Source organism: Homo sapiens, unplaced genomic scaffold (assembly GCF_000001405.40).
Source record: "Homo sapiens unplaced genomic scaffold, GRCh38.p14 Primary Assembly HSCHRUN_RANDOM_CTG10".
In the NCBI taxonomy this organism is placed as follows: Eukaryota; Metazoa; Chordata; class Mammalia; order Primates; family Hominidae; genus Homo; species Homo sapiens.
This window is the reverse complement of record NT_167213.1, coordinates 1-50,988: the sequence shown is the minus strand read 5'-3', so window position 1 is coordinate 50,988 and position 50,988 is coordinate 1. Positions and strand designations below refer to the sequence as shown.

Genomic DNA, 50,988 nt, shown 5'->3' with positions numbered 1-50,988 from the left:
TGCGTGTGCACATGGTGTGTCTGCTGTTTGTGTGGTGTCTGTGTGTGGGGTGTGTGTGCGTGTGCACATGGTGTGGTGTGTGCGGTGTGGTGTGTGCAGTGTGTGTGCTATGAATGACTGCTTCTCTGAGCATGTGGACATCAGTCTTCCAGACCAGCTTTCTCCATGTGTCTGGGAACAAAAGAAAAAAGTTTCTGCAATAATTGTTATGCGACTTTCCCAGAGAGGGACCACATTTCTGTCTTGAGTGGGTGTCTGCGTCATTTCGCAGGAGGGTATGTGATGTCCTGGCTTGGCTCACACCCTCTGTGGGTTTAGGCAGGGTTCCTGCTGGATCCCTCACTGTGGCCAGAGAGGGAGGGCTCTGTTTCACCACAGGGCACCAGAAGAGGACTGGTGTGTGGGAAGACCAGGTAATCATAATACTATTAATAATAGCAGTAATCATACTGTTTTATACATTGTACATGTCATAAGGATTTTAATTTTCATGTAACATAATTGTTGTAAAAATTTTCCCAGTTTGTTTTGTGCTATTTACCTGGTGTTGAAATGTGTAAGAATTTACATTTTAGGTACGTTAGGTTTATTCCTTTTTATAAGGTTTCTGTTTGAAATTTTGATTTTAGAAGACATTCATTCTCAAGGACGTAAAACACACATACATCTAATTTTTTTTTTTCTCTCTCTCTTTTTTAACATTTAATACTGGAATTAACTTTTATGCAAGGTGTGGGACCATGATTCAATTCTATCATTTTATATTCTCAAATCATTACCCAGTATTTTAATACCATAAATGGAACAATCGCTCTTGTTTTGTGAATTTAAAACGTTACCCTGTTACTAGATAAAATTACACTCAATTTCTGTGCTTTTAGTTCTCTTTCATTAATGTGTTTATTTTTGTGCCATTTCAAATTTGTTTACTTTGAATAGTAATAATTTTAATATCTTATAGTAAATTTTATAATATTGGCTCTCATGTGTGTGCTCAACAGACGAATTTAAAATCACATTTTCTTGTTCAAAAACATTTTTCTTGGAATTTTTATTGGAATTTGAGCATATTTTTAAATGATTTACAGCAAAGTAAAGAGTTAATATTATTGAGTCATCTCATCCAGAATGTGACTCACAAATTACTCAAACCTCCTTTAATGCCATTTAGTCAAAATTAATATGTTACATCAATATAAATTAGTATAAATGAATATAAATAATCATTAAAATAATATGTTTGGCTGCACGTTTCTGTCTTCTGCCTTGTATCACTGACGTTTTATTTCTATCCTTGTTTTCTATAGTTTCTGTTATTATGTTTTTTTCTATCTTGTGATTTGAAAACTATATGACACATTGTAATGTTTTAATTTCTCTAATTTTTGGCTTTCAATTTTAACTAATTTTATTTTTTAGAGAAGTGCAGGTTCACAACTAAACGGAGCAGAGAGGACAGGCTTCCCATATGTCCCTTTCCCCGCACACAGCCTCCCCACTACAGCTTCCTGCCTCACAGGAGCACACCTGTGACAACCAGAAACCTACCTTGACCCTTCATTATCACTCAAAGCTTACAGTGCACATTCACGTTTACTCTTCACTCTGTACATTGTGAGTCTTGAAAAAAGTATAATGTGAATGGGATATTATTCACTGCTAGCAAGAGATGATCTATCAAGCCAGAAAAAAATACATGGAGGAAACTTAAAAGCATATTACTAACAGAAGAAGCCAATCCGAAAAGTCTATGTACTGTTCGATTCCAATTATATGACATTCTGGAAATGGTGAAACCATGAGAACAGTAGAAAGATCAGTGGCTGCCATGGACCAAGGAGAAGGAAGAGATGGATACACAGAGCACAGAGAATCTTCACGGCAGTAAAACCATTCTGTATGACACTATAATGATAGATATATATATTTGTAAAAATCTATCTTAATTTTTAATCTTTTAAATTATTCTTTTTTGACGGAGTCCTGCTCTGTGACCAGGCTGGAGTGCAGTGGCATGATCTCGGCTCACTGCAACCTCTGCCTCCCGGGTTCAAATGATTCTCCTGCCTCAGCCTCCCGAGTAGCTGGGACTAGAGGTGCCCGCCACCACGCCCGGCTAGATTTTTTAATTTTAGTAGAGACCAGGTTCACCATCTTGGCCAGGCTGCTCTCGAACTCCTGACCTCGTGATCCACCTGCCTCGGCCTCCCAAAGTGCTGGGATTACAGGCGTGAGCCACCACGCCCGGCCGTTTTTGTTTTAAAAACTACAGACAAGCTGGGTGCAGTGGCTCAAGCCAGTAATGGCTTCACTTTGGGAAGCTGAAGTGGCTGGATTGCTTTCAGCCCCGGAGTTCAAGACCAGCTTGGCAACATAGTGAGACCCCGTCTCTGCAAAAAAAAAGTATTAAAAAAAATAGCTGGCTGGGCGCGGTGGCTAACACCTGTAATTCCAGCACTTTGGGAGGCCGAGGCAGGCAGATCACGAAGTCAGGAGATTGAGACCATCCTGGCTAACATGGTGAAACCCCATCTCTACTAAAAATACAAAAAAATTAGCCGGGCCTTGTGGTGGACCCCTGTAGTCCCATCTACTCGGGAGGCTGAGGCAGGAGAATGGCATGAACCCGGGAGGCGGAGCTTGCAGTGAGCCAAGACCACGCCACTGCACTCTGGCCTGGGCGAAAGAGCGAGACTCCATCTCAAAAATAAATAAATAAATAAATAAATAAAAATAACCAGGCATAGTGTTGCATGCCGGTTGTCCCAGCTACTCAGGAGGCTGTGGTAGAAAAATCACTTGACCCAGCAGTTAGAGGCTGCAGTGAGCTATGATCATGTCACTGCACTCTGTCCTGGGCGACAGAGCGAAACCCCATCTCAAAACAAGGAACAAACAAAAACCTACAAGCATACTCAGAGATAGTGTGGGTTTGGTTCCAGACAACCGCAATAAGGCAAATGTTACAATCAAGTTAGTCACATAAACATTTTGTCTCCCAGTGTTTATAAAAGTTATGCTTAAACTATGTTGTAGTCTAATGAGTATTTAATAATTAATTATCAATTAGTTAATTAATTAGTAACCGCATTAAGTCTAAAAATCTATGTACATACTTTAACTTAAAATTCCTCATTGCTGAAAGATACTAATGAATATCTGAGCCTTACCAAGTCATAATCTTTTTGCTGGTGAGGGTCTTGCCTCTATATTGATGGCTGCTGACTGATCAGAATGGGGGCTGCTGAAGGTTGGATGCCTGTGTCAATTTCTTAAAACAACGAAGTTTGTTCCTCTCACAAAAGATTTCCCTGTAGCATGTGATGTTGTTTGATAACATTTTATCCACAGTAGAACTTCCTTCAAAATTGGAATAAACCCTCTCAAACCCTGCTGCTGCTTTATCAACTAGGTTTATGGAATATTCTAAATCCTTTGTTGTTATTTCAACAATGTTCATAGCATCTCCGCCTGGAGTAGATTCCACCTCAAGAAAATATTTTCTTTGCTCGTCCATAAGAAGCAACTCCCCATTTGTTCGAGTTTCATCATGAGTTCAGAGCAATTTAATCTCATCTTAAGGCCCTAATTCTAATTCTGGTTGTATTGCGATTTCTACCACATCTGTAGGGACTTCCTCCACTGACATCCCAAGCCCTCAAAGTCATCCATGAGGCCTGGAATCAACTTCTTCCAAACTCCTGTTAATGTTGATATTTCAACCTCCCCCCATCAATCACAAATGTCCTTAATGGAATTTAAGGGTTGTTATTAAGGACATTTGTGATTCACGGGAGGTTAAAATATCATGAAAGGATTAATGGTGAATCTTTCCAAAAGGTTTTCAATTCAGTTTTTTATCCAGATTCATCAAAGAAATCACTATCTATGACAGCTATACCTTTACAAAATGCAATTATTAATTAATAAAAACACTTGAAAGTCAAAACCACTCCTTGATCCACAGGCTAAAGGATGGATATTGTATTAGCAGCCATGAAAATAACATTAATTTCCAAGTACATCTCCATCTAAGCTTCTGGGTAGCTAGGTGAATTGTCAATAAGCAGCAATCTTTTTTCCTTTTTTCTTTTTTTTCCTTTACGTAGTTTTGCTCTTGTTGCCCAGGCTGTAGGGTGGTGACATGATCTCGGCTCACTGCAACCTCTGCCTCCAGGGTTCAAGCCATTCTTCTGCCTCAGCCTCCCAAGTAGCTGAAATTACAGGTACTGCCACCATGCCCGGCTAATTTTTTTGTATTTTTAGTAGAGACAGGGTTTCACCATATTGGCCAGGCTGATCTCAAATTCCTGGCCTCGTGATCCACCCACCTTGGCCTCCCAAAGTGCAGGGATTACAGGTGTGAGCCACTGCACCTGGCCAAGCAGCAATCTCTTTAAAGGAATCGTTTTTTTTTTTTCTTCTGAGCAGTAGGTCTCAATAGTGGGATTAAAATATTCAGTAAACCATGCTGTTAACAGATGTGTTGTCACTCAGACTGTGATGTTCCATTTCTAGGCCACAGAAAGAATAGATTTGAATAATTCTTAAGGGCCCTGAGATTTTCAGAGTGGTCAATAAGCATTGGCTGTAACTTAAAGTCACCAATTGCAGTGGTCCTCAAAGAGAGTCAGCCCATCCTTTGAAGTTTTGAAGCCAAGCGTTGACGTCTCTCTAGTGATGAAAATTTTACGTCTTCACTAAGCTTAATCATTTCCAGCTCTTGACTTAAACTAAGAGACGTGCATTTCTTCCTTTCATTTGAGCTCTTTGAGGCCGCTGTGGTTACTAATTAACACCCCCGGGGGATGTCACACTCCTCCCTCCTCACTAGACTTCACCCACACCCAGGCGTGGGGAACGGGGCTTCCCACACCCCACACAGCCTGCGCGCCTGGGGCTCTCCCACAGGGGGCTTTCGTGAGCCAGGCAGCAAGGCCTGGCCCAGCCTGGCCCTGACCGAGCCAGGCCCTGCCCCAGCCAGCCGTGCCAGCCCAGCCAGGCTGCACAGGCAGAAGGAATCTCCCAAACTGCCCCGGCATGCGAGGATTTTGTGTTCGCTGCCCTGGCTCCTCCGGCAGTGGGGTTGTCCCACCCTCAGACTCCTCGGTGGCCTCCGCACCCCAACAAATGCCAGGAGGACCAGGACCCACAGCACGGCGGCCTGCTGGGCGCTTGCTCAGTGGGACAGCTTGGGCCCCCTCAAGCTGAGTCGCAGGGCCAAGATGTGCTTGCGCCACCCACGTCCCACCAGAGTCTGCGGTGGGACTGGAGCCCCAGGTCGCCAGGGCTGCGTGGGAAACCAAAGACTGGGCACCTCCACCTCCGAAGCTCGTGACCCCGGAGGCCTCCGCGTCAAGCACAGATGCAAGCCATTCAGGCGCCTCTCAACCACTCCAGGAGCCAAGACGCTGGTCTGCACTCACTCCCAGCCTATTAGATGAGCTCCTGTCGACCCTAGAGTTTCAGCAAAAGGCACAACCTTTCCTAGATCCGGCTCCACTGGGGGAGCTGAAGGACGTGGAAGAGCCCGCTCCGCTGGAACCACTCCTCAGCCAGGAAGAACACAGGGCTCTGCTGGAGGAGCTTTAGGCGCGGGGTTGGGGCGGCGGCCTCTCTTTCGTGGTGAACCTCTGACTCGGTATGGAGAGGCGTGTCTTCCCTTCCAGCTGACCTGCCTAGGATCTCTGAGTTCCAGGTCCCGTGAGAGACCCCACACAGTGGAGGGCCGTCATTCTTTCCCGAGCATCCCGGGGATCCCAGAGCCCGTCCAGGTACCGGGAGGTAGACTGTCTACTGCTCATGCGCGGGTTTGCAGGCAGCAGCCTAGGTTTTCTAACTAGTCCAGGCGGAGCTCTCATCCCTTTTCCCCCCACCCACCCGCGTTCTTCAGTACAGTGGGCGGAGACCCCCATCTCGGGAAACACTGACGCGGGCAGCCGCCAGGCATGCTCTTCTTTCCCCGTCTCGCCGCCTCTGCCTCCCCCCGCCACCGTCACTCGCCTACCCGTGCCCCGCCAGCTTCCTCGCCATCACCGTGGAGCGCCTGACAGCTAAATGCAGACCAGAGTCCCCGCGCAAACCGGGGTGCTGCCCTTTCTACGCGGGAGGGAACTCAGGCAGAGAGCAGGAGACGAACCGAGACAGAGAGGGAGGGAGCGATGGAGGGAGGAAAGAACGGATGGACGGAGGGACCTTGGAAGGGATGGAGGGATAAAAGGAGGAAGAGAGGGAAGGAGGGAGGAAGGAAGGGACAGAGAAAGGAAGGCAGAGAGAAAAGCGGTCTTCTGCCTCCAGGACCAGCAGGAACTCGCACTAAGGAAAAATGTTGGGTGCCCAGTGCGGTCTAAGTGGTCGGCCCACAGCCGCGTTGGCCTGCGGGGCGCTCACCGGCCCTCCAGATCACCAGCCTGGATTACTTCATCCGGGAGCGATTCAGACGAATTTCGTCTCCCAGGGAATGAGAGAATCGCCCAGAGAGCAATGAGCCGAGACTCGGGTGGTTGTCCATTTTTCATCCACATGGTTCACAGATGAGATAGCCCCACGTTGAGCCTGCAAAGGAGCGCGAGGCGGATAGTCCCGTCCTCACAGGAGTCACACTTAGGCCGACTGAAGTGTGGTTTCGGATTCCACTTTGCTTTGCCCTCTGCAAGGGGGCCTGTTGCTCACGTGTCTTACTGGGCTTAAGTCAAGGTGTTATCAGGGCTGTATTGCCCCCCGACTGTCCACCCGCCTCCTTTCTCCAAGGCAAAGCACCTCCAAGTAAACCCACACAGGACCGACAGTCAGAGGCAGAACGGTGCTGGCGAAATTGGGTACCCATAAGTAAAAGAATGAACCTGGGCCCTTCACTTATACCATAAGAAAAAATTAACTAACTGGATCAAATACCTAAATGTAAGAACTAAAACTACAAAATTCTTAGAACAAAATATAGGGGAAACATGTCATACACTGGATTTGGCAGTGTTTTTTTTTTTTTAAACAGGACAACCAAAACACATGAAACAAAAGAAAAATAGATGAATCAGAATCTATCCAGAATACGCAAAGAACAATTCAGCAACAATAACACAAGCTACCTGTTTAAAATATTGGCAAAAATCCTAAGCAGACATTTCTCTAAAAATTATGTAAAGTGGCTAATAAGCACATGAAAAGATGCTCAACAAAACTCATCATTAGTGAAATGCAAATCTAACCCCAAATGACATATCACTTAATACCCATCAGCATAGCTACTACCAAAAGAAAGAAAACAAAACAGAAAATCACAAGTGTTGGTGAGGATGTGGAGCAATTAGAACCCTTGTACACTGTTGGTGGAAATGTAAAATGCTACAGCTACTATAAAATAACAACATAGTAACTAAAAAATTTACACGTAATTTCACCATACGATCCAGCAATTTCACATCTAGGTATGTAGCAAAAGATAGGAAAGCAAAGACAGAAAATAATACACGTACACCTAGGTTCACAGCAACATTACTCACATCACCAGAAAGCTGTTTGAATTACTCAAGTGTTGTTTGAATTACCATCAGTGAATTAATAGATAAAATGTGATTTATACATACAGTGGAATATTATTCAGCTATGTAAAATAAGGAAATTCTGACACATGGTATGTCATGCATGAACCTTAAGGACATTGTGCAAAGTGACACGAGCCAGTCATAAAAGAACAAATACTGAATCATTCCAATTATAAGATACTTAGAGTAAAGAAATACTAGAAACCCAAGTAGAAGAGTGGTTCCTAGGAGCCTGAGGGGGAGTAACAAGGAGCTTATTTAATGGGTATAGAGTTTTGTTTCTGCAAGTTGAAAGAAGGTCCCTATAAATGGGAATGATAGTTGCAAAACAATGTGAATGTAGTTAATTTTTCTGAGCTGCACACTTACAATAGCTAAAATGGTTAATTTGATGTACACTTTACCACAAAGTAAAAAAAATAATTTTTAAATAAACAAACTATAGCTATCTGCAATATCATGAGTTAATACCGTAATTATAATGTTGCATAGAAGAAAGTCGATGTAAAAGTATAAATATTATACAATTTCACTCATATAAAATCCAAAAAGTGAACGCAACTGAGGTTCTGGCTTCCAGTAATAATTAAGTAAAGTAGTTTGTTGAATACTTCACAGATAACTATAACAAAGCTCTTTGGTCACAGGGCTGCAGCACTGCAATCTCAGAATGCACCAGGCTCAGGGAGAGTGCGCTAATCTCTGGAGGAAGGGACGACGCTCCGCACTTCTCGCTGGTCTTGCTGGGAGATGCAGTCTCATAAACGCTCCCAGTCCTTTGGTTACAGGGCTGCAACACTACAATCCTAGCATGCAACGGACTTAGGGAAAGTGCGCGTCACTGGAGGAAGAGGCAGGGCCATGCGCGCCTCGGTGGGCTTGCTGGGAGATGTAGTCTCATAAACTCCCAGCCCTTTCATCACCGGGCTGCAAGACTACAGTCCCAGCATGCACACAGCTCGGGGACAGTGCCCATTACTGGTGGAAGAGACCGGACTGTGGGTGCCTCCTTCTACTTGCTGGGAGATGTAGTTTCATAAAGACTCCCAGACTTTCCGGTCCCGTGGCTACAGGACTACCATCCCAGTATTCACCGGGGTCAGGGACAGTGCGCTTCACTGGAAAAATAAACGGGGCTGTGTGCATCTCCCTAGGTTTGCTGGGAGATATATGCTCATAAACTCTTCCAGCCCTTTCCTCTAAGAGCTGCAGGACTACAATCTTAGCATGCACTAGTCTCAGGGACAATGCGTGTCACTGGAGGAAGAGACTGGGCTGTGTGCGCCTCCCTAGGATTGCTGGAAGATGTATTCTCATAAACACTCCCAACCCTTTGTCAAAGGGCTACAGGACTACAATCCCAGCATGCGCCAGGCTCCAGGGCGAGGCACAGACCTGGAAGAAGGGGCAGAGTGGTACGCGCCCCACCTAATATGCTGGGAGCTGTAGTCCGTTAACTACTTTCAGTCTGTTTGTCGTTAGGCTTCAGAACTATACTCCCAGCATGTACCAGGATCCGGGGTGCATAGCCCTGGAGGAAGGGTCAGAGTGGTGTGGACTTCCCGGAGTCCAAAGCACTGCTGAGTTCTTATGCTATGCCGACTCTTTGCAAGGAGAGTGAGTACAGAGGTGCACCTGGAGGGCAGGTCTGGGCTGGGCATTGAGGAGGGTATTACTCTACGAAGACACCTTCCCTTTTCCCAAATGGCCGCTTTGTCCTCACCCGATTGAGCCTATCATTCTCAGGTTCCTCTTTCAATTGCACCCAGGGTTCTTTCCAGAGCATTACGTCTTCTGCAGCCCTAGGCGCTGCCTTTTTTCCTAAACTGCTGTGTAAACTTTCCTGATGTCCGAGACACTGTCCATTATGCCGCAGCCCTCTTTTTTCTCTAGCCAGAGCACGCACTCAACCGTTTTTGAGAGAAATCTTTCACCTGGCCTGCTTGTGAGCAGCTTCAGAGCTCTGCAGGGGGTGACAAGGGCTGTGGCTTCCTGGAAATATCACTCTCAAAGTCGCCTTTTTCACAACTGTGAAAGTCTAGTCATCAGAAGTTTAATTATTGGGTTGCACAAAATCTGCTTAGACTCCGAAGCGTGAGTCTTGTGAGCCATTTTCATCAACCCATTTAAGTGGACAAGCTCCAAAATGCAACCTGAAGTTGCTGACTATTTAGGCATTTTACACTTGAAATTAATGGTCTCATCTCAAGTCAGGCCTGGCTTGCCAGTAACTCAGAGCCACATATGGGACCTGATACCTCAGGAACAGATAGTGTTCCAGCTTTATGGGAGCAACTTTTAAGATGTGGAGCACTTGGGGTCATTTGAAACCCGCTATCATCAGTAGGGGCTTTTACTTCTAAAAAGCATTTGCATTTTAGAATGCAACCTGACCCTTTGTTTATTTTAACAGTAAAAAACACATTCCTGGGTGGAGATTTAAGATGCTAATGAGACAAGCATTGTATGCACAAATGTGTACAGAACATGCTTTCTGCAACGCTTCTTTCCACCTTCTTATGAATAATCATGCAAAACTCCCATAAAGGGGGTTTCTCCAGCAATAATTAGCGCTGTCTCACTTTTATGAGCAGGCTGCCCTGGAATCTCTTTCTCAGACTGTACCGTCTATTCTGCAATTAATTTTCAAAATATTCTCTTTTTTTTTGCAATAAATTATGCTGTACTTCTTTTGCTGTGTGTCTCTTGTTTAAATTCTTTTTAACTAAGAAGATAAGAACCAAGGTATTACATCAGCCATCAACATTTCTGGTATCATGACCTGGGGAGAGGTTTGTCTGCTTCATTAATTTCAGTTTCCCTTTTCTTTCAGTGAATACTATGGCAGTTCCAGACTCCCTGGTTAACTATCGCTGCTTGTTCCAGTGCTATTTCAGTAAAGTTCTGGGGGAAACGTTTTTAAGTCAACTTTATTCTTTAGAGAGAGAATATATGTCCGCTCTCCTTTTGGCTGCTACTTCTGTGGTATCGATAAATAAACTAACCACATAGGTTGCAATCAATATTTCATATTTGGGCTGCTTTGCTGCTTAGTTTCACATCTTTCTGGCCACAGTTCAGACTCAGCTTATTGTTTCCTGTCCCTTCAGCAATACTCCATCGCCACCTAGTGGTCATTGTAATGTATTTTTCTGGTCAGGTTTTCTGTTCACAAAAATTTTTGTTTTGTTTTGAGCGGCACATTAAGAGAACCCTGTCCGTTCAGGCTTTATGCATTTCCCAGCTCCTTAAAATTGTTCTTCAACAGGCTTTTTTTTTCTTTTTAATTTTTCTTTTTATTTTTTTATGTTTTTTTCTTTTTTTTATTATACTTTAAGTTTTAGGGTACATGTGCACATTGTGCAGGTTAGTTACATATGTATACATGTGCCATGCTGGTGCGCTGCACCCACTAACTCGTCATCTAGCATTAGGTATATCTCCCAATGCTATCCCTCCCCCCTCCCCCCACCCCACAACAGTCTCCAGAGTGTGATGTTCCCCTTCCTGTGTCCATGTGATCTCATTGTTCAATTCCCACCTATGAGTGAGAATATGCGGTGTTTGGTTTTTTGTTCTTGCGATAGTTTACTGAGAATGATGATTTCCAATTTCATCCATGTCCCTACAAAGGACATGAACTCATCATTTTTTATGGCTGCATAGTATTCCATGGTGTATATGTGCCACATTTTCTTAATCCAGTCTATCATTATTGGACATTGGGGTTGGTTCCAAGTCTTTGCTATTGTGAATAATGCCGCAATAAACATACGTGTGCATGTGTCTTTATAGCAGCATGATTTATAGTCCTTTGGGTGTATACCTAGTAATGGGATGGCTGGGTCAAATGGTATTTCTAGTTCTAGATCCCTGAGGAATCGCCACACTGACTTCCACAATGGTTGAACTAGTTCACAGTCCCACCAACCGTGTAAAAGTGTTCCTATTCCTCCACATCCTCTCCAGCACCTGTTGTTTCCTGACTTTTTAATGATTGCCATTCTAACTGGTGTGAGATGGTATCTCATTGTGGTTTTTATTTGCATTTCTCTGATGGCCAGTGATGATGAGCATTTTTTCATGTGTTTTTTGGCTGCATAAATGTCTTCTTTTGAGAAGTGTCTGTTCATGTCCTTCGCCCACTTTTTGATGCAGTTGTTTCTCTTTTTCTTGTAAATTTGTTTGAGTTCATTGTAGATTCTGGATATTAGCCCTTTGTCAGATGAGTAGGTTGTGAAAATTTTCTCCCATTTTGTAGGTTGCCTGCTCACTCTGATGGTAGTTTCTTTTGCTGTGCAGAAGCTCTTTAGTTTAAATAGATCCCATTTGTCAATTTTGGCTTTTGTTGCCATTGCTTTTGGTGTTTTAGACATGAAGTCCTTGCCCATGCCTATGTCCTGAATGGTAATGCCTAGGTTTTCTTCTAGGGTTTTTATGGTTTTAGGTCTAACGTTTAAGTCTTTAATGCATCTTGAATTGATTTTTGTATAAGGTGTAAGGAAGGGATCCAGTTTCAGCTTTCTACATATGGCTAGCCAGTTTTCCCAGCACAATATATTAAATGGGGAATCCTTTCCACATTGCTTGTTTTTGTCAGGTTTGTCAAAGATCAGATAGTTGTAGATATGTGGCACTATTTCTGAGGGCTCTGTTCTGTTCCATTGATCTATATCTCTGTTTTGGTACCAGTACCATGCTGTTTTGGTTACTGTAGCCTTGTAGTATAGTTTGAAGTCAGGTAGTGTGATGCCTCCAGCTTTGTTCTTTTGGCTTAGGATTGACTTGGCGATGCGGGCTCTTTTTTGGTTCCATATGAACTTTAAAGTAGTTTTTTCCAATTCTGTGAAGAAAGTCATTGGTAGCTTGATGGGGATGGCATTGAATCTGTAAATTACCTTGGGCAGTATGGCCATTTTCACGATATTGATTCTTCCTACCCATGAGCATGAAATGTTCTTCATTTGTTTGTATCCTCTTTTATTTCCTTGAGCAGTGGTTTGTAGTTCTCCTTGAAGAGGTCCTTCACATCCCTTATAAGTTGGATTCCTAGGTATTTTATTCTCTTTGAAGCAATTGTGGATGGAAGTTCACTCATGATTTGGCTCTCTGTTTGTCTGTTGTTGGTGTGTAAGAATGCTTTTGATTTTTGTACATTGATTTTGTATCCTGAGACTTTGCTGAAGTTGCTTATCAGCTTAAGGAGATTTTGGGCTGAGACAATGGGGTTTTCTAGATATACAATCATGTCGTCTGCAAACAGGGACAATTTGACTTCCTCTTTTCCTAATTGAATACCCTTTATTTCCTTCTCCTGCCTAATTGCCCTGGCCAGAACTTCCAACAGTAAGTTGAATAGGAGTGGTGAGAGAGGCCATCCCTACCTTGTGCCAGTTTTCAAAGGGAATGCTTCCAGTTTTTGTCCATTCAGTATGATATTGGCTGTGGGTTTGTCATAGATAGCTCTTATTATTTTGAAATACATCCCAGCAATACTTAATTTATTGAGAGTTTTTAGCATGAAGTGTTGCTGAATTTTGTCAAAGGCCTTTTCTGCATCTATTGAGATAATCATGTGACTTTTGTCTTTGGCTCTGTTTATATGCTGGATTACATTTATTGATTTGCGTATATTGAACCAGCCTTGCATCCCAGGGATGAAGCCCACTTGATCATGGTGGATAAGCTTTTTGATGTGCTGCTGGATTCGGTTTGCCAGTATTTTATTGAGGATTTTTGCATCAATGTTCATCAAGGATATTGGTCTATAATTCTCTTTTTTGGTTGTGTCTCTGCCCAGCTTTGGTATCAGAATGATGCTGGCCTCATAAAATGAGTTAGGGAGGATTCCCTCTTTTTCTATTGATTGGAATAGTTTCAGAAGGAATGGTACCAGTTCCTCCTTGTACCTCTGGTAGAATTCGGCTGTGAATCCATCTGTTCCTGGACTCTTTTTGGTTGGTAACCTATTGGTTATTGCCACAATTTCAGAGATTGTTATTGGTCTATTCAGAGATTCAACTTCTTCCTGGTTTAGTCTTGGGAGAGTGTATGTGTCAAGGAATTTATCCATTTCTTCTAGATTTTCTAGTTTATTTGCGTAGAGGTGTTTGTAGTATTCTCTGATGGTAGTTTGTATTTCTGTTGGATCGGTGGTGATATCCCCTTTATCATTTTTTATTGTGTCTATTTGATTCTTCTCTCTTTTTTTCTTTATTAGTCTTGCTAGTGGTCTATCTATTTTGTTGATCCTTTCAAAAAACCAGCTCCTGGATTCATTAATTTTTTGAAGGTTTTTTTGTGTCTCTATTTCCTTCAGTTCTGCTCTGATTTTAGTTATTTCTTGCCTTCTGCTAGCTTTTGAATGTGTTTGCTCTTGCTTTTCTAGTTCTTTTAATTGTGATGTTAGGGTGTCAATTTTGGATCTTTCCTGCTTTTTCTTGTGGGCATTTAGTGCTATAAATTTCCCTCTACACACTGCTTTGAATGTGTCCCAGAGATTCTGGTATGTTGTGTCTTTGTTCTCGTTGGTTTCAAAGAACATCTTTATTTCTGCCTTCATTTCATTATGTACCCAGTAGTCATTCAGGAGCAGATTGTTCAGTTTCTATGTAGTTGAGCAGTTTTGAGTTAGATTCTTAATCCTGAGTTCTAGTTTTATTGCACTGTGGTCTGAGAGATAGTTTGTTATAATTTCTGTTCTTTTACATTTGCTGAGGAGAGCTTTACTTCCAACTATGTGGTCAATTCTGGAATAGGTGTGGTGTGGTGTGGTGCTGAAAAAAATGTATATTCTGTTGATTTGGGGTGGAGAGTTCTGTAGATGTCTATTAGGTCCGCTTGGTGCAGAGCTGAGTTCAATTCCTGGTTATCGGTGTTGACTCTCTGTCTCGTTGATCTGTCTAATGTTGACAGTGGGGTGTTAAAATCTCCCATTATTAATGTGTGGGAGTCTAAGTCTCTTTGTAGGTCACTCAGGACTTGCTTTATGAATCTGGGTGTTCCTGTGTGGGGTGCATATATATTTAGGATAGTTAGCTCTTCTTGTTGAATTGATCCCTTTATCATTATGTAATGCCCTTCTTTGTCTCTTTTGATCTTTGTTGGTTTAAAGTCTGTTTTATCAGAGACTAGGTTTGCAACCCCTGCCTTTTTTTGTTTTCCATTTGCTTGGTAGATCTTCCTCCATCCTTTTATTTTGAGCCTATGTGTGTCTCTGCACATGAGATGGGTTTCCTGAATACAGCACACTGATGGGTCTTGACTCTTTATCCAATTTGCCAGTCTGTGTCTTTTAATTGGAGCATTTAGTCCATTTACATTTAAAGTTAATATTGTTATGTGTGAATTTGATCCTGTCATGATGATGTTAGCTGGTTATTTTGCTCGTTAGTTGATGCAGTTTCTTCCTAGTCTCGATGAACTTTACATTTTGGCATGATTTTGCAGTGGCTGGTATCGGTTGTTCCTTTCCATGTTTAGCGCTTCCTTCAGGAGCTCTTTTAAGGCAGGCCTGGTGGTGACAAAATCTGTCAGCATTTGCTTGTCTGTAAAGGATTTTATTTCTCCTTCACTTATGAAGCTTAGTTTGGCTGGATATGAAATTCTGGGTTGAAAATTCTTTTCTTTAAGAATGTTGAATATTGGCCCCCACTCTCTTCTGGCTTGTAGGGTTTCTGCCGAGAGATCCGCTGTTCATCTGATGGGCTTCCCTTTGAGGGTAACCCGACCTTTCTGTCTGGCTGCCCTTAACATTTTTTCCTTCATTTCAACTTTTGTGAATCTGACAATTATGTGTCTTGGAGTTGCTCTTCTCAAGGAGTATCTTTGTGGCGTTCTCTGTATTTCCTGAATCTGAATGTTGGCCTGCCTTGCTAGATTGGGGAAGTTCTCCTGGATAATATCCTGCAGAGTGTTTTCCATCTTGGTTCCTTTCTCCCCATCACTTTCAGGTACACCAAGCAGACGTAGATTTGGTCTTTTCACATAGTCCCTTATTTCTTGGAGGCTTTGCTCATTTCTTTTTATTCTTTTTTCTCTAAACTTCCCTTCTCGCTTCATTTCATTCATTTCATCTTCCATCGCTGATAACCTTTCTTCCAGTTGATCGCATCGGCTCCTGAGGCTTCTGCATTCTTCACGTAGTTCTCAAGCCTTGGTTTTCAGCTCCATGAGCTCCTTTAAGCACTTCTCTGTATTGGTTATTCTAGTTATACATTCTTCTAAATTTTTTTCAAAGTTTTCAACTTCTTTGCCTTTGGTTTGAATGTACTCCCATAGCTCAGAGTAATTTGATCGTCTGAAGCCTTCTTCTTTCAGCTCGTCAAAGTCATTCTCCATCCAGCTTTGTTCCGTTGCTGGTGAGGAACTGCGTTCCTTTGGAGGAGGAGTGGCACTCTGCTTTTTAGAGTTTCCAGTTTTTCTGTTCTGTTTTTTCCCCATCTTTGTGGTTTTATCTCCTTTTGGTCTTTGATGATGGTGATGTACAGATGGGCTTTTGTGTGGATGTCCTTTCTGTTTGTTAGTTTTCATTCTAACCGAGAGGACCCTCAGCTGCAGGTCTGTTGGAGTACACTGCCGTGTGAGGTGTCAGTGTGCCCCTGTTAGGGGGTGCCTCCCAGTTAGGCTGCTCGGTGGTCAGGGGTCAGGGACCCACTTGAGGAGGCAGTCTGCCCCTTCTCAGATCTCCAGTTGCATACTGGGAGAACCACTGCTCTCTTCAAAGCTGTCAGACAGGGACATTTAAGTCTGCAGAAGTTACTGCTGTCTTTTTGTTTGTCTGTGCCCTGCCCCCAGAAGTGGAGCCTACAGAGGCAGGCAGGCCTCCTTGAGCTGTGGTGAGCTCCACCCAGTTCTAGTTTTCAGGCTGCTTTGTTTACCTAAGCAAGCCTGGGCGATGGCGGGTGCCCCTCCCCCAGCCTCGCTGCGGCCTTGCAGTTTGATCTCAGACTGCTGCGCTAGCAATCAGCGAGACTCCGTGGGTGTAGGACCTTCCGAGCCAGGTGCGGGATATAATCCCGTGGTGCACCGTTTTTTAAGCCCGTCGGAAAAGTGCAGTATTCGGGTGAGAGTGACCCGATTTTCCAGGTGCCGTCCGTCACCCCTTTCTTTGACTAGGAAAGGGAACTCCCTGACCCCTTGCACTTCCTGAGTGAGGCAATGCCTTGCCCTGCTTCGGCTCTTGCACGGTGTGTGCACCCATTGACCTGAGCCCACTGTCTGGCACTCCCTAGTGGGATGAACCCGGTACCTCAGATGGAAATGCAGAAATCACCCGTCTTCTGTGTCGCTCACGCTGGGAGTTGTAGACCGGAGCTGTTCCTATTCAGCCATCTTGGCTCCTCCCCAAACAGGCTTTCTTTACTGAACAAAAGATGCACAGTCATGTAGATGCCCGGTCATAGGGATTGCATCTGAGCATTCCAGGTGTTATAATCGGGCATCTCAAATGGCAAACCAGTGAATTTGGGCAAGCCTTGTCAGCCAGACATCTGCCCCCCAGCCAGCAGTGGGGGTCATCTTGGTAGGGCTAGAGATGTCTACCACTGGTGAGAGCTAGGATGGTGTATAGCAAATGCCTATGACCTCCTTGAGCTTCAGTTAATGGGGTTTCAAGGGGATGAGCTGGACACCATGGTGGTTCCACTTGGCTCATGAGGATGCCCACAGCCTTCTGGTCTTCAGTAAATGTTCTGTTGTTGCACGATTCTCTCGGCACCGTGGGAGCCACTTCCTCTACTGTCACTGAAACACCCCTGGGATGTATATCTAAAAATTTGAACAGCTTTTGGTTAAATAAACTTAGAAAAAAGAAAACCTTATCTTCTTTTGTAACACTATTTACCCTGCCTACAGATTAGCTGACAAAACATGGCTGGAGAATGAGACTGTGAACTTTAACTCCATCCTCCAGCTAGATGGTTTCTGTGGAAATCAGGGAAAATGGTCTGAAGTATCCTATGTGCAAGACTTTCTGGCCTGACAACAAAACCCAGCTCTATGCAGCACCTGTGGGCTAAAGCCTAGTAAGCCAGAAAGCCCCTCAGAACCATTAGAAGATCATCTCTTATTAAGGGGAAGGGACCTCAGACCCCACAGCCCAACACCAGCTCCAGATAGGGGCCCTCAGGGGCACACACCTCCTTTAGAATCCCCAGCGTCTCCAAACTATCAGAGTCTTCTGTAGAATCTAAGCTTGTTTAACCTCCTCCTTATGCTCCTCTCTATCGGCCTTTGCCAGATACAATAGAGACCAGCCCAGCTGCAGTTACAGTGAGACTTCACACCATCCAGGGCCAGAGAAATTTCTCCCCGTACAGAAAGTCCCAAATGGAGAGAGGTCCACCAGTGTGCTTGTTCTACTCTCAATAAATGATCTAATACAATATAAGCAACAACTCTGATGGCCCTCAGACAACTTCAGCGCATTTACTGAAGGCTTCCAGGCTCTAACTTTGACCACCGTTCAACTGCACCATCCATAAACGAACCGAATGACTGCTGCCAACTTAGCTGCACAAAATTTTGCTTATTGGCAAAAAATAGAAAATACTTAAAGCATTTGTTGCTTTCAAAATGTTAATGCAAAATACTTTTGCAGCACAAATGTCACCATAAGGTGGAGCCTTGGGAATCCAGTATAAACTATCTCAGAAAGCCTCAATGGGTCTGCAACAAGCAGCAGAGGGCCTCAATAGACTTCAACAACATCTGGACTCCATGGCCACTGTAGTCCGACAAAACCAAAGAGCCTGGGATCTTCTCCCAGCTAGGCAAAGAGGAGGATGTTTACATCTAAAAGAAGAATGCTGTTTTTGAGATCAATCAGCCTGGTTTAATCCAAGAAAATGTTAATAATGTCATCACCCAGGCAGACAAAATTGAATCTCTAGGAACTTCCATGGGAACATGAAAGCAATGTCTGTTACCTGCCTTACTCTCTTTAATAGTAACAGTCATTACTATACTTTCAGCTTTTACTTTTGTTCCAATTTTGTTTAAAATGTTAACTGATTTCTTGCTGTCTTGCTTACGGCAACTCCATGTTTGCATGATGGTTTTGCAAGGCTTTCAACCTTTGCTGCCAACATCTTGCCCACTGGCTCCACGAATGACATGGTTTACACCCAGTTAGATAACACAGGAAGAAATTTTAGGGCCCAGGCTAGGCAGAAATAACACCCACTCAGCAGGAAACAGCTCCAGAAAAAATGACCTAGCCCCTCAACCTCCAATATGATTTTGACCCTAAGGTCTCTTAGGGGGAAATTGAGGCAGAATAGATAGTCAAGGAAATGACCATGATCTCAGGATACAGAAATGTGTGGAAAAGAGAGATCAGACTGTTACTGTGTCTATGTAGAAAGAAGTAGACATAAAAGACTCCATTTTGTTCTGCACTAAGAAAAATTATTCTGCCTTGAGATGCTGTTAATCTGTAACCCTAGCCCCAACCCTGTGCTCACAGAGACTTGTGATGTGTTGAGTCACGATTTAATGAATTTAGCGCTATGCAGAATGTGCTTTGTTAAAAAAGTGCTTGAAGGCAGTAAGCTTGTTAAAATTCATCACCACTCTCTAATCCCAAGTACCCAGGGACACAATACACTGTGGAAGGCAACAGGGACCTCTGCCTAGGAAAACCAGTTATTGTCCAATGTTTCTCCCCACGTGATAGCCTCAGATATGGCCTCCTGGGAAGGTAAAGACTTGGCCATTCTCCAGCCCGACACCCATAAAGGGTCTGTGCTGAGGAGGATTAGTAAAAGAGGAAGGCCTCTTTGCAGTTGAGATAAGATGAAGCCATCTGTCTCCTGCTCATCCCTGGGCAATGGAATGTCTTGGTGTAAAAACCGATTGTATGTTCTATTTACTGAGATAGGAGAAAACCACCTCAGGGCTGGAGTTGAGACATGCTGGCGGCAATACTGCTCTTTAATGCACCCAGATGTTTGTATACGTGCACATCAAGGCACAGCGCATTTTCTAACCTTGTTTATGACACAGAGACATTTCTTCACATGTTTTCCTGCTGACCCTCTCTCCACCATTACCTTATTGTCCTGCCATATCCCCCTCTCCAAGATGGTAGAGATAATGATCAATAAATACTGAGGGAACTCAGAGACCAGTGCCCGCGCGGGTCCTCCGCATGCTGAGCGCTGGTCCCCTGAGCCCAATTTTCTTTGTCTATACTTTGTCTCTGTGTCTCTTTCTTTTCTCAGTCTCTAGTTCCACCTGACGAGAAACACCCACAGGTGTGGAAGGGCAGGCCTCCCCTTCATTGAAACTGGCGACTGTACAGCCAAAACAATAAGCTTTAGCATTCGCATTGTAATTGGGCTCATTCAAGCAAAGTTATCTTCATTAAGGACTTTCTGTTCTAGAGAGCACGTGCATTTTGATTTTACCTGTCCTCAAACTTAACTTTTGCTTATTTTAATAGCAAAAATACACCCCCCAGCTGGGCATGGTGGCTCACACCTGTACTACCAGCACTTTGGGAGGCTGAGGGGTATGGATCACTTGAAACCAGAAGCTCAAGACTAGACTGGCCAACATAGTGAAACCCCGTCTCAACTAAAAATACAAAAATTAGCCGGGTTTGGTGGTGCATGCCTGTAATCCCAGCTACTCAGGAGGCCGAGGCATGAGAATGGCTTGAACTCGGGAGGCAGAGGTTGCAGTGAGGAGAGATTGCACCACCGCACCCCAGCCTGGGCAACAGAGTGAAACTCTGTCTCAAGCAAACAAACAAAAATACACTCCTGGCTACAGGTCTAAGATGCTAATGAGACATGCAACATATGAACAAGCATGTACAGCTACCGCACATGTGCACCCAATAGACCACTCAGAACAGGCTTACTAACAGCTCCTCTTCCCCTTTTCTTATTAATAATAACGTAAAACTCCCATAAGGGGGTTTCTCCAGCGACAATCCACACTGTCTCACTCTTATGAGCAGCCCGCCCTGGAATATCTCTCTCATGGTGTACTGTATTCTGCATTTAACTTTCAAACATTTTTTTTCTTCTCCAATAAATTATGTTGTACTTCTTTTCTGTGTGTCTCTTGTTTAAATTCTTATAAACTAAGAAGACAAGAACCGAGGTATCACATCAGCTGTCAACACAGCAATAAATCAGCCTCCTTCCTGGGGGCATAGTCCATGCAGAAAAGGAGAGTTGCATCACCTAGGTGCTGGACCCAGAAATATGTCACAATTTATCCTATACACGAAGTTAAGGTAATAGAGAAGAGTCATATTAAATAGTTTCTGGGCCCAGGGATATGTCACAATGACTCCTGTGAGCAGAGATCTGGCAGAATAATCCCATAACTGGTGTGCTGGAAACAGCGATTAGCCACCCTTTCATCTGTGGGCGTGACCCAGGCAAGAAAGAAGGGTCACGGCATTTAGGTGCTTGTTGCAGAGATATGTAACCATCTCTCTTATGGGTAAAGCCCAGGTAAGAGAGGAGAGTCACATCTCCAAGGTATTAACGTAGAAATATGTCACAAGAAACTTTTAGGCAGGGCCCATGCTGGATCTTCTTGTCTTCCAGATGTTAGGTCCAGTGATATATCAGAATACCCAAAATACACAGGGCTCAGTCAAAAAAGGAAAGTCACATCACCTAGGTGCTGGGTCTAGACATATGTCACGTCACGTCTCTTTTATGGGAAACGCTCAGGTAAAAAAGCAGGTCACATCAAATAGTTGTTAGGCCCAGAGATATGTCACATTGCCTCCTGCTTGAAGTGTCTAGGCCAAAGACTCACATCACCTCGGTGTTAGGCCAGTGTTAATATATAAACATTCAACCAGAGTTGAAATGGTGGCTCATTTCTAAGCCCAGCTTATAGACAAGGGAGGAGTCTCCTATCCTGACATAGTTAATTGTAATGATGTTGACTCTCATACCCGGGTTTAATGCCACAGACACGATCATGGGTCCCTACCAGCAGGAAGGTCTCAAAGTTGATTGCAACTTTCATTCATACTGTATAGCACCATTGGGTAGTACACAGAGAGTGCTAACTGGGCCGAGCACACAAGTGAGATTGTGGCACTCATATGCACACCCAGTCAACAGTAAATATTGTCATCCTCTCACATGAACACAGGTCACTGTTGAGGTTCTGAATCTCACACCTGTAGTCAGTCAAAGGTGGGAAGAAATGACTTATATATGGATACTCATGGGTTGGTGACTCTCAGACCAAGATTCAGCACAACTGTGAGGCTGTGACTTCACTAAGGTGACACAGTGTGCAGAGGAATTGAGGCTTTCATGCACAGATCCAGTCTGGTGTTGAGATGGTTACTCGTGGGCTTAGACCCAACATACAGGAGGTGTTGAATGTCATGCCTACAAGTGAGAGAGTTGTGGGATTGTTAATCTTACTCCTGGACGATTCTGCAGATTTCATGGTGAAATTTCCCAGTGCCTAGCACCTGAGTGACTTGACGCTCTTGCATGGACCCAGCCCACAGATATGGGTATTAACATATTGCTGAATCCAGCACATTGAGGGTGTAACTCTATTCTCCTTCCTTGGCACTGCCCACAGTAAGCATTTTGGCATATCGCTAGACCTTGCACCCAGGTGATGTGAGTCTCCTCTTCTGCCTTGGCGCTGCCCACAGGAAGCGTTATATATAGCTTGGCCTTGGACCCAGGTTATGTGAATCTCCTGCTTGTGCACTGCCCATATGGGACACTGCAGTATATTGCTGGGTCCACTACCCAGGTGTTGTAACTCCTCTGCCTGGGCCCTGCCTGCAAGGGGCATTGTGACATATCTCTGCACTTATCAGCCAGGTAATGTGATTCTCTTCTCCTGCCTGGTCCGTTTACACAGAAGGGATTGTGACATGTTGCTGGGCTTAGCACCAAGTTGCTGTGAATCTTCTGCCTGGATCAAGTTCACAGAAGGCCTTGTGACATACCTGTGGGTCCTTCACCTATTTGATGTGACTCTCCTGTCTTACCTGAGCATTGCCCATATGAAAGATTGTGACATATCTTTGGGCCAAGCACCCGGATGATGTGACTCTTCTCCCTGCCTGGGTCATGTCCACAGAGGGAAGAGTGACTTGTAACTGGGCACAGCACACAGGTGAAGTGATTCTTTTGCCTGGTTCCTACCTACAGGAGTCATTGTCAAATACCTCTGGGCCCATCAACTAGACTATGTGACTCTCTACTTCTTCCTAGGGCCTGCTCACATAAGGATTGTGACATATTACTTTGCCCAGTACTTACAAGATGTAACTTTTCTCTCATGTCTGAGCTCCGTCTTGGAGACGAATGTGGCTCATAGCTATGCCTAGCCCCTAGGTTCTGTAACTTGTCCTTTTTCAAAATCCTACCCACCAGGGGCATTGAAACATCTCTCTGGGCACTTCACTTAGGTAATGTTACCCTGTTGCCTGGAGCCTCCCCTCAGGTGGTATTGTGACATATTGCTGGACCCAGTACCTATGTGATATACTGTCCTTTCTTGCCTTGGTCCTGTATACATTGTGTATTGTAATATATGGCTGGGTTCGATGACTACATGATGTAATTCTTATGCGTAGGCCCTGCCCACAGGGACATTGTGACATTTCTTCAGCTCTGACTCTCCTCTTCTGCCTTAGCCCTGCCAAAAACGTGACATATAACTGGACCTAGTAACCAGCTAATATGAATCTCCTCTTTTGCCTGCACCCAGCATATTTTGTGTATTGTGACATATCATTTATCTCAACACCTGCAGGATGAAAGTCTCCTGCCTGAGCCCAGCCATCAGTCAAAATTGTCATTCTCCCACATGAACACAGCCCATGATTCAGGTTTTGAATCTCACACCCAGAGGCAGTCAAAAGTTGGAAAATTGGCTCTCATAAGTGGATGTTGTCCACAAGTGAGTATGTGACTCCCTGACCAAGATCCAAAACACTTGTGAGGCTGTGACTACAGTAAGATAACTCAGTTTTCAAAAGACATTAAGGCTGTCATGGAAAAATCCATTCCACCGTTGAGATTGTGATTTATGTACATAGATGCAACATACAGGAGGCCTTGACTCTCATACCCAGAACTGGCACTTATGTGGGCTTGTTAATCTCACCGAGGGACCTTCCTGCAGATGTGATTCTGACGTAAACCTCTATGTGTGATTCCTGCAGGTGTGATTCTGAAGTACACCTCTAAGTACGTTGCAGTGAGCCGAGATCGCGCCACTGCACTCCAGCCTGGGTGATAGAGTGAGACTCTCTCAAAAGAAAAAAAGAAAAAAGATGCAATGACCTTGCTTCCTGCCTCTGCCTGAAGTTAGTGGTCCCTGACTTCTGCTGGCACCCAGCAGTCAAAGTGGATGGGGTCGGGGCCAACTCTCAGCTGAGTACAGGGGCATTCCCCTCTCGCTACCTCACACAAGTGAAGCTCCTGGTCATGGCTAACCCGGAGCTGCTCTGTGTCCCAGAGTTCCTCGCTGAACCATTAATATTTATGGGGTACAGTGTGATGTTTCAATGCATCATACTACACGGTACAGTGAGATGCAGTGAAACATCACATTGTACTCCATAAACGTGTATAATTTTCATGTGTTAATTACATTATGTTTCACTGCATCATATTACACGGTACAGCGTGATGCAGTGAAACACCACACTATACTCCGTAAACATGTATAATTATCAAGTGTTAATTATATCACGTTTCACTGCATCACATTGTACCTTTTACACTGTACAGTGATCCAACCAGAGTGATTAGCATATTTAAAAATTTAAATATTTATTTCCTTGTCTAATAAAGTTCAAAATCCTCTGTTCAAGCTATTATAGAATAAACGGTACATTATTATTAGCTATAGTCATCGTACTGTGTAATAGAACACCAGGATTTATTCTTCCTAACTGTAATTTTGTACCCAGTGACAAAGCTCTCCCCACTCTCTCATCCTTCTGCCATCGATAACCTATGTTAACCACAATCCTACTCCCTACTTGTATGAGATGGACTTCTTCAGATGTCACATGAGTGAGAGCACGTGGTCTTTGTCTTTCTGTGACTGGCTTATTCCACTTAACATAATGTCCTCTACAGTCATCCATGTTGACACAAATTACGGAACTTCATTCTGTTTTATGACTGAACATTATTCCTGTGTGTGTGTGCGTGTGAGTGTGCGTGTGTGTATAGCATTTTCTTTATTCATTCTGTAGATGGGCCCTTATACACTGTTGGTAGGAATGTAAATTACTATAATCATTTCCCATTTCTATAGGGAGAACAGCATGGAGGTTTTTCAATTAATTACAAATAAAACTACCATATGATGCAGCAATCTCATTACTGGGTTTATATCAAAAGGAAATAAAACAAGCAAGTCAAAAAGATAACTGCACTTTCATGTTTTTTAAGCAGTATTCATAATAACCAAAACCATTATTTCTTCTTAGTATTTCTTAATTTACCTTTTTTTCATATATTACACCCTAAACTTTTAAAGGATTCATGTCTGGTTTCCAATTTCTGAAACTTACGAGTCACTGATTCTTTGACTATTGCCTTCCTGTTTAAAGAGTCTAGTAAAACAATTGAATGTCTTTTATTTCCTCTCAATCTAACCTTCATATATAAATATATTTATATTTTCTATTAATTTGCCTTGTATAACATATATGACTACATTAATTGTGATCAGCATTTCACTTTACTAGTCCTCTTTTCGGCTCAGCCTATTTTAATATGTAACTTATATGTTGTACATTAAATTGTTTTACAACACTTTCAATACTTTACTTTTCATTTGCCTCTTTTCCAAAGATAACTTGACAAGCTCGTAGTTTCTTTCTACATTATTTTGGTTTCTTGTTTTTCCATTATATTGACTTAAACATTTAAATGTAAATTCAATATCTGAGATTTATGTGCCATATTTCTTCTGATGCTTCACCCCAGTAGCTCATCTCTTTGTGTGCAACATAATCTATAATTTAATCATCACATATGGGAGACACCACATTCCAATGCCTGCAGGCAGTTCCTCTTTGTTTATTCCATTTGCCTTGTCAGAAGGGAACAACCCACATGGACCTGACATTCTTGTGATCAGACGCATCTGAGTGGAGCCCTGGCCTGTTAGGTTGATTTCTTCTCCAGCTCATTACCTTTATTTACTTCCAGTCCTGGGAAATTTTATTAATTTCATTTCAACTATATTAGGCATTCTGTGAATTCTTGTAACTTCTTGGTGATTTTAATTGTCTGCATTAAGTATTTAAAGTAAATTATTTTTCTGAAAAGCAGAAATATCCATAGTTGCATATATGAGTGAAATACTTTACAGAGATTTTCTATGGCATCTATCACTATCTCATGAGAAATTCCAAGTTTTTTCATTTGAAACACCCCTCTCATCAATAGACCATATTGTAATAATCTGTAGAATGTGATTACTTTTATGCCATTAGAAAATTAATTATATATTGTGTATATATTTTTGAAATACTCCACTGCAATAAATAGTATATGGTCAAAAGTATTGTTTTCTCTAAAATAAAACAAATATGAGTAAAATTATTTACCTGAATTTGGAATTTTTGTCTTCAATCGCCATTCTGTCTCATCAGCACTTCCTTAATCCATAAAAGATATCATTTTTATTTTTAATTCTTAATTTATAGAAATAAATTATTTAACGTTATCATGTTTTTATGGCAATGTAGGACATTTTTAATAAATATATTGAGCTTGAGGCCCTGGCTAAGTATTCCTTTTGTACAAGAAATCAGATTTTTCTGGCACAACTTCATTGCCTGCAATGGTATTTTTAAAAACTATGAATGTCAGCACACAGACTATTTCAACACTGTACTCTTTGTTCATGTATAAACATATCATTAGCTATGAAACAAACCAAATACAAATGCTGAATGTATAGTACATATCAACAAATTCAGATTCTTCATCAAAGAAAACAATAAAAGATGAATTTTCTATGACATGTCACCGTTCATTAGTTCTTTCATGTGATTTAGGCTATTCACATATTAGAAAATGTATGCACCACTATCCATGTTTTCTCAACATTTTTTGTATCTAGGTCCTGAAGGGCATAAAAAATGTATATTGTCAGATTTATTTTTATTGACTTTCAATGTTTCTTTTGCTGTATTTTCTGTGCATCTTAGTATGAATATATGGAGACAAGGACAAATGTACATTTAAGTGGTTATATGAATTTTGCTTATATGGCTAATTGCTTATATGGATGTTGTAAATGACAAGATAAAATAGTAAAGTTTGATAAACTTATCTGTGCCCTGTGAACTTTAGTTCACTTACTGTATAACTTAATTCAGGCACTAATAATTAGTTTAAAAAGTGTTTTTTTAAAAGCTGCCAACCACACTTTATTACACATTTCTGAATCAGGAAGGGGTAAATTGTGACATAGTTTTCTTGTGCCACTGAATTTTTTGAGGAGAAACGTTCTGCAATAAAATAAGAGTTTCCAAACTCTATTTTTAAAAAAGCTTGAGTTTTCTTCTGTGATTAACCTTCACTCCTCAGTCTCTTTTACCCAAGGAATGGTTCCTAGGTCATCTTTTGGAAGTTTAGTTTCTGGAAAGTTTTCAGCAAACCTCTCCTGTGCTTTGTCCTAGTTTCTGTTCTTGTTGTTTTGGAGAAGGTGAGCCTCTTTAATTGAGGATGGTTTGCCTGTCTCCAATCCTGCATGTGTCTGCCGAAGCTGAAGCTGTATCAGAGTTTTTATTCTCCCACCATCATTCCCCAGGCCTTCTCCTGTTTTCAACACATCTTTTTCAACATCTTCTGACTTTTGTCGCTATCAGTAATTTCAGAATGAACAGATGCAGGAGCATCATCTCTTTGGAAATTTCCTTCGCTTCCAATCTGCTCCCTATGTTTTCCAGCTCTGTCGTTATAGTTTACATTCTCTAGTATCTTATCATCTTCATAGTCTGTATTCTGTAAACCATATTTTACTCATATATTTTAAAAATCCTTTTCTTCTTTCCAACTCGTTTCCTTCTTAGTTAATGTTGGACCAACAAATGATTCATCTTTCTTATCAAGGAAAAGGTGAGCTCTAACCTACCCTGGTTCACATCCAACACAGCTATCACGTCAGGGTGAATATGATAAGATAAGGAGTTTCGATATCATGAACTTGCTGATCTGAAAGTTCAGTCACTCACTTTATTTGGAAGACTAACATCATTAGAGTAAGTCTGATAATAATCTGAGATTTGATTCTCAGAATCTTAATAGGAACCAGTGCTGTGGTCAAAATACAGTCCAGCATTTTCATCATAACTAAATCCAGTCTGTGATAAAGCCGCTTCTGCTGTAGCTCTCAAACTTCCAGCTAATGACGGACCTTCTAAGGATATATCTTGTGCTGCTAATGCAGATGCTGGCTCCTGTGAATTTGAGGCAAATGACCCTCTTGTCTACATTCAACATTTGCTGTTTTATCAGTAGAAGGGTGAGCATCATTTTCCATTTGTAATTGGTCTTAAGAATTCAAAGCAGGAGTTTCAATATCCTGATCTTGCTGATCTGACAGTTCAGTCACTCACTTTACTTGGAAGACTAACATCATTAGAGTAGGTCTGACAATAATAATCTGAGATTGACCAAGGATCATGGTTCTCTGTGAGTACTTCTACATCACACTTTCATTATCTCCATTCCCCCCACAGTGGAGCACGTTACTGAGTTCTTCCAGCTGCGTGAGGAGCTCCTGGCCGTTGTCCGTGTCGCTCTGAGCAGCCTTTCTGTGCAAGGCCAGCTTCTCCCCTTCCCGCACCTGCCGCCGGCAGCTCCGCAGTCGCTTTCCAGCTTCTCCGCCCTCCTTCTCTGGGGGCCCGCTGGGGTTCGGGGAGAGGGAGGGGCGGCAAAAGCGAAGGCGCTGGCGGGGGGAACGGGCCCGGGGCCCTGAGTTCGGGCGCAAGACGGCTGCAGCCTCGAAGGGGCTGCGCGGGGCCGAAGCGCAGAATTGAGGAGCCACAGGCCACGGGGACGCACGGGCAGCCACAGGCAGCCTCCGCGGCCTGGACACCACGAAACGCGAAGCCTAACGGGGCTGCGGCAAAGAGCAAGGGGACTGCGATGGCCCTGCCCTATCTTCGCGGCCTGGAATCCCGGGAAGGATTGTACCTTCGCCAGCCATTGGGGCCGGGGGAGGAGCGTCGAAGTTCAGGGGCCAGAAGCGCTCTGGCTGTTCTCGAGTTGAGCTGGAAACAGTGGCCAAGAGTGTTTTTTTTTCCGGAATTCTTTTTTTTTTAAATTTTATTATTATTATACCTTAAGTTTTAGGGTACATGTGAACAATGTGCAGGTTTGTTACATATATATATACATGTGCCATGTTGGTGTGCTGCACCCATTAACTCGCCATTTAGCATGAGGTATATCTCCTAATGCTATTCCTCCCTCCTCTCCCCACCCCACAACAGTCCCCGGAGTGTGATGTCCCCCTTCCTGTGTCCATGTGTTCTCATTGTTTATTTCCCACCTATGCGTGAGAAAATGCAGTGTTTGGTTTTTTGTCCTTGCAATACTTTGCTGAGAATGATGGTTTCCAGTTTCATCTGTGTCCCTACAAAGGAAATGAACCCAACCTTTTTTATGGCTGCATAGTGTACCCCGGTGCTTATGTGCCACATTTTCTTAATCCAGTCTATCGTTGTTGGACATTTGGGTTGGTTCCAAGTCATTGCTATTGTGAATAGTGCCACAATAAACATACGTGTGCATGTGTCTTTATAGCAGCATGATTTATTATCCTTTAGGTATATACCCAGTAATGGGATGGCTGGGTCAAATGGTATTTCTAGTTCTAGATCCCTGAGGAATCGCCACACTGACTTCCACAATGTTTGAACTAATTCACAGTCCCACCAACAGTGTAAAAGTGTTCCTATTTCTCCACATCCTCTCCAGCACCTGTTGTTTCCTGACTTTTTAATGATCACCATTGTAACTGGTGTGAGATGGTATCTCATTGTGGTTTTGATTTGCATTTCTCTGATGGCCAGTGATGATGAGCATTTTTTCATGGGCTTTTTGGCTGCATAAATGTCTTCTTTTGAGAAGTGTCTGTTCATATCCTTCACCCACTTTTGATGGGGTTGTTTTTTTTCTTGTAAATTTGTTTGAGTTCATTGTAGATTCTGGATATTAGCCCTTTGTCAGATGAGTAGGTTGTGAAAATTTTCTCCCATTTTGTAGGTTGCCTGTTCACCCTGATGGTAGCTTCTTTTGCTGTGCAGAAGCTCTTTAGTTTAATTGGATCCCTTTTGTCAATTTTGGCTTTTGTTGCCATTGCTTTTGGTGTTTTAGACATGAAGTCTTTGCCCATGCCTATGTCCTGGATGATATTGCCTAGGTTTTCTTCTAGGGTTTTTATGGTTTTAGGTGAAAGGTTTAAGTCTTTAAACCATCTTGAATTAATTTTTGTATTGACCACATAGTTGGAAGTAAAGCACTCCTCAGCAAATGTAAAAGAACAGAAATTATAACAAACTGTCTCTCAGACCACAGTGCAATCAAACTAAAACTCAGGATTAAGAAACTCACTCAAAACCGCTCAACTACATGGGAACTGAACAACCTGCTCCTGAATGACTACTGGGTACATAACAAAACGAAGGCAGAAATAAAGATGTTCTTTGAAACCAATGAGAGCAAAGACACAGCATACCAGAATATCTGGGACACATTCAAAGCAGTGTGTAGAGGGAAATTTATAGCACTAAATGCCCACAAGAGAAAACAGGAAAGATCCAAAATTGACACCCTAACATCACAATTAAAAGAACTAGAAAAGCAAGAGCAAACACATTCAAAAGCTAGCAGAAGGCAAGAAATAACTAAAATCGGAACAGAACTGAAGGAAATAGAGACACAAAAAACCCTTCAAAAAATTAATGAATCCAGGACCTGTTTTTTTGAAAAGATCAACAAAATTGATAGACCACTAGCGAGACAAATAAAGAAGAAAAGAGAGAAGAATCAAATAGACACAATAAAAAAATGATAAAGGGGATATCGCCACGGATCCCACAGAAATACAAACTACCATCAGAGAATACTAAAAACACCTCTATGCAAATAAACTAGAAAATCTAGAAGAAATGGATAAATTCCTCGACACATACAACCTCCCAAGACTAAACCACGAAGAAGTTGAATCTCCAAATAGACCAATAACAATCTCTGAAATTGTGGCAATAATCAATAGCTTACCAACCAAAAAAAGTCCAGGACCAGAAGGATTCACAGCCAAATTTTAGCAGAGGTACAAGGAGGAACTGGTACCATTCCTTCTGAAACTATTCCAATCAATAGAAAAAGAGGGAATCCTCCCTAACTCATTTTATGAGGCCAGCATCATCCTGATACCAAAGCCTGGCAGAGACACCACCAAGAAAGAGAATTTTAGACCAATATCCTTGATAAACATTGATGCAAAAATCCTCAATAAAATACTGGCAAACCAAATCTAGCAGCACATCAAAAACTTATCCACCATGATCAAGTGGGCTTCATCCCTGGGATGCAAGGCTGGTTCGACATACGCAAATCAATAAATGTAATCCAGCATGTAAACAGAACCAAAGACAAAAACCATATGATTATTTCAATAGATGCAGAAAAGGCCTTTGACAAAATTCAACAACTCTTCATGCTAAAGACTCTCAATAAATTAGGTATTGATGGGACGTATCTCAAAATAATACGAGCTATCTATGACAAACACACAGCCAATATCATAATGAAAGGACAAAAACTGGAAGCATTCCCTTTGAAAACTGGCACAAGACAGGGATGCCCTCTCTCACCACTCCTATTCAATATAGTGTTGGAAGTTCTGGCCAGGGCAATTAGGCAGGAGAAGGAAATAAAGATATTCTATTAGGAAAAGAGGAAGTCAAATTGTCCCTGTTTGCAGATGACATGATCGTATATCTAGAAAACCCCATTGTCTCAGCCCAAAATCTCCTTAGGCTGATAAGCAACTTCAGCAAAGCCTCAGGATACAAAATCAATGTGCAAAAATCACAAGTATTCTTATACACCAATAACAAACAGTGAGCCAAATCATGAGTGAACCCCCATTCACAATTGCTTCAAAGAGAATAAAATACCTAGGAATTCGACTTACAAGGGATGTGAAGGACCTCTTCAAGGAGAACTACAAACAGCTGCTCAATGAAATAAAATAAGATACAAACAAATGGAAGAACTTTCCATGTTCATGGGTAGGAAGAATCAATATCGTGAAAATGAACATACTACCCAAGGTCATTTATACATTCAATGCCATCCTCATCAAGATACCAATGACTTTCTTCACTGAATTGGAAAAAAAAAATACTTTAAGTTTTATATGGAACCAAAAAAGAGCCTACATCGCCAAGTCAATCCTAAGCTAAAAGAACAGAGCCGGAGGCATTACACACTACCTGACTTCAAACTATACTACAAGGCTACAGTAACCAAAACAGAATGACACTGGTACCAAAACAGAGATATAGACCCATGGAACAGAACAGAGCCCTCAGAAATAATGTCACATATCTACAACCATCTGATCTTTGACAAAGCTGACTAAAACAAGCAATGGGGAAAGGATTGCCTATTTAATAAATGGTTTACAAAAATTAAGAAGCCAAGAGTGTTTTAAATCGAGTTTCCAAGTGGCTAGATATGACCTGCTGGTCACTCTTATATTTTTTCTCCTATTTTTTTCTCCATTCATTGAGCTATGTTTGACAAATTGAAAAGTGTATATTTTTAGGGTGTACAAGAGGGTTTTGAGATGTGTATACATCTTTAAATTATCTCAATTAAGCTAGTTACCATATGTGTCCCCTCACATAGTTAATACATTTCTGTGTGTGTGTTGAGAGAACCTGAGATCTACTTTTGCAACAAATTTCAAGTACACAGTATTGTTAACTATAGTCACCATTGTGTACATTAGGTCCCCAGCAGTTACTCACCTTATAACTGAAAGTGAACCCCTTCCATGGATATCTCCCCACTTTCCCTCTTACTAGCCCATGGGGACCACCGTTCTACTCTCTTTCCATGACTTTTTAATTTTTATTTGCTTTTCTAGATTTTACATACAAACGAGATCATGCAGTAATTGTCCTTCTGTATTCAGCTTAAGCTTTCTCTTAGCATAATATGTTCAAAATTTATCAGTATTTTTTGTAAATGAAAGTTTCATTTTTTATTAAAGCTGAAATTATATACCTCTCAGTTTATTTATTTATCTGTATCAGAGGAGTGCAGATACCCTTGACGATACTGACTTTATTTCCTTTGGCTATATACTCCGAATTGGGATTAATGGTAGTTCTAGTTTAAAAATTATAAGGAACCTCCATGCTGTTTTTCATAATAGCTGCACCATTTGACATCCTCAGCAACAGTGTGCAAGTGTTCTCTTTTCTCTGCACCCTAATGATTTTATCCTTTGACTTTTTGATAATAGGTATCCAAACACCACGATAAGGTGATACCTCATTGTGATTTTGATTTTAATTACTCTGATAATTAGTGATGTTGAACATTTTTTATATATCTATTGGCCATTTGTATATCTTTGGAAAAATTGCTATTTATATATTTTACCCAATTATTAATCAAGAAATTGCTTTTAATTCTGCTGTGGGTTCTTCTTTTGTATTGAATAGTATGATATACGTTTTGGATAGCAACATATTATCCCACCTATGGTTTAGAAATGTTTTCTCCCATTTCATATAATGCCTTTATATTTTGCTGATTGTTTCCTTTATTGGGCAGAAACTTTTTACTTTGACATAGTTCCACTTGTTCATTTTTGCATTTGTTGACTGCGCTCCTGCTGCCAAATCCAAAGCATCATTGCCATGACCAGTGTCAAGGAGGTTTTTCCCCATTTTTTTAGAGGATTCATGATTTCAGTTCTTATGTTTAAGTCTTTATTTCATTTCAAATTCATTTTGTGATGGTATGAGAGAAAGGTGTACTTTTTGTCTCTGCATATCTAGTTTTTCCTACACCACTCCTTGATGTGTTTATCCTTTCTCTATTCTGTGGGATAGGTTGACTGTATATTTGTGAGTTTATTTCTGGGTCCCCTATTCTGTTATATTGGTTTTTATGTAGGTACTATACTATTTTGATGGCTATAGTTTTGTAATACAGTTTGAAATCAGGAAGTGGGAGGCTTCCAGCCTTTTTGTTCTTCTCAGTATTTGGCTATTTGAGGTCTTTTGTGATTCCATACTAATTTTAAAATAGTTGTTCTGCATTTTTAATAAAATGGCATTAAAATTTTGATAGAAATTTATTTAACCCTGTAGATCACTTTGTGTACTATGGATATTTTAACAATATTTTTAGAATCCATGCATACAGGATATATTTCCCATTTTGTATTCTTCATTTTCTTTCCTCAACATTTTATAGTTTTCAGTATGCTGATTTTTCATATTCTTTTTTCTAAGTGTTCCATTCCAACACTTTGTTCCTAAGTGTTCCATTCTATTTGATAATATCGTAAATGGAATTATCTTTATTCCTTTTTCAGATATTTTATTGTTACTGTAAAAACATGCACCTGATGTTCATATGTTAATATTGTATCCTGAAAATTTACTGAATTGGTTAGTTATAACAGGTTTTTTTTTTCTTTGTGGTAAAATGGTGGGTATTCTGAACTCTGGTTAAACTTTAAATTGATAGTTGCTATTATCATTTCAAAATTATTTAAAGTATAACCAGATGGATTCCTTCTTTCATGAATTCAAGTCTTCCCATTCAAAATAATTATGTGTGGTTGACCTGGGTCCTGGGGATTTGGGTCCCCCCGTGGGAGCCAGGAGATTCGGTCGGGGGTGGGAGGGAGAAGCGGTCAGAGAGGGGACAGAGCTGGGGAAGCAAAGAGGGGCTCCAGGACAGCCAGGAGGAGAGAGGGTCGTGTCGGAGACCCAGTGGGGAGAGAGAGTGGGCCAGAAAAGGAAGAAGGGTGAGAGGGGGAAACAGGACAGCTTCCCGGCGCGGCAGGGAATTTTGCTGAAACTGAGGGCCCCAGGGAACAGCGTGGGCAGGGTGGGAGGGAGTGGAGAGGACCCAACAGACTCCAAGGTCAGTGTGGAGAAAGGGACATTTCCCGGTTCATTCGCCTCTGCCCAGCGTTCTGCGGGCATGGAACCCCCAGGGGCAGGGGAGGAGGTGGCTCCCGGCGGGCTCGGAGAACTAAGGGGTGCACACCCACTTCGCAGGGCGGGGGTGAAAGGGGAAGACTGAGAGGGCTGTGGATCTCGCTGGCCCCGTGGGTGGGCGCGGGAGTGGGGGGGGCGGGTCCGAGCTCAGGGGCCCAGCGCCGGGGCCTGCAGGTGGTCCTGGAGGAATCTACAAGCACCAGCCAGTGCAGCAGGATTTCCAGAAAACCAGTGTGGATGGCGCCCTGGACACGCCCTTCCCAGCTGGAACATGTGTGAGGCTGAAATTTAAGCTCCGGCAGACAGAGAAGTGGCCGGAGAAAGGATTGGAAGAAACCCAAGTGCCAAGTCCAGCCCGAGGGGAGGAAGCAGAAATGGCTGACCTGCATCAAACTGGGCTGTCAGGATAAGGTTCTGGGCAGGATGGTTCGCTGCCCTCCAGAGACGCAGACTCGGCAGGAGCCTGAGGAGCACCAGGAGACCCGGTGCAGCTGGGCGGAGCGGGCGGTAAGGACCCCAGAGCTGCTGCTTCCCTGCACAGTTCGCCTTCTCCAAGGCCCGGCCCCCAGCGGAGTCCAGCGCTGAATCGCATGGCGCCCACTGAAGCCCTGGCGGGGGTAACCAGTGGAAGATCTCACCTCCCAGGGAGAAGACTCCACTGTATCCTCAGTTAATAAAACTGTTCTCTCTCCCCAAAAATAAATAAATAATTTTGTCTGGTCTTTGAAAATGTGTATCCTCTGTCTACTGGTCAAAATGCTGCCCATTTATCCATATGCCTAATTAGTCAAACTTTTTAACCTTGTTTTTTATTATGAAACAAAACAGTAAATTTGTTAATGGTTTAGCTATCATCTAATATGATTGAAAATATGTCAATTTGTCATTGCCGATGAACCTTTGTGTTATTTATTGTACTGTTACATATTCTGTCCATAAATGTCTAAGGGGCTTAGAACCTTGCCTAACATATTGTATGTGCTAAGTACCAACTACTCTAATGCGTCAAATTGTCTTTCTATACCATTCTTAAAATAGAATATTTTTTATTTATTTTTATTAAAAATTTTTTTGCCTAATCTAATTATTTACGAAAATTATGAGGTCTACTCAGTTTGTCCTCTTGATAAAAGCCAAAGTTTTTTTCTTCTCTCTTATTTTTTTGAGACGGAGTCTCCCTCTGTTCCCCAGACTGGAGTGCAGTGACACAATCTCGGCCCACCACAACCTCCACTTCCCGGGTTCAAGTGATTCTCCTGCTTCAACCTCCCGAGTAACTGGGACTACTATGCTCCACCATGCCAGGCTAATTTTTGTATTTTTAGTAGAGACGGGGTTTCACTATATTGGCCAGGCTGGTCTTCAACTCCTGACCACGTTAACTGCCCGCATTAGCCTCCCAAAGTGCTGGGATTATAGGCTTGAGCCACTGCACCAGGCCTTTTTTTTCTCTATATTAATACGTTAAAGAGTACAAATGCAGCTCCCTCACAGAAGCATGTTGCATAATGATGAAGTATGGGCTTTTGGTGTGACAACATCATCTGAATGCTCTTTATTGTCCCAATTAGTTATTTTCTCATTCCTAAACCCTCTGCCAACCTCCCAACTTTCTGAGTCTCCAGTGTCTATTTTTCCAGTCTCTGTATCCAAGTGTATGCATAATTGAGTTCACACTTACAAGTGAGAAAATGAAGAATTTGATTTTCTGTTTCTGAGGTTTTTCACTTACAATAATGGCCTCTGGTTTTATTCATGTTGTGCAAAAGACGTGATGTTATTCTTCTTCATGGCTGAGTAGCATTCCATGGTATAAACGTATAGCACACTTTCTTTATTCGATTATTGACTGATAAATTTAAATTGATTTCATATATTGGTTATTGTGAATAGTGTTGCAATAAACATATGAGTGTGGGTATTTTCTTTGTGTAATAAATTATTTTCCTTTGGGTAGATACAAAGTAGTGGGACTGCAGAATCAAATGGAAGTTCTACTTTTAGTCTTTTTTGAAATCTCCATACAGTTTTCCATAGAGGTTGTAGAAAGTTACATTCCCACAAGCAATGTCTAAGTGTTCTCTTTTCTCTGTATCCTTGCCAATATTTCATTTTTCTGCTTTTCAGTAATAGCAATTCTGAATGGTGTAAGTTGGTATCTCATTGTGGTTTTTAATTGGCATTTCTCTGATCATTGACAACGTTGAGCATCTTTTACGTGCTTGTTGACCATCGTTGTCTTTTTTTATTTAAATGTTCATGTTCTTTGCTTGCTCATTGTCTTTTTTTTAAAAAATGTTCATGTTCTTTGCTTGCTTTTTAAGGTTATTTGTTTTATTTTTATTTTATTGAGCTGTTTGAGTTCTTTGTATATTCTGGATGTTAGATCTTTGTCACATGCAAAACTTGTAAACATTATCTCGTTCCATAGGTTTTCTGTTCACTGTGTTAATTAAAAAGCATTTTTAGGAGATTTTTAGTTTAATTAAGTTCCTTTTGTCTATTTTTGTTATTGTTACATCTGCTTTTGAGATCTTAGTCATAAATTCTTTGTCCAAGTCAATCTCTAGAAGAATTTATCCTAGCATTTCTCCTAGCATTTTTATAGTTTCAGGTCTTACATTTTAGTCTTTTAATCCATATTTAGTTGACTTTTGCATATGGTGGGACATAGGGGTCCCATTCCTTACTTCTGCATACGGAAATATAATTTTTCCAGCACAATTTATTGACTAGGATGTCATTTCTCCAGTGTATGTTTTTGCTGACTTTGTAAAATATAAGTTGTTTGTAGGTATGTGGCTTTATTTCTGGGTTCTCTATTCTGTACCATTGATCTATGTGTCGATTTATATCAGTACCATGCTATTTTGGTTACTAAAGCCTTCTAGTATAATTTTAAGTCAGATAATGTAATATCTCCAGCTTTGTTCTCTTTGCTTAGATTTGCTTTGGCTATTCAGGCTCTTTTTGTGGTTCCATGTGAATTTTAGATTTTTTTTTCTAATTTTATAAGAAATAACATTGGCATTTTGGTAGGAATTGCATTTAACATGTAGATTGCTTTGGGCAGTAGAGTCATTTTAATAATCATAATTCTTCCAATCCATGAGCATGGGATGTTTTTCTCATTTGTGTCATGTACAATTTCTTTCATCAGTGTTTTGTAGTTTTCCTTGTAGGGATCTGTCATCTCTTTGACTAATTGTATTTCTAAGCATTTTACCTTTTATGTAGCTATTGTAAAAGGAAGTGACATTTTAATTCGGTTCTCAGCTTGATCATCATTAGTGTATAAAAATGCTACTAATTTCTGTAAGTTGATTTTTGCATTCTGAAACATTATTAAATTTATTTATCAAATCTAAGAGTTTTTTTGGTGGTCTTTACATCTTTTGTATATATGATTATTATGTAATCATCAAAGAGGGAAAATTTGACTTTCCAATTACAACCACATAGAGGATCCCACCAAGACCAATAGACAGAGTCTCTGGGGAGGGCACAGGTGATGGTATTTCTTTAAGCTGGCCATATGATTATGGCTGGAAGCATGGGCCGAGAGCCACTTAGCTAAGCATTGCCTCTCAAGTTTCTAAGTTTCTTCTTTCTTCCTTCCTTCTTTTGACAGAGTTTTCACTCATTGTCCAGGCAGGCGTGCAGTGGCGCCATCTTGGCTCACTGCAACCTCCACCTCCCAGGTTCAAGTGATTCTCCAATCTCAGCCACACGAGTAGTTAGGATTACAGGCACCAGCCACCACACCTGGCTAATTTTTGTATGTTTTAGTAGAGACATGGTTTGTCCATGTTGCCCAGGCTGGTCTTGAACCCCTGACCTCAGGTGGTCTGCCCACTTTGGCCTCCCAAAGTGTTGGGATTACAGGCGTGAGCCACCACGCCCGGTTGCTCCTCAAGTTTCAATGTGCCTATGAATTATTGCTGATTCCCGACTCTCTCTTAGAGATGTGATTCTGAAGGTTTGGAAGGGGTCCGTGAATTGGCTTCTTTAAAAAGTCTCCTCTTAATGCTGATGTTTCTTCCACTACATCCAATATAGTAGCACTCAGCTAGCGAAAGTAGGCACAGCACAGAGCTCATGACACCCAACACTCTTACCACAACACAAGTACTTTTGGCCCAAAGTGGAAACCACCAATCACCTTTTTCAAACATGTCATTTTCTGCTGGCTCTTTACAGTTTAGAAAGCCTAGAGAAGGCACCAATGTTTGAGTAAGTCTGCATTTGGAAAACATGTACACATGAGTTAATACAATCTTTATTGAGCACGTACTATGTGTTCAGAAGTCTGTTACAGAGCACTGTTCAGGAAATATTACATGATGTGAGTTAGTCCTCATAGCACACTGGCAGCTGGGTGCTAAGTTTTCTGTAATTTTCAGGATTTAAATGACAGGCCTAGCATTTCTATTTTTTCTTCCATTTTAAAAAGTATTTACCTGAAAAACAAAATGTGCAGAATAAAAGCTATGTCGACAGATGCAAGGGATAGAGAAAAAAGGGTGAACTGTTCAGAGAGATGTTTTATATTTATATTTACTTTCTGTGCCTTGTGTAGCAGCCACTGGATTTGCAAGAATGGAAAACAAGTTGCTAGATAGGATGCCTCTAGAAGCACTGGCTTCAATAGAAAAGAAATTATGGTCCCCAAATATGCAATGATTTTCTTCCATTTATCTGCTTTTCCACTTTAGGAAATTGTGGGCACCAACTCAGGAGGCAGCAGGAGCCCCCGCCCGAATCTCTGGTCTCCTTTAATCAGTTCTGAGGCAGCAGGAGCCCCCGCCCAAATCTCTGATCTCCTTGAATCAGTTCTGTGAGAAAAGATTCTAGGGTGAGGCCAGACCTGGGTGAAGCCATAGAAGAGGGTGGATCTGGGCAGGGCTGGAACAGAAAGTGGACCCCATGTTTCAGATGTCCATGCTGGTGGAGTATTTCTAGTTCTGTCTTTCCTAAGCCTGCCTAACAGAGACTTGACTCTTAGAGCTTGTGTAATTTTAATCTGGTTTAGCCACTTCCCTGTCAATTTTTATAACACATGATAAAAAGAAACTTAAGTAAAACTCTTAGGATTTTTTAGGATAATTATATGAGAAGCTAAAAACTCATGCCAGACGCAGTGGCTCATGCCTGTAATCCGAGTATGTTGGGAGGCCAAGGCAGGCGAATCACGAGGTCAGGAAATCAAGACTATCCTGGCTAACATGGTGAAACCCCGTCTCTACTAAAAATACAAAAAATTAGCTGGGTGTGGTTGTCGGTGCCTGTCGTCTCAGCTACTTGGGAGGCTGAGGCAGGAGAATGGCATCAGCCTGGGAGGCGGAGCTTGTGGTGAGTTGATATTGTGCCACTGCACTCCAGCCTGGGCGACAGAGTGAGACTCTGTCTCAAAAAAAAAAAAAAAACAAAACTTATTTTTACCAAAATAAAAGAAACAGAAATAACCACAACAATAACAATAATTCTTCTGTCCATGAATAGCCCTTCAGGTGGTGACATCAGAACTCAGAGGAACAGCATAAGGGAAGTGGAGCAAATGCAGCCAAAGTCCCCTGTGCAGCTCCCTTCTCCCGTCCCACCACAGGATGCTGAATTCAGCCATTAAGCCGTTTGTACTAGATGGAAAGTTTCTGGACAGTAGAAACCATGAATTCTTCATCTGTTTTTCTGATGGTCATGTGATGTAGTTTAGATGCCCCTCTAACTCTCATATTGAATTTTAATCCCCAATGTGGCAGGTGGGGTCTGAGGAAGAGGTGGTTGAATCATGGGGTGTGGCCCTCATGGCTCTGTGCCATCCTTGTGATAGTGAGTACTCATGAGATCTGGTTGTTTAGAAGTATGGCCCATCCCTCCCTCATTTTTCTTGCTCCTGCTTCTATCATGTGAGATGCCTGCTCTTCTTTCATCATAATTGTAAGCTTCCCGAGGCCTTCCCAGAGGCCGACGCTGGTGCTATGCTTCCTGTACAGCCTGCATAACCATGAGCCAATCAAACCCTTTTCTTACACATTACCCAGACTCAGATTTTTGAAATAGCAACGCAATAATAGCTTAATACAACATATGAAAAGAAGGCAATGAATATATTTATCAGTTTGAGTCTCCAGGCCTCTGCCTTGCTTCAACTCAAAGAGCAGGAAGTGAGCAACCCCTATCTACTGCTCTTGATCATGGGAGAATCTTCGGTTCATCTTAAAACATTTCAGTCAAAAGCCCCGTGTTTTATGTAGAAGAAGAAGGGTGTCTGAAAGAATGGGTCGCTTTATTTATTTTTATTTCTTAGACAGGGTCCGTTTCCCTGTCATTCTGGCTGGGGTGCTGTGGCTTACTACAGCTTTGATATTCTGTGCTCCAGCGATTCTCCCACCTCAGCCTCCCAAGTAGCTGGGACCACAGTTGCACACTACCACAACTGGATAATATTTGTATTTTTGGCAGAGATGAGGTTTTGTTACGTTGAGCAGGCTTGTCTTTAACTCCTGAGCTCAAGTGATCCCCCATCCTCCACCTTTCAAAGTGTGAAATTACAGGTGTTAGCCACCACACCGGGCAGATAGGTCTTAACTAATTTCAAACAGGGTACCTGAGCATGGAAGACATACTCTTAATTTTTTTTCCTAATACAATATTTGACAGTTATGAGGGAATTAGTCAAGATGGCTGTATAGGTACAGCTCCAGTCTACAGCTCCCAGAGTGAGCGATGCAGAAGATGGGTGATTTCTGCATTTCCAACTGAGGTACTGGGTTCATCTCACTGGGGAGTGCTGGACAGTGGGTGCAGGACAGTGGGTGCAGAGCACTGTGCATGAACCAAAGTAGGGTGAGGCATTGCCTCACCCAGGAAGTGCAAGGGGTCAGGGAATTCCCTTTCCTAGTCAAAGAAAAGGGTGACAGACAGCGCCTGGAAAATCAGGTCACTCCCACTCTAATACTGCGCTTTTCCAATGGGCTTAACAAACGGCATACCAGGAGATTACATCCTGCACTTGGCTCGGAAGGTCCGATGCCCATGGAGACTCACTCATTGCTAGTGCAGCAGTCAGAGATCAAACTGCAAGGCAGCAGCAAGGCTGTGGGAGGGATGCCCGCCATTGCCGAGGATTCAGTATGTAAAACAGCAGCTGGGAAGCTCGAATTGGTTGGAGCCCACCACAGCTCAAGGAGGCCTGCCTGCTTCTGTAGGCTCCACCTCTGGGGGCAGGGCACAGACAAACAAAAGGCAGCAGTAACCTCTGCAGACTTAAATGTCCCTGTCTGACAGCTTTGAAGAGAGTAGTGGTTCTCCCAGCATGCAGCTTGAGATCTGAGAATGGGCAGACTGTCTCCTCAAGTGGGTCCCTGAACCCCGAGTAGCCTAAGTGGGAGGCACCCCCCAGTAAGGGCGGACTGACACCTCACATGGCAGGGTACTCCTCTGAGACAAAACTTCCAGAGGAATGATCAGGCAGCAGCATTTGCGGTTCACTAATATCTGCTGTTCTGAAGCCACTGCTGCTGATACCCAGGCAAATAGGGTCTGGAGTGGACCTCCAGCAAACTCCAACAGACCTGCAGCTGAGGGTCCTGAATGTTAGAAGGAAAACTAACAAACAGAAAGGACATCCACACCAAAAACCGATCTGTACATCACCATCATCAAAGACCAAAGGTAGATAAAACCACAAAGATGGGGAAAAAATAGAGCAGAGAAACTGGAAACTCTAAAAATCAGAGCGCCTCTCCTCCTCCAAAGGAACACAGCTCCTCACCAGCAATGGAACAAAGCTGGATGGAGAATGACTTTGACAAGTTGAGACAAGAAGGCTTCAGAAGATCAAAGTACTCCAAGCTAAAGGCGGAAGTTCGAATGAATGGCAAAGAAGTTAAAAACCTTGAAAAAAAATTAGACGAATGGCTCACTAGAATAACCAAAGCAGAGAAGTCCTTAAAGGACCTGATGGAGCTGAAAACCGTGGCACGAGAAATACGTGACAAATGCACAAGCCTCAGTAGCCAATGAGATCACCTGGAAGAAAGGGTATCAGCAATGGAAGATGAAATGAATGAAGTGAAGTGAGAAGAAATGTTTAGAGAAAAATGAAAAAAAAGAAATGAACAAATCCTCCAAGAAATATGGTACTATGTGAAAAGACCAAATGTAGGTCTGATTGGTGTACCTGAAAGTGACGGGGAGAATGGAACCAAGTTGGAAATCACTCTGCAGTATATTATCCAGGAGAACTTTCCCAATCTAGCAATGCAGGCCAACACTCAAATTCAGGAAATGCAGAGAATGCCACAAAAATAATCCTCGAGAAGAGCAACTCCAAGACACATAATTGTCAGATTCACCAAAGTTGAAATGAAGGAAAAAATGTTAAGGGCAGCCAGAGGGAAAGGTCGGGTTAACCACAAAGGGAAACCAATCACACTAACAGCAGACATCTCAGCAGAAACTCTACAAGCCAGAAGAGAGTGGGGGCCAATATTCAACATTCTTAAAGAAAAAAAATTTCAACCCAGAATTTCATATCCAGTCAAACAAGCTTCATCAGTGAAGGAGAAATAAAATACTTTACAGACAAGCAAATGTTGAGAGATTTTGTCACCACCAGGCCTGCCCTAAAAGAGCTCCTGAAGGAAGTACTAAACGTGGAAAGGAAAAATTGGTACCAGCCACTGCAAAAACATGCCAAATTGCAAAGACCATTAAGGCTAGGAAGAAACTGCATCAACTAACGAGCAAAATAACCAGCTGACATAGTAATAACAGGATCAAATTCACACATAACAATATGAACCTTAAATGTAAATGGCCTAAATGCTCCAATTAAAAGACACAGACTGGCAAATTGGATAAAGAGTCAAGACTCATCAGTGTGCTGTATTCAGGAAACCCATCTCACGTGCAGAGACACACATAGGCTCAAAATAAAGGGATGGAGGAAGATCTACGAAGCAAATGGAAAACAGAATAAGGCAGGGGTTGCAATCCCAGTCTTGGATAAAACAGACTTTAAACCAACAAAGATCAAAAGAGACAAAGAAGGCCATTACATAATGGTAAAGGGATCAATTCAACAAGAAGAGAAAACTATCCTAAATATACATGCACCCAATACAAGAGCACCCAGATTCATGGAGCAAGTCCTTAGTGACCTACAAAGAGACGTAGACTCCCACACAATAATAACGGGAGACTTTAACACCCCACTGTCAACATTAGACAGATCAGTGAGACAGAAATTTAACAAGGATATCCAGGAATTGAACTCAGCTCTGCACCAAGCAGACCTAACAGACATCTACAGAACTCTCCTCCCCAAATCAACAGAATATACATGTTTTTCAGCACCACACCACAACTATTCCAAAATGGACCACATAGTTGGAAGTAAAGCACTCCTCAGCAAATGTAAAAGAACAGAAATTATAACAAACTGTCTCTCAGATCACAGTGCAATCAAACTAGAACTCAGGATTAAGAAACTCACTCAAAACCGCTCAGCTACATGGAAACTTAACAGCCGGCTCCGAAATGACTATTAGGTACATAACGAAATGAAGGCAGAAATAAAGCTGTTTTTTGAAACCAACGAGGACAGATACACAACATACCAGAATCTCTGGGACACATTCAAAGCAGCGTGTAGAGGGAAATTTATAGCACTAAATGAACACAAGAGAAAGCAGGAAAAATCTAAAATTGACACCCTAACATCACAATTAAAAGAAATAGAGAAGCAAGAGCAAACACATTCAAAAGCTAGCAGAAGGCAAGAGATAACTAAGATCAGAGCAGAACTGAAGGAAATAGAGACACAAAAAACCCCTCAAAAAATTAATGAGTCCAGGAGCTGGTTTTTTGAAAAGATCAACAAAATTGATAGACCACTGGCAAGACTAACAAAGAAGAAAAGAGAGAAGAATCAAATAGACGCAATAAAAATTGATAAAGGGGATATCACCACTGATCCCACAGACATACAAACTACCATCAGAGAATACTATAAACACCACTACGTAAATAAACTAGAAAATCTAGAAGAAATGGATAAATTCCTCGACACATACACCCTCCCAAGACTAAACCAGGAAGAAGTTGAATCTCTGAATAGACCAGTAACAGACTCTGAAGTTGAGGAAGTAATTAATAACTTACCAATCAAAAAAAGTCCAGAAGCAGATGGATTCACAGCCGAATTGTACCAGAGGTACAAGGAGGAGCTGGTACCATTCCTTCTGACGCTATTCCAACCAATAGAAAGACAGAATCCTCCCTAACTTATTTTATGAGGCCAACACCATCCTGACACGAAAGTCTGACAGAGACACAACAAAAAAAGACAATTTTAGACCAATATTCTTGATGAACTTTGATGCAAAAATCCTCAACAAAATACTGGCAAACCGAATCCAGCAACACATTAAAAAGCTTATCCACCATGATCAAGTGGGCTTCATCCCTGGGATGCAAGCCTGGCTCAATATATGCAAATCAATAAACGTAATCCAGCATATGAACAGAACCAAAGACAAAAACCACATGATCATATCAATAGATGTAGAAAAGGCCTTTGACAAAATTCAACAACACTTCATGCTAAAAACTCTCAATAAATTAGATATTGATGGGACGTATCTCAAAATAATAAGAGCTATCTATGACAAACCCACAGCCAATATCATACTGAACAGGCAAAAACTGTAAGCATTCCCTTTGAAAACTGGCACAAAACAGGGATGTCCTCTCTCACCACTCCCATACAACATAGTGTTGGAAGTTCTGGCCAGGGGAATTAGGCAGGAGAAGGAAATAAAGGGCATTCAATTGGGAAAAGAGGAATTCAAATTGTCCCTGTTTGCAGATGACATGATTGTATATATAGAAAACACCATCGACTCAGTCCAAAATCTCCCTCACTTAGGATTGTGAGGGCAAAACATTTAGACACAGGAAGCATTGTTCTGGAATCCACCACCGCCCTCACTGATTGTCCCTCACCTAGGATTCCAGAACATTCCTGATCTGGTCTGAATGTTTCTCCCTCAGACAGGATTCCAGAACACTGCTGCTGGGTTCTGAGTGTTTGTCCCTCACGTACGATTACAGAACACTGATATGTGGGTCTAAATGTTTGTCCTTCACATAGGATTCCAGAACAATCTTGCTGTGGTCTGAATGTTTGTCCCTCACATTTTATTCCAGAACACGGCTGCTGTGGTCTGAATGTTTGTCCCTCACTTAAGATTCCAGAACACCCAAGATGTGGTATGAATGATTGTCCTCACATAGGATTCCAGAACACTGCTACTGGGTTCTGAGTGTTTCTCAATCACATAGGATTCCAGAACAATGCTATGAGTTCCTGAATGTTTGTACCTCACATAGGATTCCACAACACTCCTCTTCCAGTCTCAATATTTCTCCATCAGATAGGGTTCCAGAACACTACTGCTGGGTTCTGAGTGGATTTCCGTCACGTAAGATTCCAGGACACTGTTACGTGGGTCTAAGTGTTTGTCCATCACAAAGGATTCCAGAACACTCCTACGAATGTCTGAAAGTTTATCCATCACATTGGATTCCAGAACACTGCTGCTGGGTTCTCAGTGTTTGTCCCTCACACAAGATTCCGGAACACTGATATGAGGGTCTGAATGTTTGTTCCTCACATAGGACTCCAGAACACTCCTGCTGTGGTCTGAATGTTTGTCCCTTACCCAGGATTCCAGAACACTGTTGCTGTGGTCTGAATGTTTGTCTCTCACATTGGATTCCAAAACATTGCTGCTGTGGTCTGTATGTTTGTCCCTCACATAGAATTCTAGAGCACTCCTGTTGTGGTCTGAATGTTTGTCCCTCACTTAGGATTCCAGAACTCTGCTCTTGGGTTCTGAGTTTTTGTCCCTCAAGTACGATTCCAGAACACTGCTATGTGGGTCTAAATATTTGTCTGTCACATAGAATTCCACAACACTCCTGCTGTAGTCTGAATGTTTTTCCCTCAGATAGGATTCCAGAAAACTGTTGCTGGGATTGAGTATTTGTCCCTCACGTACGATTCCAGAACAAGGCTACGTGAGTCTGCATGTTTGTACCTCATATAGGATTTGAGAACACTGCTAAGAGGATCTGAAAGTTTGTCCCTTAAATAGGATTCCAGAACACTGCTGCTGTGGTCTGAATGTTGTCCTCACTTAGGATTCTAGAACCCTCCTGCTGTGGACTGAATGTTTGTCCCTCACTTAGGATTCCAGAACAGTGCTACGAGGGTCTGAATGTTTGTCCCACACTTAGGATTCCAGAACACTGATGATGTGGTCTGTATGTTTATCCATCACATAGGATTCCAGAACAACTCTACGAGGTTCTGAATTGTTCTCCGTCACATAGGATTCTAGAACACTCCTGCTTTGGTCTGAATTTTTCTGCCTCACATAGGATTCGAGAACACTGCTACGAGGGTCTGAATGATTGTACCTCACATAAGATTCCAGAAAAATCATGCTGTTGTCTGAATATTTGTCCCACAGATAGGTGTCCAGAACACTGCTGCTGTTTTCTGAGTGTTTGTACCTCACGTAAGATTCCAGAACAATGCTACGTGGGTCTAAATGATTGTCCATAACACAGAATTCCAGAACACTGCTAAGAGAGTCTGAAAATTTGTCCATCATATAGGATTCTAGAACACTTCTACGGGGTTCTGAAATATTCTCCATCGTATAGGATTCTACAACACTCCTGCTGTGGTCTGAATTTTTGTCCCCCACTTAGGATTCCAGAACACTGCTGTTGGGTTCTGAGTGTTTGCCCCTCACGTACGATTCAAGAACACTGCTACGTAGGAATAAATCTTTGTCCCTCACATAGGATTCCAGAACATTGCTGCCGGGTTCTGAATGTTTTTCCCTCACATAGGATTCCAGTACACTGCTACGAGGTTCTGAATGTTTCTCCCGAACAAAAGATTCCAGAACACTGTTACGATGGTCTGAATGTTTTTGCCTCACATAGGATTCCAGAACACTGCTGCTGGGTTTCGAGTGTTTGTCGCTCATATAGGATTCCAGAACACAGCTACGAAGGTCTGAATGTTTGTCCATCACATAAGGTTCCAGAACACTGCTACGAGGGTCTGAATGTTTGTCCCTCAGATAGGGTTCCACAACACTGCTGCTTTCGTCTGAATGTTTATCCCTCACATAGGATTCCAGAACACTCCTGCTGTGGTCTGAATGTTTGTCCCTCACCCACGATTCCAGAACACTGCTGCTGTGGTCAGAGTGTTTGTCCCTCACATAGGATTCCAGAACACTCCTGCTGTGGTCTGTATGTTTGTCCTTCACTTAGGATTCTGGAACAATGCTACGGGGGTCTGTATGTTTGTCCCACACGTAGGATTCCAGAACACCCCAGCTGTGGTCTGAATGATTGTCCCTCACATAAGATTCCAGAATACTGCTGCTGCATTTTATGTGTTTCTCCCTCTCATGGGATTCCAGAACACTCCTACTGTGCTTTGAATGATTGTCCCTCACTTAGGATTCCAGAACACTGCTGCTGGGTTCTAAGTGTTTGTCCCTCACTTACGATTCCAGAACACTGCTACGTGAGTCTTAATGTTTGTAACTCTCATAGGATTCCATAACACTCCTGCTGTGATCTGAATGTTTGTACCTCACATAGGATTCCAGAACACTGCTGGTGGATTCTGAGTGTATCTCCTTCACATAAGATTCCAAAACACAGCTACAAGGGTCTGAATGTTTGTACCTCACATGCTATTCCAGAACACTGCTGCTGTGGTCTGAATTTTTGTTCATCACAAAAGATTCCAGAACACTCCTGCTGTGGTCTGAATGTTTGTCCCTCGTTTAGGATTTGAGAACACTGCTGTTGGGTTCTGAGTGCTTGTCCCTCAAGTACATTTCAAGAACACTGCTAGGTGGGTGTAAATGTTTGTCCCTCACATAGGACTCCAGAACACTGCTACGAGGCTCTGAATGTTTGTCTCTCACATAGGATTCCAGAACACTGATGCTGTGGTCTGAATGTTTGTCCCTAACATAGGATTCCAGAACACTTCTGCAGTTGTCTGAATGTTCATCCCTCATTTAGGATTCCAGAACACTGCTGCTGTGGTCTGAATTTTTGTTCATCACATAGGATTACAGAACACTGCTACGAGGTTCTGAACTATTCTATGTCACATAGGATTTCAGAACACTCCTGCTGTGTTCTGAATGTTTGTCCCTTACTTAGGATTCCAGATCACTGCTGTTGGGTTCTGAGATTTAGTCCCTCGTGTAAGATTCCAGAACACTGCTATGTGGGTCTAAATGTTTGTCCGTCCCATAGGATTCCAGAACACTCCTGCTGTGGTCTGAATGTTTGTCCCTCATATAGGATTCCAGAAAACTGTTGCTGGGATTGAGGGTTTTTCCCTCACGTACTATTCCAGAACACTGCTACGTGGGACAGAATGTTTGCCCCACATATGGGATTTGAGAACGCTGCTAAGAGGATCTGAAACTTTGTCCCTCAAACAAGATTCCAGAACACTGCTGCTGTTGTCTGAATGTTGTACTCACTTAGTATTCCAGAACGCTACTGCTTTGGACTGAATGTCTGTTCCTCACTTAGGATTCCATAACAGTACTACGAGGGTCTGAATGTTTGTCCCACACGTAGGATTCCAGAACACCCCAGCAGTGATCTGAATGACTCTCCCTCACATAGGATTCCAGAACACTGCTGCTGGGTTCTGAGTGTTTCTCCTCACATATGATTCCAGAACACTGCTTCGAGAATCTGAATGATTGTACCTCATATAGGATTCCATAACACTACTGCTCTGGTTTGAATATTTCTCCCTCAGATAGGATTCCAGAACACTGCTGCTGGCTTCTGAGTGTTTGTCCCTCACATAGGATCCAAGAACACTGCTACGTGTGTCTAAATGCTTGTCCATCACATAGGATTCCAGAACGCTGCTACAAAGGTCTGAAAGTTTGTCCATCACATAGAATTCCAGAACACTGCTATGAGTGTCTGAATATTTGTCCCTCAAATAGGATTCCAGAACACTCCTGTTTGGTTCTGAGTGTTTGTCCCTCACTTACGATTCCAGAACACTGCTACGTGGGTCTAAATATTTCTCCCACACATAGGATTCCAGAACACTCCTGCTGTATTCTGAATGTTATTTCCCTCACATAGGATTCCAGAATACTGCTGCTGGGTTCACAGTGTTTGTCCCACACATAGGATTCCAGAACACTGCTACGAGAGTCTGAATGTCTCTCCTCCACATAGGACTCCAGAACACTGCTATGAGGGTCTGAATGTTTGTACCTGACATAGGAATCCAGAACACTACTGTTCTGCTGTGAATGTTTGTCCCTCACATATGATTCCAGAACACTCCTGCTGTGGTCTGAATGTCTGTCCCTCTCTGAGGATTCCAAAAGAATGCTACGAGTGTCTGAATGTTTATGTCACACGAAGGATTTCAGAACACCACAGGTGTGGTTTGAGTGATTGACCCTCACATAGGATTCCATAACGCTGCTACTGGGTTCTGAGTGTTTGTCCCTCACGTACGATTCCAGAACACTGCTACTTGGGTCTAAATGTTTGTCCCTTATATAGGACTCCAGAACAGTGTTACGAGGGTCTGAAAGTTTTTCCATCACATAGGATTTCAGACACTGCTACGAGTTTCTTAATTATTCCCCGTCACATATGATTCCAGAACAGACCTGCTGTCGTCTGACTGTTTGTCCCTCAGGATACCAGAACACTGCTGGTGTGTTCTGAGTGTTTGTCCCTCACGTAAGATTCCAGAACACTGCTACGTGGGTCTAAATGTTTGTCCCTCACATACTATTCCAGAACAATGCTGCTGTAGTCTGAATGCTTTTTCCTCATACAGGATTCCAGAACACTGCTGCTGGGTTGTGAGTGTTTCTCCCTCACATAGGATTCCAGAACACTGCTACGAGGGTCTGAATGTTTGTCCCACACATAGGATTCCAGAACACTGCTGCTATGGTCTGAATGTATGTCCCTCACATAGGATTCCAGAACACTCCCGCTGGGTTCTGAATGTTTGTCCCTCACTTAGCATTCCAGAACAATGTTACAAAGGTCTCAATGTTTGTCCCACAGGTAGAATTC

The 50,988-nt window shown here is 42.3% G+C and overlaps 1 pseudogene; it reads right to left on the bottom strand.

Moving 5' to 3' along the window:
* Nucleotides 1-27,107: 27,107 nt before the first annotated feature.
* Nucleotides 27,108-35,389, bottom strand: LOC100996375 (angiogenic factor with G patch and FHA domains 1-like; annotated as a pseudogene).
* Between the last annotated feature and the right edge of the window lie 15,599 nt (nucleotides 35,390-50,988).